General features: G+C 40.4%; 1 protein-coding gene across 2 annotated transcripts; it reads right to left on the bottom strand.

The window, feature by feature from the left end:
* Positions 1–24,003: 24,003 nt before the first annotated feature.
* On the bottom strand, positions 24,004–27,837 carry LOC104221734 (annexin D3-like). 2 transcript variants are annotated; one of them, XM_009772857.2, is made up of 7 exons: positions 27,688–27,837; positions 26,823–26,864; positions 26,513–26,658; positions 25,813–26,040; positions 25,355–25,567; positions 25,155–25,244; positions 24,004–24,346 (listed from the first exon to the last, which is right to left on the bottom strand). In XM_009772857.2, exons 1-7 carry the CDS (start codon positions 27,761–27,763, stop codon positions 24,143–24,145), a joined length of 999 nt encoding a protein of 332 aa, XP_009771159.1. In that variant the 5' UTR covers positions 27,764–27,837; the 3' UTR covers positions 24,004–24,142. The 2 variants fall into 2 exon arrangements, with proteins under 2 accessions (XP_009771159.1, XP_009771168.1); XM_009772866.2 differs by lacking the exon at positions 26,823–26,864.
* Between the last annotated feature and the right edge of the window lie 30,953 nt (positions 27,838–58,790).

Here is a 58,790-nt window from a genome sequence, read left to right as displayed (position 1 = left end):
TTCGACGGAATCTTCGATTTCTTGACCGGAATAGACCTTAATCGTGTGTTCTCAATGTGAAAACACACGAATAAAGTCTATTACAATCTTGAATCTTCAAACAGGCCCACCGATTTGATCATTGGTATTTAGGGTTAAATTTCGATCTGAAATTCGAGAAGTTCCAAGATGATTCGAAGGCAAGTGTTCAGGGATTTGGAATGAGAGGGATGCGGTGGTTCTGTGGTGTATTTTTGGAGTCGATTGGGTAAACTAGGGTTCTGGTCTAACTTTCGATTGAAGATTAGAGAGGCTAGGCTGGGATTCGAGAGTGGGGATTTGGAGATTTAGAAAAAGGAGAAGGAGAAGAGTCGATGGTGTAAAAATGGGGTTAATCGGAGCAACGCCGCCGCCAGAGGCGATTTTCGGCAGGCGACTCACAGCGGTTCGAGGTGGCGTCTGGTTGGGGTATCTGAGGGTTTGAGGGAGATGAGAGACGAGATGGGGGGGGAGGGGGGGGGAGGGGTGCGTTAGGACATTTTTATATCAGAAAATCCTAGCTTCTCCACTGTCGGATCTGGGAAACCTCGACGACCAGGATTTGTTTTTAAAGAAATGACGTCGTCTGGTCGCTAGATAGGGCGGAACGGATTGGGGCAGGTCTGGGCCAGACATGGGACGGGTTTCAGGTCAAAAATTTTGGGCCTAGGGAATTTAAAATGAAAATAGCCCAGAACCAGGCTTTCTTATTCAATTCTTTTCTCTCTTTTCAAATTAAATTTTTCTAATTTCTTTTAAATTAAAATTAAACACAAACCTAAATTAATTCCTAAATAAATTATCCCATCAAATTGAATTAACTAATCTCTAAATAATAATTACCACGACTAATTAAATACCAAATTAAAGAAAAACTACCAAAATTCAAATATCAAAACTAAAAAGCAAAATAAACTATTTTTGTGATTTTCCATTTTTTTAAAGCAACTTAATTACTAATTATTTCTTAAAGATGCAAAGTTAAATCCTAAATGCAAATGCGGCCTATTTTTGTATTTTTCATTAATTAAATAAAATAACATGCCCAGGCAATATGCAAACAATTAACAGAAAATGCCACAAAAAATCCACAAAATGTAAATAATGGAAGAAATTGTTTTATTTTAAATTTATGGGAATAATTCATATATGACAAAAATCACGTGCTCACAGCTGCCCCTCTTTGTTCGGAAACACGAAGAGTTTTCGTGCAAAGATAAAGCGAGCGGATACGAGTAATTTTTGCCTGCTTTAATACTCGCGGGAAGCATTTTTTGAAAGATTTGACCGCACCCTGCTTCCGAGGTTGCCTACATATCCTTGGCTATAAAGGAATCAGGTCAGTGTAGTTCGGGAAGTTTTGGTAGCTGGGACTACCAGGAGATTGTGATTTCACTATTGTTGTTGTTGTTGCTACTGCTTACTGTATCCCCTTATTACACTATGATAAAATAAAAAGAAGCTAGACTAGACTATGATCTATGCATTACAAAATCCTATCTATATCTTTAAACTGGCTTTTGTGGTTCTTGTTGCCTTGTTGACTTGTATTCTCCCGGTGGAATCCCTTTGTTGCCGCCTTGAATTGTAATCTGAGATGTTTTTCCTTTTCTCCAGGTGGATGCCTGACTGCCAACTTGGAATGAATTCTCTGCTCTCCAGGCGGGCTCCTGACTGCTGACTTGAAATGTATTCCTTGCTCTCCAGGCGGACTCCTGATTGCTGAACTTGAAATATATTCCCTGCTCTCCAGGCGGGCTCCTGATTGCTGAACTTGAAATGTATTCCCTGCTCTCCAGGCGGGCTCCTAACTTCTGACTTGAAATGTATTTCCTGCTCTCCAGGCGGACTCCTGACTGCTGAACTTGAGTGTGTTCCCTGCTCTCCAGGCGGGCTCCTGACTTCTGACTTGAAATGTATTTCCTGCTCTCCAGGCGGACTCCTGACTGCTGAACTTGAGTGTGTTCCCTGCTCTCCATGTGGGCTCCTGACTGCTGACTTGAAATGTATTCCCTGCTCTCCATGCGGGCTCCTGACTGCTGAACTTGAATGTATTCCCTGCTCTCCAGGCGGGCTCCTGACTTCAACAAAATAGACAAAAACAAAGAAAAATTTTCTGCCCCAGTTTGGGTATCTGGGCATATATGTAAGTATTAAACTGAATCATTCTACCGACTATTATTAAGAATTTGAAAGTTAAGTCCTATTATCCAGAGAGGTCCTGACAACTCTTAAGTAAACGACAATTATAAATCTAAGCTATATCCTTTAAAGATGTTACTTTCGCTAAATCTTGTTATGCAAGCCCATTTTAAACTACGTCTCATTATCCAGGAGGGTCCTGACAATAAAAAATCAAGTCTTACATTAAGAGTGACAAATTTTTCAGCTAAATTATATTACCCTACAACAGAACTTATGCTAAACCTTATTATCTAATGGAAATTTTAAAGCTAGGTCCCATTATTCAGGAAGGTCATGAAAACTCCTAATTGAATCCTATCTTAAACATGCAAACTTTGAAACCAACTTATATTCCTTTGTGGTACATTTATGCTGGATTATGCTACTCATGATTATTTTGAATTTTAAACTAGGTCCCATTTTTCAGGAGGGTCCTGAAAATCAAAAATCAAACCTGTTTGATGACTGCATTTCTCCACGGAGGGTTCCTCCGAAACAACCGAAATTTCCTGCCTCTGTTTTAATCAAAGCAAAATTTGTCAGTTTAAAATGTGGTGGTTAGTTGATGGAATTCTTGTTGAAGGTCTCTCCGCTGCATTGTTTTGCTTTGACTGGCTTCCCCGAACTGGCCCTGAACCACTTGATTTTCTGACTGACTTTCAAACCCCCATGACTTTTGGATGACCCGAGTGTTCTATACCCAAACCGTTGTTTCACATCTCTGACCCCTTTAACTGAACCTCTGCATCTCCTATGAAATTGCCAAATTATTTTGCCGATGGAACTCTTACTGTCACTCTATCCCACTTTACATCCTGCTATATTTGGTATGCCCTGGCCGCACTGTGCTTTGCACTTTTGAAGCTGGTAGTGAGCTTTGAAATTCCTTCTTATTTGCTTAAACAGAACTGACATTGGGAACATCTTAGAGAAATAAACCCAAAAGAAATGAAATGCAATGACTTAGAAAGTTGAGGATAAGAAAATCCAAAACTGGCAGACTATCTGAAGGGGAAAAAGAAAAGAGACTTATCTGAGTGGAACAGCTGGCACCAATAATTATGACATGCATTTCGAATTAATCTGCCCAATCTGTCCAACCAATCAACCTCCAGTTGCCATACTTTTCTGCCCCAGAATTTCTATAACCTGATTTCTTCACCCAAATCCTGACCTTGTTCATCCTGCGGTGCCTTGAAAAGTTTTCACCAGTAGACCTCTCTCATTTGTTCATCTCTCACCTCACTTTCGCCTTATGGTGCCTGTGAGGGTTTTCACCAATAAGACTCTCTCATTTTTTATTTCTCTCAGCTCTCGTCGCCTTATGGTGCTCGTGAGGGTTTTCACCAATAAGACTCTCTCATTTTTGATTTCTTTTCCCTCTTTGGACCAGAGTGTTACCCTTGATATGAATCGCCTCCACTTGCTTGACTTGGCATCTCTCGAAGACTGATCAGAAGGTCTTTCTTTGGACCGTAATGTGGGCTTTTGGATGGGGTTGGAAAGAAAGGGTATAAAAGGCTCAAGACAACTCAAATGGGTTAAACATTACAACTTTCGGAATCAGATTTCTGACAACCACCACAACTTCTGCCCTAGTTTCTTATTCGGGGACTTTTGGATTTTTATTTTGATGGGACCGAACCGTGAGGCTGCCTACGTATCCTTAAAAAGAATCAGGTCAAACGTAGTTCATATCATAGAAATTACTTTGTTGTTGTGGTTTTCTATTTTCTCTTTCTTTTCTTTCTCTTTTTGCTCTCTCTTTCTCTTTTTGTTGTTTTTCTTCTCTCTTTTTTCTTTTTCATTCTTTTCTTTCTCTTTTCATTCTTTTCTTTCTCTTTTCTTTTCTTTCTCTTCTCTTCTTCCTTTACTTATCTTTCACGCTTGTGTTTCCGATATTCACTACTGATTCCGAAAGAGGGGTATGAAAGAAAAATAAATAAGGCTTAAAGGGGGTAACAAAGGATAAAGTGTTTAGATAGCAGAACAAAATGCCTTCATCGCTTCAATATTCAAAACATGCCAAATACAAACAAGTACAATCAAACAAAGAAATCATACATAGTATCTCTTGACTGCATCAGAATTGATAGCTATTTCTACACATTTGCTTTCTACATCTATCAAATACAATGCACCATTGGACAACACTCTAGTTACGATGAATGTCCCCTGCCAGTTTGGGGCGAACTTGCCTTTTGCTTCAGCCTGATGAGGAAGGATATGTTTCAATACTAACTGACCCACTTCAAACTTCCATGGACGCACCTTCTTATTGTATGCTCTTTCCATTCTTCGTTGATACAATTGGACATGACACACTGCTGCCAATCTTTTCTCGTCGATCAAACTCAATTGTTCCAAGCGGGTTTTGACCCACTCATCATCATCGATCTCAGTTTCCGCAACAATTCAAAGGGATGGAATTTCCACTTCTGCGGGTATCACTGCTTCGGTGCCATACACCAACAAATAAGGAGTCGCCCCTACTGAAGTACGGACAGTAGTGCGATAACCCAAAAACGCAAACGGCAACATCTCATGCCATTGTCTGGACCCTTCCACCATTTTCTGAAGTATCTTCTTTATGTTCTTGTTGGCTGCCTCGACTGCTCCATTCGCCTTGGGGCGATATGGGGTGGAATTGCGATGTGTAATCTTAAACTGTTGACATACCTCTTTCATCAAATGACTGTTGAGATTAGCACCGTTGTCTGTGATGATTACCTTCGGTATCCCGAATCGGCAAATGATATTTGCGTGCACAAAATCAACCACCGCCTTCTTGGTTACAGACTTGAATGTTTTAGCCTCAACCCACTTGGTGAAATAATCTATAGCCACCAGAATGAACCTGTGCCCATTCGATGCTGATGGCTCAATTGGCCCAATGACATCCATGTCCCATGCAACAAAAGGCCACAGTGCAGACATCGTATGTAATTCAGATGGTGGAGAATGAATCAAATCTCCATGCACTTGGCACTGATGACATTTACGCACAAAACTGATACAATCTCGCTCCATAGTGAGCCAATAATATCCTACCCGGAGAATCTTCTTTGCCAGCACATACCCACTCATATGCAGTCCACAGACTCCAGAATGTACTTCAGTCATAATAGTTGTGGCCTGCCTAGCATCTATGCATCTCAGCAATCCAAGATCTGGAGTTCTTTTGTACAACACTCATCCACTGAAGAAAAATCCACTTGCCAACCATCAAATTGTTCTCTTTTGATCACCTGTGGCTTGTACTGGATACACTCCCATCCTGATGTACTCCTTGATATCGTGAAACCAAGGGTCCCCATCGAGCTCTTCTTCCACCACATTACAATAAGCATGCTGATCGTGGACTTGAATATGCAAAGGGTCCACATAAGCCTTATTTGGGTGATGTAACATTAACGCCAGAGTAGCCAAAGCATCAACTACCTCATTAATCCTCGGAATATGCCTCAACTCTACTGATTGGAATCACTGACAAAGATCATGTAAACATTGTCGATATGGTATGAGTTTTAAATCCCGTGTTTTACACTCTCCCTGAATCTGGTACACCAGAAGGTCCGAGTCACCCAAGACCAAGATTTCCTGGACACCCATATCCACAGTCATCCTCAAACCCAAAATGCACGCCTCGTACTCAGCCATGTTGTTAGTACAGTAGAACCGAAGCTGAGCCGTAACAGGGTAATGATGCCCTGTTTCAGAAACAAGTACCGCTCATATCCCAACGCCTTTCATGTTAGCGGCCCCATCAAAGAAAAGTTTCCATACTGGCCTTTCACTCTGTTCCAACTCTTCAATGTGCATTACCTCTTCATCAGGGAAATACGTCTTCAAAGGTTCGTATTCTTCATCCACAGGATTCTCAGCCAAATGGTCGACCAACACTTGTGCTTTTATCGCAGTCCGCGTTACGTAGACAATGTCAAATTCTGTGAGCAAGATCTGCCACTTTGCGAGCCTTCCCGTGGGCATAGGTTTCTGGAAGATATACTTCAACGGATCCAAGCAAAAGATGAGGTAAGTTGTATAAGATGACAACTAATGTTTCAATTTCTGGGCTACCCAAGTTAGGGCGCAACATGTCCTCTCAAGATGAGTGTACTTAACCTCGTAAGATGTGAACTTCTTGCTGAGATAATAGATGGCCCGCTCCTTCCTTCCAGTGATGTCATGCTGTCCTAACACACATCCAAATGAATTGCCTAAGACCGTCAAATACAGAATTAAAGGTCTCCCTGGTTCTGGCGGGACCAACACAGGTGGGTTTGACAAGTACCCCTTTATCCTATCAAATGCTTCCTGACATTTATTTGTCCACTTAATCGCATCATCTTTCTTTAACTGTTTGAAGATGGGCTCACAAGTTGTCGTGAGTTGAGCAATAAACCTGCTGATGTAATTCAATCTCCCCAATAGACTCATCACCTCAGTCTTGTTCTTTGGTGGTGGCAACTCCTGGATAGCTTTGATCTTCGATGGGTCTAATTCAATACCTCGGCGGCTGACTATGAATCCCAACAACTTTCCAGACGGGACACCGAATGCGCATTTTGCAGGGTTGAGCTTGAGATTGTACCTGCGAAGCCTTTGGAATAACTTTCTCATACCTCTGACATGATCAGACTGCTTTCTAGACTTTACAATCACATCATCCACATAAACCTCGATCTCCCTGTGTGTCATGTCGTGAAATATGGTCGTCATTGCCCTTATGTAGGTTGCCCCAACGTTTCTCAAACCAAATGGCATGACTCGATAGCAGTACGTTCCCCATGGCGTGACAAATGCCATCTTTTCTGCGTTTTCCTTATCCATTAAGATCTGGTGGTAGCCCGCATAACAATCCACAAAAGAGCCAATCTCATGTTTGGCACAATATCGATCAATATATGGATGTTCGGCAATGGGAAGTTATCCTTGGGACTTGCCTTATTAAGGTCTCGATAATCAATGCACACCCTGGTCTTGCCATCCTTCTTCGGCACAGGTACAACATTGGCTAACCAGGTGGGATACCGGGTGACCCGGATAACTTTGGCCTCGAACTGCTTGGTGACCTCTTCCTTAATCTTCACACTCATATCAGTTTTAAATTTCCTCAACTTCTGCTTGACCGGGGGGCATGCTGGGTTAGTGGGCAATTTGTGAACCACTAAGTCAGTGCTTAGACCCGGCATGTCGTCATAGAACCATGCAAAAATATCTTTAAACTCGAACAATGCTTTAATTATCTCTTCTCTGAGTTGTGTTTCAATATGGACGCTTACTTTAGTTTTCCGGGCATTATCTTGATCCCCTAAATTGATTGCTTATGTATCACTCAGGTTAGGCTTGGGTTTTCCTTCAAAATGGCTTAATTCTTTACTAATCTCTTCAAAGGCTTCATCCTCGTCATATTCTGATTCAATATCACATTCTATTTCTTGAATTACTATTTTAGAATTAGATTGGCTTTTAAGACTGGGCCGGAGATTCCGCATGCATATCATATCATTGAAGCCGACATAAAAATAACTGTACAACGAAGAAAAGAAAAACAAAAATAAAACTATTAGGAAATGAGAAAAAGGGAAATTGCATTTCATTGAAATTAGAGATAACAAGGCTTATACATCCAAATGAACGGAACATAGAATCTGAACTACAACCCTGGGATAATCTAGATAAACTGAAAGAAAATCAAAGCAAACTACCAAAACTCCTTCCTGGTGGGGAGAGGAGTATCTTCCCAATTGTTAATCTTTGCACTGGGCCCAACAAATTGCGCATCCGCCTTGCTAGAACCCTCTCCATCTTCCACCATGTTCACTTCATCGAATATCCTCTCGAACTTTTCCATTAAATCTCCATCCATATCAACCACCGAACTGGGAACCATCGTCACTGGGCGCTTTCTGATATCAGGCCTGACAAATGATCTGGAAAGACGCGGGACTGACTTTGGAAGGGCCCATACTCTCTGTTTCATTTTTTTGGCTCTTCTCGCATCTGCGACTGTGGGCTTGAACCCCGGACCAAATGTATCCAAGTTTTTTAGGAAGAGAAACCGGTTGTACGATACCTTACAGAGATGCACCCAAACCCTTGCCCGGTACAAAACCATTTTTTAACATTTCAACGGCTACCATGATTGATGCAGCAGCTACCCTTGGAGTTGGCACACACTTCCTTTCTGGAATTTTATGTACCGATACCATGTCAAAAATCTGATAAACCTATGGTCCCTTGTCGTCTTCAACCTCTATGAGTGGAACAATGGCATCATTGGGAACACACAAATTATCTTCACCGTGGACAATAATTTCCTGTCGATCCCATTCAAACTTGACCATTTGATACAGAGTAGATGGGACCACTTTGGCAACATGAATCCAGGGGTGCCCCAACAAAAGATTATAAGAGACTACCACATCCAACACTTGAAATTCCATAGTGAACTCAACGGGCCCTATGGTTAACTCTAGTATTATATCACCCACTGAATCTTTGCCCCCACCGCCGAACCCCTGAACACAAATGTTGTTCTTGTGAATTCTATCACCGTCCATTTTTAGCTTGTTCAACGTGGAGAGAGGACAAATGTTCGCACTAGACCCATTGTCAACCAGTACCCGAGTAACCACAGAATCTTCGCATTTCACCGTCAGATAGAGGGCTTTATTGTGCTCAGTACCCTCCACGAGCAGCTCGTCATCAGAAAAAGTGACTTTGTTTACCTCAAATATCTGGTTAGCTATCTTTTCCAAGTGGTTTACTGAGATTTTGTCAGGAACGTGGGCCTCGTTCAAGATATTCATCAAAGCCCGATGGTGCTCGTCTGAATGGATCAATAATGACAATAGCGAAATCTGAGCCGGTGTCTTCCTTAACTGCTCCACAATGGAATAGTCCTGCACTTTCATCATTCTCAAAAATTCCTCTACTTCTTCCTCGGTCACAACTTTCTTCACCAACACTGGGTTATCTTTGGAGGTCTTAGCTTTTCTCAACTTTTCGGGGGCAAAGCATCTCCCCGATCGAGTCAAACCATGGGTCTCACACACTTCTCCTTTAAACTCTTTCCCCTTGTAAGTCACTGTCACTCGTTCATAATTCTATGGGACTGCCTTGCTGTTGACTATCGGTAATTGAGTTACCAGTTTGATAATAACAGGATCTGTGCGGGCACCCTTCACAATTACCATAGGCTTGTTTGTCATTCCTGGCACAACCACTTTCGCTCTTTCATGTTTCCTTGCAACGTCACTTGAGGACCCCTTCTTGACCCCCGCAGATGATTCATCATTTGCCCCGTTCAACTTGATCACAGACTTCTCCCTTGTTGACTTTTCAAACGGCTTGACTTCACTAGCCCGAATCATCATGATAGTTTGCGAAGGCTTCTTAAGCTCCCATCCCTTATGCACTATCTCAATCATATTTGTCTCATGATGGGCTGGCAATGGGTTCTGGTTTATATTGGGTGCCTCCGGAGCTTGTACCCCAATCCGATTAGTGTCAATGAGCTCTTGAATAGCTGTTTTCAATTTCCAGCATTTCTCTATGTCATGCCCCGGGGCCCCTGAACAATACTCACAACTCACCAAGCGGTCAAGATTTCTAGGAGGGGGATTTGGCAGTTTAGCCTCGATCGGATTCAACATACCCAACTGTCTCAATCTGTGGAATAGACTAGTATATGATTCTCTCAATGGAGTGAAAGTCTTCTGCTTCTGCAACCTCTCATTCTTAAAGGCTTGACTTGGCCAAAAACCTGTTCCACGGGGGTTTCTATAGGCTCTTAGGGTGGATGGGTATTTTGTGGAGCTGGGTATGGATTTTGTGGAGATGGCGCACGCCATTGTGCGTGAGCAGGAGGTTGGGTATAGGTTTGTGCGTGATGGACGGAAAAATGGGGATCTGGCGGTGGGTAGTAGTGTTGTGGTGGGCTATATGGAGTATGGGGGTAAGTTTGGTGATAGGGTCGAGGCGGGTTGTAGTAACATGGAAGGTTCCTGGATCTGACCCAAGCTCCCGACTCAATTGTCGCAACATCCTCTTTCTTCTTCTTCCCGAGTACACCCCCAGTACCATTTTGGATGGCCTGGGTGGTTGCTTTAATTGCTAAGTAGCTCATGATTTTATTAGACTTGAGTCCCTCTTCTACCATGCCTCTCATTTTTACAACCTCATTAAAGGACTTGCCCACTGCTGACACCAAATGACCAAAACAAGTGGGCTCCAGGGCTTGCAATAAATAATCAACCATCTCGCTTTCTTTCATCGGAGGGTCAACCTTCGCTGCTTGCTCCCTCCAACAGAATCCATATTCCCTGAAACTCTCACCAGGCTTTTTCTCAATCTTTGTCAATGACAGACGGTCTGGGATAATTTCAAGATTGTACTGAAAATGATAGGCGAAGGCTTGGGCCAAATCGTCCCATGTGTACCACCTATTGTGATCTTGTCTGGTATACCATTCTAATGCCGATCCGCTCAGACTTTGGCTGAAATATGCCATCAATAATTCATCTCTTCCGCCTGGCCTTCTCATCTTGCTGCAAAATCCTCTTAAGTGTGCTACCGGGTCACCATGCCCATCGTACAGATCAAATTTGTGCATTTTGAACCTTGCTGGTAACTGAACATCTGGGAACAAACATAAATCTTTATAGGCCACACTTACTTGACCCCCAATCCCCTCATATCTCTGAATGATTGTTCTAAGCTTTTGACCTTTCTGATCATTTCCTCATGTTCAGGATTTTTGGGTAGCTTCTCGGTCTCTACCGGGAGATCAAGATGAGGGGTGTAAGAATATGGTTTCGAAACTTTGAAGGTGGGTTCAGGGGGATAATACTGGTTGTCGTGAGTCTGGAACAGAGGTTCACTAGAAGACTGGTGTAATACAGCAGGTGAAGGTGCCACAAAAACAGGAGTGATTGCTGGAGGAGGGTATGAGACTTGTTTGGGTGGTGGAGCTTGAGAAGTATGGGAAGTGGTGCCATGGCATTGTTGGTAGAGGGGAAAGGCTGGAGATGAGTTCACAGTGGGAGGCTCCTGAGGTTGGGCCGATGGTGGGATAAGCAGGGTTGGCGGGATAAACCGGCGGTGGATGCCCCTTTGCCCAGGCTTGGTACATTTCAACCATTTGCTGCTTTAACTTATACATCTCTTCCTTCATCGCATTAACATCCAATTCTTCCACCTCTTTGGACGGGTCAACAATACTTGCCTCCAATTCTTGGTTAGCCATGTTCAGCTTGTCTTTTGATCGGGTATTATATGAGTGAGTTGCCAAAATGCCAATTAACTAACCACCTGTTTGGACTCAATATATCAACAACAACCTTGTTAGTGGTTAGGGCTTTAACAAATTGGTAACCACACATTTGGGGAATGAATGTACTTAAGTAGCTAACCGTTTCTATCATGCATTTGATTGGCTGTTTGCGTCATCCCGACTTTTCCATTTGCAACTTTCTTTCTTTTCCTCTTTTTTCTAAATTCTGTCTTTTGCTTTTCTTTGTTTTCATCCTCTCATTTCCCTCTTGTTTTGCCATTGCTTCTTTCTCTTGGTTTTCTTATTTTCCTTTCTTTTCTTTATGGTCGAATCCTATGGAGATTGCCTACGTATCATGACCCCGCATGAATCATACCGAGCGTAGTTCTGGGAGATAAGTGTGAAAGTAAATAATAAAACATTTTGGGATTTTCAATTTTCATAAAAGCAAATGCTTTGATTATAACTCCAAGAGAAACTAATAGATGCTGATGAAAATACGAAATACAGACTCCAAAAATAAACTATCATACTCCAACAAGAGAACATACAGACTCGAAAACAATTGACAGACTCCAGCAGAAAGAAAACACGGACTCAATACAACTGACAGGCTCTAACGGAAAAGGAAATATAGACTCAAATGAAAAATCATGAATACATCAATGCTCCTGGTGCCCGCGGGACATCATTCGGTCTCGCCGCGGGCCTATATGCAAGATCCCTTTGAAGTTGATCCAAGTCATTCATTATTTGTTTAACAAATGTCATCACTGCCGCGAAGAAGGTGGTGCGAGTCATATCCTCACAGATTTGGCACTTCACGACAATGTAATCGGCGATGTTTCTAATTCTCTCTCTTATGACAACTTTTTCTTGTAGCAGACGCCCGATCTGCTGAGCCCTGGCTTCCAAAGTTTGCTCAGCCATATGGTTCTGCTCCTGAAGTTGTTGCAAATCTATTTCTAATTGTGCCAATGTTGTATAACAATGTTCCCTTTCAACCTTGAAGTCTTTCGCCTGTTTGATCATTTTGTTTTCCGTAGCGATGACCCTTTTCTTTAATCCCGCGACCTCATTGTCGTACTTTTCTTTCAACTACTTAAAAAGGCATGCTCGTTCATCTGCATTTTTAGTCAATTACTTTCGAGCCTTGGCTAGTTCACTTTCTGATTTGTTCAAATCAAAACTATAATCATTCACTTTCTGCCTCAGGTTATCTATGAGTTTTTCATCTTTGGCACTTCAGGCGGGGTTTTCTGCTGCTATTTTCATTTTCTGAATTTGGGCTCGAAGGGCCTCATTTTCTTTGGCTAGCTTTTTCTTTTCTCCTTCATCCGCCACGACTTGCAATCTATTCTCGAATTGAATTTCTCTGACTTGCTTTTCCAGTTTTCCTATTGTGGCCCTGTACTCATTCTCCTTGGCCAACCAAGCCCACTGTTCTTGCGATGCCTCAACGAATTCCTGAATGTGAGGCTTTTTGGCTGGTCTTTCTGGTTCGGCCCTTGTAGTGTTCTTCTTTCTATGCCAGGCAAGATAGGTGGGTGAGACTTTGCCTCTAGATAGGTCACGCACTCGAGTGTTCACTGTCAAATACTTGCATTTGTTCCAAATAGAACGAACTGTTTCTTCATGGAACTGACCGTCAGAACTAACCTCGACCACATAAACACTAAGATCTTCATCTGGGTGCATCACCTGACACCTTCCCAATTATCTCATCGCCCGGTAAGGAGCGTAGGGCTAGATACCTCGCAGACCCATTAGGAGGAAGTAAGGACTGGTGGTGGGCATGTACACGATTTCTTCAACAGGAAGCCAACCCAATGTCCATTCTATTTGTCCCGCAGTAATGGAACGAAGACAGGACACCCAATCTCCAAACCCCTATGGCAATTTGAACCCTGAAATACTTGTGTCAAACTCTTTAATGCAACTTTTCTTTGTGGATCCGTAACTCATATAATGAGGGCGATGACACAGGTGCTCGATCATCCACATCTGTAATAACAAATTGCACCCCACGAAGAAATCTGCCCCAGCTTTACAAGATGTGAGAGCTCGGTATATCTCAGACACTATCATAGGGGCAAGAATGCTCTTGGCATTGGTAATCAGGACCTTGACGACTCCAGCCACCCGCAAATCGATATTCCCGTCTTTTCGGGGAAACACCATAAGGCCCAAGAAAGCTACCATGAAAGCGAAACACCTATGCTCATCCTATTTTGTTCGGTTCCCTTTGCTACAAACCCCACTTTCCGGATCGTTGAACCCTCTTACATGCCCGTACCTATGGTATATAAAACGTAAAGTGGAAAAACCACCCTCTAACTCGGAATACGGGACTCCCTTGCTTATCTTTAGCAAATCCATGAATTTGTGAGAGTTAACGGCTCTTGGAGCGATCAGATACTTATGCCTCAGCCCTTCAGTACTTCTCATATAACCTATTATCTCTTCCAAGGTTGGGGTGAGTTCAAAATTCGAAAAGTGAAATACGTTATGGGCCGGGTCCCAAAATGTAACCAAAGCCTTTATGACATCTCCTCTGGGTCTGATTTTTAACAACCCTGTGAGACCTCCCAAATGTAGATTGACCTTATCTTGCTCCGATTTTTCCAGATCCTCCCACCACATATGCAACTCCAAGGGGATCTTGTTCATGACCGTTATCGGCAAACTTGAACTCGTACTCATTCTGCACATTTATTACGGTGATTAAGCAAAAATCAAGATTCATTTGACTCAAAGACAAAATTGACACTTTTTTTTCTCTTTTTTTTCCATTTAAAAATAAAATCCAATTTTGCAAGTACGGCCTTTCAGCACCTCGGAGACGAAGATTTTAAGGCTGTGTTGGCTAACCGGTGAAAACCTTGAAAAAAATGACCACAGGCAGCCGTTCTTGCAAAAGCAGCCTTCCGGCGCCCTTTTAGGGATATTCGGCTATTTCTGACAAGAATGACACCACCCTAATTATTTTCAAATAAAAGTAAAATTTTTGTTCTTTTGGGCTATTTTTGCAAAAAGAAAGTTGGACTCGATGGGGGTTGCCTGCGTATCCTACATCTGGTGGGAATCAAACTGGCGTAGTTCGGGCAAATAAAACGAACTATTTTTGAAAACAAAACTCCTTTCTCATTTTTCAATTCGTTTTCTTTTTTTTTCTTCAAAAATTCGGCAGAGTTTCAGCGCTTTTTAGACACTGTTTTTTCTTAAAACAGGTGATTCACTCCCTTAACCCTCTACACTGCTATTTTTTTTTCAAATTCTCTCCTTTCATTCAAAAGCCGGTCAGCATGAAAATCCGAAGCAAATAAATGCGCAAGTAGCAAGTAAGATGCATCAGGATGGTCTTTTTATTTCGGGTGCACCTGTCCTAGACAGACCCAACCCCTGTGTTGAGTCTCCAAAGTCAAAATGCACATGATGCAAACAAACGTTCCTACTAGGGATCTGGCATGAGGTATTGTTATACTAGGTTTAAAAACCTAGGTTTATTCGTTCTAGACCTGGCTTACCCGAGCGGACAACTCGAGCCGAGGGGGGGCTGCGTACCGGTAACCAAAAGATCATTCGGCTTTGCAACTTGTCCGAACCTCGTTCTATTTGGGATTTGACACTAACAGAAAGAAGTCACGACCAGCGTGCACTCCTCAGGAGGGAGAAGAGAAGGGTTTCGTAGCAGTTTATATACAGTTCAGATAATATCAAAGCGGTAAAAGCATCACTTAGCACATTAGGCCCAAACCATGTAACAAAATCAGATAATGGATAAAGCCAACTATAACAATTATTCTAAACTCGAATTCTTGAACCCTGAACCAGAGATTCTGGGTTTGATCCCCAGCAGAGTCACCAGAGCTGTCACACATCCTCTTTCACTACACCCCCCGAGAAGGGTGTACATAAGAGAGTTTTTTCCAACTTCAAGTGACAATCGAAACGGGATTATTTTATTTAAAATCAGAGTCACCACTTGGGATAATTTATGGTGTCCTAAGTCACCGGTTCAAATCCCAAATCGAGGAAATATTGACTCTGTATTACAGTCCGCAAACACAGAAATCCGAGTAAGGAATTTTGTTAACCCGGGAGAAGATGTTAGGCATTCCCGAGTTCCGTGGTTCTAGCACGGTCGCTCAACTGTTATAATTGGCCTATGGTACAATTTTAACTCTTTAATCGCTTTTATCCAATTATATCTTTTAGGGAAAGTTTCAACGTTATTCAAAACATGTCTTGAACCGCGTCACATAAATACACCCGCGATCCTCGACACATTTTATCTAACATTGTTGAGAGTTAAATTTGGGTCGCATAAATGCACACCCGAGTTTAGGAAGGTAAATTATTGAAACAACGCGCCTAAAACAACTACGCATTTTTAACTTTGCGAGGGCCATGGAACTTTGCTAAATGGCGCGCCTCGATTTCTAAGGGTAAAACAAAATTAACTAAGCAAGAGCCATGCAATTGAGATTTTGTTTGGCACGGCACGCCTCGATTTATTCCAACCAAAAGGTTTCTAAACTAACTGATAAGGGCCATAAATTATTTGTGTTATCTAATATGGCTCACCTCCACTATTCAAAGAATTTTAATTATCCGAACATTAATGGAGTTGGGATTCTGTTACTGCCTAAGCTAACTAAAAATGACATTGCCACTAGAAGGAAAGGCTGATAATTTAAAGACTACTTGGACTGGGCGTGAGGCCCAATAACCTACGAATGCAAGGCTGCCCCAGATTGATAATTTTATAGTAGAATCACATTGGGCCCAAATGAGAGCCCATACTGGGGATAAACCGGCTCCAACAGACTTAGAGACTCGATAGTCTCCACATGGTGCAAAGCGTAAGGCGTTCGAGTTTGAGCAAGTCACATTGTTGCCTGAGAGTCAAAGCAAATGTTGATCCTCTTTTTCACAAATACCATGGCATATTTAATGCCAATTGATTCCTATGCGAAGATACAATCAGACAGTAGTCCTTTTTTTATCTAGCATTCATTATTACTCTCAATCTACAACATGCATAGCACAATAGTGACAAAAGATGAGAAACATATGCTAATCTATACTCCTACAGGAACTCATACTTCAACCTAAAAATTGGACAAAGCTAAAATCAAAAATATAAAAGCCAAGCTTAAATCCTATTCAAAATCTTTTCAAGATTAAAGATGCTCATTCATTAGTAAAGGTAGAACTGTACTATATGTTAATCTATGCAAAAAATAGATCTTGAATGAATAATGGAGAATAAACCTAGGTTTGCTAAACCAACATCAGGAAGGGTCTAACATTGCAATTCAAATCACAACCATGAAACATACATCTGAACCAACATCTCATTATACATAATTCCATCTAACAAAATTAACTGTCATTCACCAAGGGTTTCAGACTCAAGATTTTATATGTAGGAAAGAACCAAACGACAAGATAGCATATAATGTTCAGAATCCCAATTGCTAATCACCTATTCAAAGTCAGAAAGACAATAAGTGAAACTCTCTAAAAGATGCATAGGACATCAATCATCCAACTTAACTCATCAAGTGCAAGATCAAATAAACCCTTATCCCTCATTTCAAACCAAACACAGCCTACAACATAGTATCTGTCAACAGCTAACAAAATGTCATGTACCATAAAACTAGGAATTATACAAGTAAACGAAGTAAACCAAGCTATGAACGCAACTAATTGTGACTACTACTCAGAAACTCCAGATTCTCATTTCGATTCCAACTCAAGCTTTACATTAGGTGAAATGCAGAAGGGTGTACCTGAATAATAGCAAAATAGACCAAAAATTAGTCTGAAACTAAGAGGAAGTGGCAGAAATAGGCCAACAACAATAGAAATCAGCCACAGCTTATAATTCAAACCATTTTCAAACCCAGATGGATCAGAAGTTGATTCAGAAATTGAAAACCTCCAAATTCAGAAGAGGTTCAATGAAAACAGTAATTTTCAGTGAATTTTTAGCTGCCTTTGTTTTTATGTATTTTAGCTCTTAAACTCTGCCTTGAAAGGCAAGAAAAGATGCCTTTATAGGCAAGGCAAGTAGGGCAGCCTTAAGGAAATAGTTTATGCACTCAGGCCCTTTGTGAATTTTGGTTTTTGCTACTTAGTCCTTGACTAATTTTTCTTTTTTTTCTTTTTCTGAACTACCCTTAATGTATTTATTAATTAACACAAACAGCCTCCACCCCAACTTCTAGGAAGCTTCTTATTCCAGTTACCATGAGATTCCCTAGGCCAAATTCCTAGACTACCCCCTCATGTCCCTGAAAATTACCCCTCCAACCAAATACGGGTCAAGTTGACCCAGTAGATTGAACCAGCCCCGGGCTCAAAAGCCATTCGAATCATTTCCCACTTGGGCCTTGTGATTCCACAATTCGAATTCAATCTTGGCCAAACGGCCATATCTTAATAGACTAATCAACATTTCTTAAAAGACCAAAAAAACTGTTGAAATGAGGCTCAAACAAAGGAAAAAGAATAAACGGACTAATTGACTAAATACATAAACTACCCTGTCCCTAAACTAATCAATCAAATAGAAAAGAAAAGAAATGAAAGAAAAGTGAACACATCATGAAGAAATGAGGGGAGGAGACAGAACAGCACATGCAGCTGAGCTGAATCAAAGAAAAAGAAGAATGATGCAATAAAAGAAGAGAGAAAGGCCGGAACAGTACCTAAAACTGGACAAATGCAAACTTGAAAACTTCGACGGAATCTTCGATTTCTTGACCAGAATAGACATTAATCATGTGTTCTCAATGTGAAAACACATGAATAAAGTCTATTACAATCTTGAATCTTCAAACAGGCCCGCCGATTTGATCATTGGGATTTAGGGTTAAATTTCGATCTGAAATTTGAGAAGTTCCAAGATGGTTCGAAGGCGAGTGTTTAGGGATTTGGAATGAGAGGGACATGGTGGTTCTATGGTGTATTTTTGGAGTCGATTGGGTAAACTAGGGTTCTGGTCTAACTTTCGATTGAAGATTCGAGAGGCTAGGCTGGGATTCAAGAGTGAGGATTTGGAGATTTGTAAAGAGGAGAAGGAGAAGAGTCGATGGTGTAAAAATGGGGTTAATCGGAGCAACACCGCCGGCGGAGGCGATTTCCGACAGGCGACTCACGACGGTTCGAGGTGGCGCCTGGTTGGGGTCTCTGAGGGTTTGAGGGAGATGAGACACGAGATGGGGGGGGTAGGGGTGCATTAGGACATTTTTATATTAGAAAATCCCAGCCTCTCCACCGTCGGATCTGGGAAACCTCGACGGCCAGGATTTGTTTTTAAAGAAACGACGTCGTCTGGTCGCTAGATGCGGCGGAACGGATTGGGGCGGGTCTGGGCCAGACATGGGACAAGTTTCAGGGCAAAATTTTTGGGCCTAGGGAATTTAAAACGAAAATAGCCCAGAACCAGGCTTTCTTATTCAATTCTTTTCTTTCTTTTCAAATTAAATTTTTCTAACTTTTTTAAATTAAAATTAAAATTAAACACAAACCTAAATTAATTCCTAAATAAATTATCCCATCAATTTGAATTAACTAATCTCTAAATAATAATTACCACGACTAATTAATTACCAAATTAAAGAAAAACTACCAAAAATCAAAAATCAAAACTAAAAAGCAAAATAAACTATTTTTGTGATTTTCCATTTTTGTAAAGCAACTTAATTACTAATTAATTCTTAAATATGCAAAGTTAAATCCAAAATGCAAATTCAGCCTATTTTTGTATTTTCCATTAATTAAATAAAATAACATGCCCATGCAATATGCAAACAATTAATAGAAAATGCCACAAAAAATCCACAAAATATAAATAATGGAAGAAATTATTTTATTTTGAATTTATGGGAGTAATTCATATAGGGCAAAAATTACGTGCTCACACATAGATCATACACTGATTATACATAGTTATATACATATTATACATACATTCTACAGTCGCTGACTACTTTTAGTTTAAGTAGTTGAGTGTGCTGCTAATTAGGTTAATGCTTTAATGGGGAACTTATCCAATGTGCACATCACTAACACGAAATTATGTGAAGTCTTTTTTATTTTTTTTCTTACTATCTTCACTGGCTTTTTTATTTTTTATTTTTATTTTTTTATTTTCTTTTAATTTCTTTAGGTGAGGAAACTATATTCAATAACCTTGAACATGGATGGTTTTGATTTTTGACCCCACTTACCTTATAGGAAAATTTTTAATGTCAAAAATAAAAAGTATTATCCATAGGAAGCGAGAGGCAATATTTGTTAAATTTGAAGTTCTACTCATAAGGCAAATAGGACCAAAAAATCAAGAGTGACACCCGAAGTGTCCTATTCTCGCAAATCACCCTCTTTTGATGGTAGGGATCTGAGCTCTCCGATCCATATGCATAGAATTTTGAAATTTTATGATTTCTTAACTTGAGAATAGAATGTAACAGCATCAACAAAATTATTTTTTTAGGAAACTTTTAGACAATATATTGTAATTTTATTTTACTTATTAAATTAATTTTGTCAACGGAAATTAGTCTTCAGTTAATATGTGTGAAACACATATTTGCAAACTAATGAACACACATTGGTTAACATATTGAACGCTCCGACCATACATATATGTCATGTAGCATTTTTCTCATATTTTAGGTAAGGTTTATACATTATTTGAACAAACAAGAAAAGATTTTAGCATATGCAATTCAAATTTAAAGTAACTTTAGTTTCACACAAAGCCCCAAATAAAACTTCACTTACAACGGTATATATACTATATAGTAGGTTGTAAAATACAGTATAGACCCATGGACTACTAAGCATGTTAAGATAGTCCAGATCAATTGACAGTTATGCTTTTTCAACTCAGTTACAACGACAAATTCTATTATTACTTTCACCCCAATTTTCACCGAATCTGCCAACTCTATAGGGTGTAAGAGATCATTGTTCTAATTAAGGTCACCCTGTTCACCTTGCCCTTGTGCGTTTTGCTGATTATCCTCTGATTTCCAAATGGAGTTTGCTCTATCTGCAAGCTCATTCTTCCTTCCATCCAGAGTATCTATAGCAGGTTGCATTCGCTTAAATTTTGATCCGTAATACCCTATAGGCCATAAGGAATGCTACAACAAAAGTAATAAGTATCAGTATTGTGAATGTTTTAATAGATATACTCCTGCCGCGGGTTGAAAATTAGCCCCCCTCCAGTATAAAGAGTATCTATGAAGTTTTTTTTTTTGTTGAAAAAAGTGAGTTCTAACCATTTTTTGGTTTTTGAAAAACTGAGAATTTTTTCAAAAACATACAAAATTTACGGACAAACACATTTTTGAAGGGAAAAAATTGAAAAAAATGAAAAAAAAATCTTATGAACAAACGGGGCCTCAATTTGAGGTGCTTCGGTTATGTTATATAGTTCAATCAAACTTTCATTCTTGTTGAGCCCTGTTGGGCCTGGCTAGTGTCAACATGCGAAATGAAAAATGGATTTTTACAAAAATATCCACCGATTTTACTGTTTATTTTTTGTAGTCAATATACATAGATTGTGCACTAATTATATATGGTTATATATATATATATATATATATATATATATATATATATTACATAAATTCTACATTCACCGTCTATTTATAGTTTAAGTAGTTGAGTGAGCTGCTATTTAGGTTAATTCTTTAATGGAGAAGTTGTCCAATGTGCACATCACTAATATGAAATTATGTGAAGTCCTTTTTATTTTCTTTCATAGTATTTTCGCTGGCCTTTTTATTTTATTTTTTATTTTTTATTTTCTTTTGATTTCTTTCGGTGAGCAAATTATATTCAATAACCTTGAACATGAATGGTTTTGATTTTTGACCCCCACTTGCCTCATGGGCAAAATTTTAAAGTCAAAACAAAAGAATTATCCATAGAACAAGCGAGAGGCAACATTTATTAAATTTGAAGTTTTGCTCATAAGGCAAATAGACCAAAAAATCAAGAGTGACACCTGAAATGTCCTCTTCTCGCAAATCACCCTCTTTGATGGTGGGGATCCGAGCTCTCCGATCCATATGCGTAGAATTTTGAAATTTGAGAATAGAATGTAACAGCATCAACAAAATTGTTTTCTTTTAGGAAACTTTTAGATGATATATTGTAATTTTATTTTACTTATTCAATTAATTTTGTCAGCCGAAATTAGTCTTCAGTTAATATGCGCGAAATTCATCTTACCAAATTAATGAACATACATTGGTTAAAATTTTGAATGCTCCGGCCATACATATATCTCATGTAGCATTTTTCTCATATTTTAGGTAAGGTTTATACACTATTTGAACAAATAAGAAAAGATGTTAGCATTTGCAATTTAAATATAAAAGAAACTTTAAATTCACATAAAGCCCCAAATAAATCTTCACTTACAACAGTATGTGTAGTAGACTGTGAAATACAACACATACCCATGGACTACCAAGCATGTTAAGATAGCCTAGATCAACTCGCAGTTATACTTTTTCAATTCAGTTACATCGACGGAATCTATTATTACTTTCGCCCGAATTTTCACTGAATTTGCCAACTCTTAAGGGTATAAGAGATCATTGTTCTGATTAAGGTCACCCTATTCACCTTGCCCTTGTGCGTTTTGCCGATCATCCTCTGATTTCCAAATGGAGTTTGCTTTATCTGCAAGCTCATTCTTCCTTCCATCCAGAGTATCCATAACAGGTTGCATTCGCTTAAATTTGATCCTTAATACCCTATAGGCCATAAGGAATGCTACATCAAAAGTAATAAGTATCAGTGTTGTGAATGTTTTAATAGCTTTACTCCCGCCGCGGGTTGAAAATTAGCCCATTCCAGTATAAAGATTATCTATTAAGGTTTTTTGAAAAAGTGAACTTTTTGATTTTTGAAAAACTCAGTTCCGAAATGTTTTCAAAAACTTACAAAAATTCATGAACAAACACATTTTTGAAGGAAAAAAATTGAAAAAATAAAATGAAAATTATGAACAAACGGGGCCTCAATTTGAGGTGCTTCAGTTGTGTTATATAGTTCAATCCAACTTTCATTCTTGTTGAGCCCTGTTGGGCCTGGCCAGTGTCTAACACGCAAAATGGAAAATGGATTTTTTACAAAAATAACCATCGATTTTACTGTTTATTTTTCATAGTCAATATACATAGATTATACACTGATTATAAATCGGTATATATATATATATATATATATATATATATATATATATATATATATATATATATATATATATATATATATATATTATACATAAATTCTACATTCGCCGGCTATTTTTTAGTTTAAGTAGTTGAGGGGCTGCTATTTAAGTTAATTTTTTAATGGGGAACTTATCCAATGTGCACATCACTAATACGCAAATATGTGAAGTCCTTTTTATTTTCTTTCATAGTATTTTCGCTGGCTTTTTTATTTTATTTTTTATTTTTTTATTTTCTTTTGGTTTCTTTTGGTGATCAAATTATATTCAATAACCTTGAACATGGATGGTTTTGATTTTTGACCCCCACTTGCCTCATGGACAAAATTTTAAAGTCAAAAATCAAAAGAATTATCCATAGAACAAGCGAGAGGCAACATTTGCTAAATTTAAGTTCTACTCATAAGGCAAATAGGACCAAAAAATCAAGAGTGACACCCGAAGTGTCCAATTCCCGCAAATCACCCTCTTTTGATGGTGGGGATCCGAGCTCTCCGATCCATATGCATAGAATTTTAAAATTTTATGATTTCTTAAACTTGAGAATAGAATGTAACAGCATCAACAAAATTGTTTTCTTTTAGGAAACTTTTAGACAATATATTGTAATTTTATTTTACTTATTATATTAAATTTGCTAATCGAAATTAGTCTTCAGTTAATATGTGCGAAACTCATCTTAGCAAACTAATGAACACACATTAGTTAAAATTTGAATGCTCCCGCCATATATATATATATCTCAGGTAGCATTTTACTCAGATTTTAGCTAAAGGTTTATACACTATTTGAAGTTTTCCTAAAATGTTCACATGTTTAATAAGTTTTCGAAAACCTGTACAGAATTATGAACAACTTTAGAACACGCCAATTTTTAAAATGTTAATGATCCAAATATTACACAACTTGTATTATTACTTGTATTATTACTCAGATTTTAGCTAAAGGTTTATACACTATTTGAAGTTCCTTTTTCCTAAAATGTTCACATGTTTAATAAGTTTTCGAAAACTTGTACAGAATTATGAACAACTTTAGAACACGCCAATTTTTAAAATGTTAATGATCCAAATATTACACAACTTGTATTATTACTTGTGTTTCCTGGATCCTATTTATAAAGTTTGTCATTTCTTGCTTTTTTTTTTCTTTTTTCTTTTTTCTTTTTCCCCTTTGGTTTTTAAGTTCCTCAGCGGTGTTCCATTTCTTAGGAAATAATAGCCGCTATTTAGGCACAAACAAGTGACGAACCACAAGCTTTTATATGCAAATTCACCCTCCAACTATTAGTTTTTTCACAACAAATCCACCCAATAATGTTCATGCAGCATTTTGAGATCATAGTAGTGAAACACAACAACACAATGATCAGGTCCAAAGAGCTATACTTTGGCACCAAGCAGTGTCATCAGGAACTTCCTGTAATCACCTGATGTGTCACCAATAACTGCATTATCAAGACTAGTCTTGTTCGCGATGAAATACTCTCCCCTTACTTTCATCATATCAACTTCAGCTCGAGTTACAATGGCTCTAGTTAGAGAATCCTCATCAGTTCCTATCCCGACAATCGAGGCTCTGACAACCTGACAATTCCAGCATACAAGATTATATAAAAAAGAAGGTAATTTACTGACATTGTTCTGTAAAACGGATTACAGGATGCTATATAACAAACGCTCTGCATGCTAAAATGTAGCGAACTTATAATAAGGTTGTTTTCAGCTTTGTCCAAGTGCATTATGTATAGACAATAAATTACACCATTTGCATCTGTTTAGTAACAATTTACCCGACATTAGGATGACATGATATTTTGAAAACGATGAAATTTAGGTCTACATGATGAACTGGTTCCGCAGGACTCTTTGCTATGCCTGAGCTAGTTTACGATCTCTAGAAACAGGAAACATATTATAGTGCTGTACAGAGAGGACTAACCAATGAGCTGCCGCATTTTTCAGACTAGTTAAGCACACAAGTAACTTGTTAATAGCCACAAGGACTTGAACAAGCATGAAAAGGTATTAAAGTTAAAGGAATTTCTTCAGACTAGAGAGGCCTTTACAGTTTCCATTGGTTTTGATTCCTCTGAGACCATATTTAGCAGTTTAACACTGCTATAAAGCCATAGAAGAATAAAAATAACAAGGGGATTTTGCATCTTATGAAGCTGTTCATTATTTAAGTCTAGTCTAAGCAGAACATCAATATGCAATCTGATAGCATTTAGAAGTAGAATTCAACAGGACCATTTGATTGCATTAACTTCATTAAAATAAGGTAGGCTTGTGCTGATATCTTGACAGAAGTGACAGAAAAAAGGTGTCGGAAACGGGAAAATACTTCAACCAAAAAATAAAAATGAAGAAGAAGCTATTTGTGTTTAATTACCTCAGCAAAATGTTTCTCAGGCGTATCAATGCACCAGATAACCACTTTCAAAATAGATTCCAACAGGCCTTTTCCACAGCTCTTAATATCCTGCAAACAAATAATAAAAGTTGATTGAATAAAATGCACATAGAAGAGACAAGATGAGCAAGCAGCACTGCAAAAAGAAGGTTATACAGGCAGCTTGCAAGAAATGTAACCTGGTCAATGGAGAATCCATAATTTTGTTTATAGCACTCAAAAGTTGCTCTAAGCTGATGAACATTCCTAGTGCTGAGTATCATCAGAAAATTGTCATGATCCAACTGTTTTGTCCGTATGGCTTCGCGAAGGATAGCAGCTTCTGCATTTGCAGTACTAGGATCCACCAATTCTTTATCATATCTATAGGACCTGACTAAACCAATAAGAATCTGGCAACATCCACACAACACATCATTTAATATAAGTCAGTATAATGCAACTCAACATCGAGAGCAATCATCAGAAAGAGTGCTAGTTAGCTGATAGTGAATCATTAGCAAGGTAAGATGTCTTCAGTACTGTCCATGTTATATTTTAAGTCACTGAGGATAGTGTCTTTAGCTAATTCAAATGAGATCGGTTAAAAGATGGTATCCCTCAGCTAATAGATGTGACCAGAATTGACCATATGTACCTTTTGTACAGGCATAGGAACATTTGCTGTGATATCTTCTTCAAGTGAACAGTTGAAAAGGCCACAATATTCTTGTCTTACCGCGGCCAGATGATCAGGAGATGATGCACAAGCTATCTCTACTATCACTTGTAATTGGGTGATGGTTTTCTTTCTTGACTTCAAGGCTTCATTTGCTAGTCGCGCATCTCTTTCAGAAGGCTCATATGTCCACAGGATCACTGCTTTCTGTCACACATGAAAAGCTAAAATTAGCACTTGAAAACTTGGGTATATAACCAATGCTCAAATAGAGATTGAAGTTATATTTTGCTGCAGAAATAGTAATCTGATAGGGGCATTCTAGAAACACACAGAGAGGTAAGACATGCCTCTCAGAAATTTGCGCCTTAAGGCTTTTGACTAGCATTTTGCGGTAGCAGAGCTGGAATCTTGAGTTGGTGTTTAAGAAGTGGGAAAGCTTATGAGATATGTGACATATGCCCATTCTCAACATGAGATATATAGAACAAGGACAATTTATCTAATGTTACATAAGTGGCCATTTGTCTAGCAATTTAAGGCCTAAGATCAATAGTTATTGGAGTAATATTCTTGAACCAAATGAATCTTCGTTTTAGTTATAATTATGCCCTAGCAATTTGCACCAGGTTAGTGAGCAAATGATGAGGTTCAGAAAATGCAAGAGAAGAGATTGTACCCTGAAATCACCAGATAATTCAGCAAAAATGTCATCGACAAGGGACCTGTTGTAAAGTTGCTCATAGGTTTCTCTGATCTTCTTCCTCTGACTTGCATTTCTGTGCCCCAATACCGATATTACCGACTTCTCATTCGTTCCCAGGCCTAAGCAAGACCACATAACAAATCTCTATCTTTATATCAATGAACAAAAAGATAAAACATACTAAAGACACACATTCAGTAGGGATGGCAATGGGGAAAGGGCTGGGCCGTGCAGGACAGGGCAGAGCAGGTTCATTTTTTGCCAATCAAATTGCTACTAGTACCTTTTATGTACATGGAACAACCAGTAGCTAATCCCTTTCTGCCTATCAGTACAGAATCAAATTGCAATTAGCAGGCAGTATTCGTATTGGTCAAATTATTACTAATCAAGGCAAAATAAATAGATAACAAATACACACATTGCCACATGATCATATTTCAGCAAGCATGCACCAAGGAATTTTATTTTTTTTTTAAAAGCGATAACTACAAGAGAAAGGGAATCAAAACAAGGGTGTTTCCTTGGAAATTCTAATTTCAGTAGAGGCGATATTAGGTGAATTCTCCTCATATACCTAAGCTAAGCTTTGATGGACAGAGTTAGGCCAATACTTGTGACAGTGGGAGGTAGCACATAGGTACCTAGTGGATTAGTCTCCAGCTAAACTGATCCGAACGCCACAATTATTTTTAAAAAATCTCAACAAAACAAAAATCCAGAAACTAAAATATGCACTCCTCCTCCCCCCCCCCAAGGTGAACATCAAAGAATTCTCCTTAACCCACTCCCAACCCAAAAACTGTTCCATCAACTTGTTTAATTTATAGTCCGGTGCACCAAGCTCTCGCTATGCGCGGGATCCGGAGAAGGGCCGTACAATAAAATTCTATTGTATGCAACTGCATTTCTGCAAGAGCTTGTACGCCTCGACCCCGTGACCTTCTGGTTACGTGACAACAACTTTACCAGTTACAGCCAAGGCTCCCCTTCCTTCCATCAACTTGTTTATGATATCTTAGTTATGAATAAAAAAACTTGGTTGAAAATTGAAGTTATTTGTAAACGCACTGTACATATATATGGCATAGGAAAAGGGAGAAAATCGAAAGTAAACAGAGAAAGGAAAAGGAAGGAAATGAAGAAACCTTTGAATGCTTTCATGAGTGATTCACAGTCTTCAGTAGGAGAAGGAATTACATCTGGTATTCTCAATGTACCCATTTCTTCTCTTTCTCAGTTGCAACTTCTGCTTTCTGTTTCTAACACTTTCACTTTCAGTTATTTTTCGCTCTCTCCTTTCATGAAAGAGAAGGGCAAAAAAGAAATAAAGAAAAGGTTTTGTAGCTAAGAGACTACCCCTAACTTTTTCTAAAATCTTACTACCCATAATGCCCTTATCGTTGTTTGGACTGTAATACCCCTACGTTGAATTTTCACTCCTTTTATTCCTTTTTTTAATTTTGTAATAATGCAATTAAACAATTATCATTAGTTCTTATTCCTAATATAAAATTATTTGCCCGTTCTTGCCGGCCAGCATTTATTTCTTTTCTTTCCTTTTTTTTTTTTTTCCTTTTCCCACCTTGTCATCTCAACAACTTTTGTTTTTTCCTTCATTTCAGTCTTCATTTATCAGATGTCTGGCTTTATTATCCAAAACATTACAGGATATTATTTTCAAATTAAATGCCTGTCATTTCCATCTTATTTTCGCTATCTTCTTGTATTATTTCCAATTTTCCTAGATGTTATCGGCTATTCGGCTGGGCATCATCGTCTTCCTTTCAACTAAAAGTTTTGAGTTCCTATGAGATAAACGTTTTAAATATTTTTTCTGCATTTTTAATTTTAAGCTTTGGCATAGTAGAACGGAAGAAAAAAAAAGATAAACAAAGTGACAAAAAGATACTTCAACAAATTTGGATGACAATTGAGATAAGGGAAGTAAAAGGATAACTAAATGAGGATTTTTTTTATTTTAAAAAAGAAGGTATTTTTCAAAAGTCGTGCAACTTACTTTTTCTAACCATATATATAAATTTTACGTTGATTACATACAACTAATATACACATATAACAGATAAATTATGTATAGATTATACCTCTACCGGTTATTTTCAATTTAAACGGTTGGATGGACGACTAATTGGATAAATTCTTTTACTTAATAAATAATACTACGACTATCTACATGATAAAATTGGTCACATCAATTTCTCAAATGAATGTTGAACTAAATTTTAATAATTATCATAAAAGAATTTCCCCTCGGTGAAATGTCTGGAAGGTGTCAACTTTAAGTCACCCACATTGTTATTTCAGAGAGCTTTGTAAATATCGCATTCACATATTAAACTATTGTGGGGTTTCGCACACAACTTTGGTTTGCTCATAAGAATATTTTCTTAAGAATATAATATGCTTACCATGCAACAAACACTACAAATCACAATCACTAACTAAAAAGTAAAAACCAATACCAAAAGCTAAGCACGTAGAGCAAAAGATATCGAAACTTTACATAAAATGTAGTAAAGAAAACATAGTTTATACCAAAAGAAAAAAAAAACATAGATTCGTGTTAAGATTATAATGACTTTTGTTTTTACTTACTTTTTATTTTCTTAATTTTGTTATTTCCAGATTATAAATTAATACGCTTCCGGTTCACAATAAGTGACCAATTTGCTTTTTCATTTTGGTTCAAAATAAATGTTCAGTTATGTAATCAAGAAAGAATTCAATTTATTTTTACAAAATAACCCCTATGTATATATCCCTAAAAAGTTTTCTTACTCCTCACATTAAATGTTTAATTAGGGGTAGTTTATTCATAGTAGGTATTTTTGTATAGAATTAAGTATTTTTTTAATGGACGTGCTAAAAGTAAATTGGTCATTTATTGTGAACCGAATAGAGCAAGAACGCAAAAAGTGTTGTGAGCGCCAAATATGATATGTGGGAAGGAATAATATGGAAATGTAATGGGGATAATGGACATCACATGGAACTTGCGTAGCATTTGTCTTTTTCCTGATTTGACATACTTGATTGATCGTTCCATCTACCAGCTAAAGATGTGCAATTAATGGGGTAGATATTTTAAAATATTTATGGAAGTTATTGTCAGCCATGTGATTCAAATGCGGAATAACGAAAAAGGAGGAAAAAAAACATGTAAGTCATGTACGTACTTACTTGCAAATTAAAGACTTTTGGTATAACGAATACTTTTCCTTATGATGGGTTTTGTGCGTTACGAATTAAAATTAATTGAATATAAGTGAATACCAAATACTTATATAAAATATACTTATATATTTGCGTCAAATATTCACTTGAAATAGTAAAATTTAATTTTAAGAGTTACAAATTAAGATATAAATTTTACTTTATTATGATTAAGAAAGCTTCTTTTTTTCCCCCAATAATTAATATCTATCTCGTGCCCGTTTAACAAATTAATTTGTTGCATTTAATAGCCATGTGATTCTAGGTGTACAGTTAATATTTAGCTCGGTTGGTGTGATCACCTCATCTGAACAGTGTGAATGATTTGAATTTTACATTTGAAAAGAAGAAGAACGAAGAAAACGAAATAAGGAGATAAAGAAGTTGTTTGACTCAAAAGATATTAAAGTTTTTTGAACAAATCAATCAAAGATGAAGGGGTAAATCCTAGTTAAAGATAATTAACTCTAGATCCGAGATGAATAATATGAATAGAAAAACATAGTTGAGTATAAATATTGGCCGTGATTATGGCCAGATTTAATAGCATAAAGAAAGATGCATTAAGTAACATTAAATGACAATAAAATGTAAATAAAGGAAAAGATTCACCAAATCTTGAGTGGAACGTATCCTCTTTCATTTGATAAAGACGAATGATAACAAATACAGGAACTTTAAGACTCTTTTTATATCGGATGAAGGTCTGGGATCACAGATCCTCTAATTTCTTTAAAGAGGTATGTTTACATATTTTCTAGAGAGAGGGAGAGAGAGCCACCCCCTTTTTTGGAAGTTCTCTCTTCCTATTTATAAGGGGTATCCATAGAAAATCCTAAAAAAGTACAATTAGAGGGAATATTTAGTAGAATATTCCCTTTGAGGATTCCAAAGTAAACTAGCTATTTCATCACTGTCCGACCTCGGCCTTATTGGTGACTGTCCGAAGTTTGACTGTCCGCCCTCGGCTATTGGTGACTATCCGACCTCGGCTATTGGTGACTGTCCGACCTCGGCTATTGATGATTGTCCGACCTCGACCTTATATTTCTACATGACGAATTTCTCTGATTTAATTTTGACCCATACAGTTAGTCCCTCCGCTTATTGAGGTCGTCTCGTGGTCGAGCTCGGTGAGCAGACTTCATTAATTGTAGTTCGAGAAATTTAGATGGGGAGGTCGACTAGTGTGGATCGCGGCTGAGGGTGCCGATCTTTAGGTCAAAGTGGTATCCCCACGGGCTGAACTTTAGCAGAGTTCGATCAAGGCCAATGAGTCGAGTGATGAGTCATTCGAGAAGATAGTAGAGTTAGGGAAGGCCGTCGAGGCTGGGATGGCGGCATCGGAGGAGGTCATTCGCGTCCACGGATCTGGATGGACAAGTAGGCCGAATGTGAATTCGGGCAAGGTTGCCGAATGTGAATTCGGGCAAGGTTGCCGAATGTGAATTCGGACGAGGTCAAAGGTTGAGTCGGACGAGGTCGAGTGTTGATTTGGTCGAGGCCGAAGGTTGATTCGGAGGTCGCCGAATGTTGATTCGGACGAGGTCGAGTGTTGATTCGTACGAGACCGAAGGTTGATTCAGACGAGGCCGAATGTTTATTCGGACGAGGCCGAAGGTTGATTCAGACGAGGCTGAATTTTGATTCGGACGAATGTTGATTCGGGCGAGGCCGAATTCTTCTTTTTGGCGATGGCCTTTGGCCGTAGGGGTTTATTTCGAGCTTGTCAAAATGTTAACCAGTTGTGGTTGATCGAGGTCGAATGTTGATTCGGACGAGGCCGAGTGTTGATTCAGACGAGGCCGTGTTGATTCGGATGAGGCCGAAGGTTGATTTGGACGAGGACGAGTGTTGATTCGGACGAGGCCGAGTGTTGATTCGGACGAGACCGAGTGTTGATTCGGATGAAGCCGAAGGTTGATTCGGACGAGGCAGAATGTTGATTCGGACGAGGCCGAATTCTTCTCTTTGGCGATGGCCCTTGGCTGTAGGGGTGTTATTTCGAGCTTGTCCCGTCGTGGTTCGATCGAGGCCGAATTCTTTTTTTTGGCGATGGCCCTTGGCCATAGGGGTGTTATTTCGAGCTTGTAGAAATGTTAACCCATCGTGGTTCGATTGAGGTCGAATGTCGATTCGGACGAGAACGAATTTTGATTTGGATGAGGCCGAATGTTGATTTTGGAGAGGCCGAATTCTTCTTTTTGGCGGTGGCCCTTGGTCGTAAGGGTGTTATTTCGAGCTTGTCGAAATGTTAACCCGTCGTGGTTAGAACAAGGTCGACCTCTTCTTTTTTGGCAATGGTTCTTGGTCGTAGGGGTCGACCTCTTCTTTTTTGGCAATGACCCTTGGCCGTAGGGGTCGACCTCTTCTTTTTTGGCGATGGCTCTTGCCCGTATGGGGTCGACCTCATCTTTTTGGCGATGGCTCTTGGCCGTAGGGGTCGACCTCTTCTTTATTTGGCGATGGCCCTTGGCCGTAGGGGTCAGCCTCTTTTTTTTTGGCGATGGCCCTTGGCCGTACGGGGTCGACCTCCTCTTTTTGGCGATGGCTCTTGGTCGTACGGGGTTGACCTCCTCTTTTTGGCGATAGATCTTGGCCGTAGGGGTCGACATCTTCTTTTCTGGCGATGGCTCTTGGCCGTACGGGGTCGACCTCCTTTTTTTGGCGATGGTTCTTCACCGTAGAGGTCGACCTATTCTTTTTTGGCGATGGCCCTTGGCCATAGGGATCGACCTCTTCTTTTTTGGCGATGGCCCTTGGCCGTACGGGGTCGACCTCCTCTTTTTGGCGATGGCTCTTAGCCGTAAGGGGTCGACCTCCTCTTTTTGGCGATGGCTCTTGGCCGTAGGGGTTGACCTCTTCTTTTTTGGCGATGGCCCTTGGCCGTAGGGGTCGACCTCTTCTTTTTTGGCGATGGCTCTTGGCCATACGGGGTCGACCTCCTCTTTTTGGCGATGGCTCTTGGCCGTAGGGGTCGACCTCTTCTATTTTTGGCGATGACCCTTGGTCGTACGATGTCGACCTCCTCTTTTTGGCGATGGCTCTTGGCCGTAGGGGTTGACCTCTTCTTTTCTGGCGATGGCTCTTGGCTGTACGGGGTCGACCTCCTCTTTTTGGCGATGGCTCCTTGCCGTAGGGGTCGACCTCTTCTTTTTTTGGCGATGGCCCTTGGCCGTAGGGGTCGACCTCTTCTTTTTTGGCGATGGCCCTTGGCCGTACGGGGCCGACCTCCTCTTTTTGGCGATGGCTCTTGGCCATATGGGGTCGGCCTCCTCTTTTTGGCGATGGCTCTTAGCCTTAAAGGGTGTTCCCTAGGGGAGTCCCAGTTTTTCTTAGCTTCTGAATTTCTTGGGTGAGTCCCAGTTTGCTTAATTTTGCTTGTATTGAGAATACGACGCGTTTCTCGGGGGACTACCCCTACTTTTATTCCACTTGGAGAAATAGTTAGTTAAAACAAAATAAAAGCATTTGTTACCTCCGTCTGATCACGTTCCCTTCTCCGATTATGCTTTTAGTGGCCGCTAACAATTTGGCAAGGCCGTCTGTTTCGATGTTTTGTGCTCGCGATATCTGGTCGAGTTGACACTCGTCAAACTCGGGCAGTAGCTTATGAATTCATGCCTGATATTTTCGTAGCCTTTGTTCTTTTATTTGGAAAGTCCCTGTGACTTGGTTGACAACGAGTTGTGAGTCATATCGGAGGATGATTCGCTATGTTCCATAATTGAGAGCTAGTTTCAGTCCTCTCAACCATGATAATTTAGCTGCCAAGTGTAATGTTAGGCCACTGTACGGAGGCTAAAAGTGTAGGTAGAGCTCACATTATCAGAGTGTTCGTAAGCATGACCTCTATTTGTACGACACTTGTACTCTTCTTTCCACACCTGAAAGATGTGGGGAAAGAAAGAGAAAATGGTATTTGCAAGGAGAGTTATGCGCAAAGGTTTGATTAAACGGAGAAAATAAGGAACCAAAATCTAATGCTTTGTTCCTACTACTGTCGTCCCTTGGTCCCACTTCTAGACCCATTATTTTTAGGATAATTTTACATTGGTCCCTGAGCTATCTTATAGTTGTAGTTGCATCCCTCAGACATTTAATTCAAGTGTCATTGTTTTCTCGTTCTTACACCCTGGAAATTCACAATGTCTAAAATATGATGGCAATAAATTAGAAGTATGATGTGACAGAACCAGGTTCCTCACTTCTTTTATACATGAAATACAAAATCTAGCATATTTTTAGCCTAATCAAATGTACTCCCAACCAAAAAAGATCACAGTCTTTAAATGTGTAGGAGTATCGACATTTCATGATACTTGTGTGCTAACTGCCCAAGAAATTGTGATGATATTGAATTCTGCGTTCCGAGGCCTTAAAAACCTCTTTTAACATCACCTCTATTTGCGTGTGCAATTCGGGCACGTAGCCGGAAAGCTTATATGTGAAAATATATGAAAAATGATAAATTTTGACTATAAAATAAATTAATTTGACTTCGGTTAACATATTAGGTAAACGGACCCGGACCCGTGATTTGACAGTCCCGAAGGGTCCGTAGGAAAATATGGGACTTGGGCGAATGCCCGAAATCGAATTCTGAGGTCCCAATCCCGTGAAATGAATTTTTCAAGAAAATTATTTTCTGGAAATTTTTATGAGTTTTGAAAATGATATGCATTTGGAATTTGATAGTTTTGGGCCCGTATTCTGGTTTCGCAGCCCGGTACATGTATTATATATGAAATAAGATGAGTATGTGAAATTTGGTAAGAAACGGAAGTCGTTTGAGGTGATTCGGACCCGTAGTTGTAAAAATTCCTACTTTGAAATTTTTGAAGATTATCTTAGATTTCTATGCTAAATTCGTTGTTTAAGAGATTATTTTGACTATTTAATCGCACGGATAAGTTTGTATGATTATTTTGAGATAGTGTACATGTTTGGTTTTGAGCCCCGAGGGTTCGGATTTGTTTCGGATGTGTTGCAGAAGGTTTTGAACTTGGAAAAGATTGCAGGTTTTCAGTTTTCTGGTGTGTTGGTGTGTTCTTCTTCGCGTTCGCGGAAGGACTCTCGCGAATGCTAAGGGTTAGTCAGGCTGAAGGAAATCTCCTTCTACGCGAACATGAGACACAGGACGTGAACGCGAAGCCTTGGGGGTGTTTCCCTTCATGAACGCGGACCTGCTTTCGCGAACGCGGACCTGTTATCGCGAACGCGAAGGCCTTTGGGCCTGGGGGAGGGGGAATGGAATTTTGTGCTACGCGAACGCGGCCACTGGCCTGCGAACGCGGAGGCTCGAGGAGTCAAAGCTCCGAGAACGCGAGCCCAATGTCGCAAACGTGAAGGTCACTTAGGCCCAACTCTTCGCAAACGCAATGAAGGCCTATCCAGTGATTTTAAAACAGAAGCCAAATCGGGATTTAATCAAAATTTCATAACTTCTTCTTCCAAACTCCAAATTGGACGATTTTTGAAAGAAGATTTCACCACCAATTCATAGTTATGTAATCTTAGACTCATTTTCTTCAATTTCCATTAATACCCATTAGATTTCTAGGCTTAAAATCATGTTCTTAAGGGTAGAAAATTAGGGATTTGGGTAGAGTTAGGGCTTTTTGTATAATTGTGATTTAGACCTCGTTTTGGGGTTGAATTTCGGAAATAATTATATATTCAGGCTCGTGGGTGAATGGGTGATCAGGTTTTGGTCCGAACCTCGTGTTTTGACCAAGCGGGCCCGGGGTCAATTTTTGACTTTTTGGGAAGAATGATGGGAAAACTATAATTAAGCATTCGAATTGGATTGTTTAGTGTTTATTGATGTTATTAAGTCGATTATGTCTAGATACTATTGTTTTGGAGTCAAATTCAAAAGGAAAGGTGGTGTTTGAGGCTTGAGTTGGCCGTAAAAGTTCGAGGTAAGTGTTCGGTCTAACCTTAGCTTGAGGGATTAGGAGTTGTGTCCTATTTGCTATTTGCTTCTTGTTGAGTACGACGTATAGACATGATGACGAGTATCTATACGTTGGTGTCGAGCATGACCGTGAGTCTTAAATTGCAATTTATTTTGGTTCTTAAATAGTACTACTGATGCTTTAATTGATGATTCTCGATATTAAGCAAGGATTAAGTTTGTTTTCATGGAAATTACTTATGATTGAGTATTGGTGTTAGCTGAGATGAGTAGAAGTTGGGTTAAGATTGGTAATAGTTGTTTCTCCCTTGCCGAGACGTATTTACTTTTGCTGTCGAATCCCTTGCCGGGATAGTGTAGCTTATTGTTGATCCCTTGTCGGGACTCTTGGTATGGTTGTTGCTAAAGTTATATAAATATTATGTTGGATCGGGTTGCACGCCGCAACAATACTATATATGGAACGGGTTGCATGCCGCAACAATGTTATGTTGGATCGGGTTGCATGCTGCAATAATGCTATATATGGAACGGGTTGCACGCTGCAATAATGTTATGTTGGATCGGGTTGCACGCTGCAACAATGTTATATTGGATCGGGTTGTACGCTGCAACAGTGATATAAATGGATCGGGTTGTACGCCGCAACAGTGTTAAAAGATAGGGATCGGGTTGCGCGCCGCAACATTGTTATTATGGTTTTGTTGTAAATCTTGAAGTGTTCTCTCATATTTCTCTTAAGTTTCTGTTGGATTCGAAATTTCCCCCATAGCATGTACCCCTCCCATGTTAATTGTTTATTCTTATTTATTTTCCGCTGTATATTATATAACTGCACAGGTTTATCTGGAGTCTGGTCTTAGCCTCATCACTACCTCATCGAGGTTAGGCCAGACACTTACCAGCACATGGGGTCAGTTCTGCTGATGCTACACTCTGCACTATGTGCAGATTCCGGAGCAGCTTTTGGACAGTAGCACTTGGGGAGCCTCCCTTTAGTCCAGCCAAAGATCCCAAGGTAGTCCTACAGGCGTCCACAGGCCCGGTGTTATCTTCTACTTTATTATGTACTCTGTTTTCATTAGATTTCGATACAGATTGTATTTTTTTAAGACATTTGATGTAGTAATCTTAGTCCGTCCGTGATATTGTGACACCGGATTCCGGGTAGAGACATGTGTTGTCATTATCGTACTGGTCTTGGTTATTATATTAGATTAAGTCTTCCGCTTGATTTCATTTATCGTTAATATCTAAATGTTAGATACCTGTTAATTCAGATTATTAAAAAGGGTTAAAAATGAAAGAGTTAGAAATTTTCTATGTTTAGTGGCTTGCCTAGCTTTTGCGAGTAGGCGCCATCACGACTCACGAGGGTGAAAAATCCGGGTCGTGACAGAAATTCAGGCAACAAACCCTTGGCTAACATAATATTTAATATATAATATTCTTTAGTATCTCATTTTCATAAACACCAAATACAAAAATTATTTGGTGTATCAAATTCGTTTGGCTTCCCCGAAGCCGCTCCATAGTTGGAATTAAATTTTAGAGCAAAAGGAAACTAAAATTTTAACTAGAAAATTTCCACAGACGACGCCAAATTATTTGACTCAAAATATATTAAAACCATTTTGAACAAATCAATCAAAGATGAAGGGATAATCCTAGTTAAAGATAATTAACTCTAGATCCGAGATAAATAATATGAATAGAAAAACATAGCCGAGTATAAATATTGGTCGTGATTATGGCCAGATTTAATAGCATAAAGAAAGATGCATTAAGTAACATTAAATGACAATAAAATATAAATAAAGAAAAAGATTCACCAATTCTTAAGTGGAGCGTATCCTCTTTCATTTGATAAAGACGAATGATAACAGATACAAGAACCTTAAGACCCTTTTTAGATCTGATGAAGATATGGGATCACAGATCCTCTAATTCTTTAAAAAGGTATGTTTAGATATTTTCTAGAGAGAGGGAGAGGGAGAGAGAGCCAGCCCCTTTTTTGGAAGTCCTCTCTTCCTATTTATAAGGCGTATCCATAAAAAATCCTAAAAAAGTACAATTAGAGGGAATATTCAGTAGAATATTCCCTTTGAGGATTCCAAAGCAAACTAGCTATTTCATCACTGTCCGACCTCGACCTTATTGATGACTGTCCAACCTTGGTCTGTCCGACCTCGGCTATTGATGACTGTCCGACCTTGGCCTTATTGATGACTATCCAACCTCGACCTGTTCGACCTCGACTATTGGTGACTATCTGACCTCGGCTATTGATGACTGTCCGACCTCGGCCTGTCCGACCTCGGACTTATTGATGGCTGTCCGACCTCGGCCTGTCCGACCTCGGCCTGTCCGACCTCGGCCTGTCCGACCTCGGCTTGTATATGTGTCTACACCGGTGGGTGACTCTATTATGGTAGATCGAGTCTATCGTTCTCGTATAGTTGTTATTTGAGGTCTTGAGACTCGTGTAGATTTGCTTCTTTTGGACATGGTCGATTTTGATGTCATATTAGGAATGAACTAGTTATAACTTTACCACGCTATCTTGGACTGTCATGCCAAGACTGTGACCTTAGCCTTACTGGGTTTACCTCGTTTAGAGTGGAGAGGGACTCCTGGTCATTCTACCCGTGGTGTTATTTCTTATGTGAAGGCTCGGCGTATGGCCGGGAAGGGGTGTTTGGCATATTTGGCATATGTTCGTGATTCTAGTGCTGAGGTTCTTTCTATTGATTGGGTGCCCGTTGTTCGTGAGTTTTCTGAGATTTTCCCTTCAGACCTGCAGGGTATGCCACCCGACAGGGATATTGACTTTTGCATTGATTTGGCTCTGGGCACTCAGCCCATTTCTATCCCACCGTATCGTATGGCCCCACCTGAGTTGAAAGAGTTGAAGGAGCAGTTGCAAAACTTGCTTGAGAAGGGTTTTATTAGGCCGAGTGTTTCGCCTTGGGGTACGCCAGTGTTTTTTGTTAAGAAGGACGGATCGATGAAAATGTGTATTGATTACCGGTAGTTGAACAATGTTACGATCAAGAATAAGTATCCATTGCCAAGGATTGATGATTTGTTTGATCAGCTTCAGGGTGCTAAGGTATTTTCGAAGATTGACTTGAGATCTGGCTACCATCATTTGAGGATTAGGGCATCTGATGTCCCTAAGATAGCTTTTCGCACTCGATACGAGCACTATGAGTTCTTGTTGATGTCGTTCGGGTTGACAAATGCCCCAGCAACCTTTATGGATTTGATGAACTGAGTGTTCAGGCCTTACTTGGATTCATTCGTGATAGTCTTCATTGAAGATATTTTGATATATTCCCGCAGCCGGGAGGAGTACGAGCAACATCTTAGAGTGGTTCTTCAGACCTTGAGGGATAGTCAGTTATATGCCAAGTTCTCGAAGTGTGAGTTCTGGTTGAGTTCAGTTGCATTCTTGGGTCATGTTGTATCAGCAGAGGGTATTCAAGTTGATCCGAAGAAGATTGAGGCAGTCAAGAACTGGCCTAGACCAACATCAGCTACAGATATTCGGAGTTTCTTGGGATTGGCAAGGCTACTATCATCGGTTCGTGGAGGGGTTCTCATCTATCGTAACCCCGATGACCAGGTTGACCTAGAAGGGTGCCCAGTTCAGATGGTCGGACGAGTGTTAGGCGAGCTTTCAGAAGCTCAAGACAGCTCTAACTACGGCACCGGTGTTGGTTTTGCCCACAGGTTCAGGGCCTTATACAGTTTATTGTGATGCATCTCGTATTGGACTTGGTGCAGTTTTGATGCAGGATGACAATGTCATTGCCTATGCTTTGTGGCAGTTGAAGATTCATGAGAAGAACTACCCGGTTCATGATTTGGAGTTGGCAGCCATTGTTCATGCATTGAAGATTTGGAGGCATTATCTGTACGGCGTAGCATATGAGGTGTTCACGGATCACAAGAGTCTTCAGTATTTGTTCAAGCAAAAGGAGTTGAATTTGAGGCAGATGAGGTGGTTGGAGTTGTTGAAAGACTATGATATCACCATCTTATATCATCCGGGAAAGGCCAATGTGGTGGCCGATTCTTTGAGTAGGAAGTCAGCCAGTATGAGCAGTTTTTCTTATATTTCAGTTAGTGAGAGACCGCTTGCTTTGGATATTCAGACTTTGGCCAATCAGTTTGTGAGGTTGGATGTATCTGAGCCCAGCCATGTGTTAGCTTGCACAGTCGCTCGTTCTTCATTATTGGAGCGTATCCGTGATCAGCAGTATGATGATCTCCATTTGTGTGTCCTTAGAGACACGATGCAGCATGGAGGTGCCAAACAGGTTACCTTAGGTGATGATGGAGCTTTGAGATTGCAGGGTCGAGTTTGTGTGCCTAATGTGGATGGACTCCGAGAGTTGATTTTATAGGAGGCCCATTGCTCCCGGTACTCTATTCATCCGGGCACCGCGAAGATGTATCAGGATTTGCGGTAGCATTATTAGTGGCGGGGAATGAAGAAGGATATCGTTACATATATGGCTCGATGTTTGAATTGTCAGCAGGTTAAGTACGAGCATCAGAGGCCCGATAGTTCATTTCAGAGGATTGAGCTTCCCAAGTGGAAGTGAGAGCGGATCACTATGGATTTCATTGTTGGACTCCTGCAGACTCGGAGGAAGTTCGACGCAGTATGGGTTATTGTTAATAGGCTGACCAAGTCAGCGCATTTCATTCTTGTGGCAGTCTCCTATTCTTCTGAGAGGTTAGGTGATATCTATATCCGGGAAATTGTTCGCCTTCATGGTGTGCCCGTGTCTATCATTTCGGACCGAGGTATGCAGTTTCCTCACGCTTCTAGAGAACAGTTCAGCGAGAGTTAGGCACGCGGGTTGAGTTGAGCACAGTGTTTCATCCTCAAACGGACGGGCAGTCCGAGCGGACCATTAAAATTTTGGAGGATATGTTCCAAGCTTGTGTCATTGACTTTGAAGGCTCGTGGGATCAGTTTTTGCCTTTAGCAGAGTTTGCCAACAACAACAACTACCAGTCAAGTATCCAGATGGCTCCTTATGAGGCTTTATATGGTAGGCGATGTCAGTCTCCGGTTAGATGGCTTGAGCCGGGAGAGGCTCGGTTGTTGGGTGCGGATCTGGTTCAGTATGCCTTGGACAAGGTTAGGATCATTCAGGATAGGCTTCATACAGCTCAGTCCAGGCAAAAGAGTTATGCTGACCGCAAGGTTCGGTATTTATCATTTATGGTCGGTGAGCGAGTTTTGCTTTGAGTGTCGCCTATGAAGGGCGTGAAGAGATTTGGGAAGAAGGGCAAGCTTATCCCTAGGTTCATTGGCCCGTTTGATATCCTTGATCGAGTGGGAGAGGTGGCTTATAGACTTGCATTGCCGCCGAGCTTATCAGCCGTGCATCCAGTGTTTCATGTGTCCATGCTTCGAAAATATCACGGCGATCCATCCCAAGTGTTAGATTTCAGCACTGTCCAGTTGGACAAGGACTTGTCTTATGTAGATCAGCCAGTAGTTATTCTAGACCGACATGTTCGTCAGTTGAGATAGAAGAGTTTTCCTTATGTTCGTGTTCAGTGGAGAGGTCAGCCTGCTGAGGCATCAACCTGGGAGTCCGAGTCCGATATGCGGAGACGTTATCCCCATCTTTTCCCCGGCTCAGGTACTTCCTTCTTCTATCCATTCGAGGACGAACGATTGTTTTAGAGGTGGAGAATGTGATGACCCAAAAGGTCATCACTTATTTTTAAATTGAATTGTACATTCCAAGGCCTTAAAAACCTCTTTTAACATCACCTCAATTTGCGTTTGCAGTCCGGGAGCGTAGTCGGAAAGCTTATATGTAAAAATCTGTGAAAATGATAAATTTTGACTATAAATTGAATTAATTTGACTTCGATCAACATTTTAGGTAAATGGACCCGGACCCGTGATTTGACTGTCCCGTAGGGTCCGTAGGAAAATATGGGACTTGGGCGTATGACCGGAATCGAATTCCGAGGTCTCAAGCCCGAGAAATGAATTTTTAAAGAAAATTATTTTCTGGAAATTTCTATGAGTTTTGGAAATGAAATGCATTTGGACTTTGATAGTATCGGGTCCTTATTCTAGTTCTGTAGCCCGGTACAAGTCTTATATGTAAAATAAGATGAGTCTATGAAATTTGGTAAGAAATGGAAGTCGTTTGAGGTGAATCGGACCCATAGTTGTGAAAATTCCTACTTTGAAATTTTTGAAGATTTTCTTAGATTTATATGCTAAATTCATTGTTTAAAAGGTTATTTTGGCTATTTGATCGCACAGATAAGTTCGTATGATGATTTTGAGGTAGTGTACATGTTTGGTTTGGAGCCCCGAGGGCTCGGGTTTGTTTCGGATGGGTTTCGGAAGGTTTTGAACTTGGAAAAGATTGCAGGTTTTCAGTTTTCTGGTGTGCTGTTGTGTTCTTCTTCGCGTTCGCGGAAGGACTCTCTCGAACGCGAAGGGTTAGTCAGGCTGAAGGAAATCTCCTTCTACACGAATGCGAGACACAGAATGCGAACACGAAGCCTTGGGGGTGTTTCCCTTCGTGAACACAGACCTGCTATCGCGAACGCGAAGGCCTTTGGGCCTAGGGAAGGGGAAGGGAATTTTGTGCTACGCGAACGCGGCCACTGGCCTGCGAACGCGAAGGCTCGAGGAGTCAAAGATACACGAACGCGATCCCAATGTCATGAATGCGAAGGTCACTTAGGCCTAACTCTTCGCGAATGCGACAGGCCTATCGCGAATGCGATGAAGGCCTGTCCAGTGATTTTAAAACAGAAGCCAAATCGAGATTTAATCAAAATTTCATAACTTCTTCTTCCAAACTCCAAATTGGGCGATTTTTGAAAAAAGATTTCACCACCAATTCATAATTATGTAATCTTAGACTCATTTTCTTTAATTTTCATTAACACCCATTAGATTTCTAGGCTTAAAATCATGTTCTTAAGGGTAGAAACTTAGAGATTTGGGTAGATTAGGGCTTTTTATATAATTGTGATTTAGACCTCGTTTTGGGGTCAAATTTTGGAACTAATTATATATTCGGACTCGTGGGTAATGGGTGATCGGGTTTTGGTCCGAACCTCATGTTTTGACCAAGCGGGCCCGGAGTCAATTTTTGACCTTTTGGGAAGAATGATGGGAAAACTATAATTAAGCATTGGAATTGGATTGTTTAGCATTTATTGATGTTATTAAGTCAATTATGTCTAGATACAATTGATTTGGAGTCAAATTCAAAAGGAAAGGCGATGTTTGAGGCTTGAGTTGGTCGTGGAAGTTTGAGGCAAGTGTTCGGTCTAACCTTAGCTTGAGGGATTAGGAGTTGTGTCCTATTTGCTATTTGCTTCTTGTTGAGTACGACGTATAGGCATGGTGACGAGTATATATACATTGGTGTCTAGCATGACCGTGAGTCTTAAATTGCAATTTATTTTGTGTTCTTAAATAGTACTACAGATGCTTTAATTGATGATTCTCGATGTTGAGCAAGGATTAAGTTTGTTTTCGTGGAAATTACTTATGATTGAGTATTGGTATTAGCTGAAATGAGTAGAAGTTGGATTAAGATTGGTTATAGCTGTTTCTCCCTTGCCGGGACGTATTTACTTTTACTGTCGAATCCCTTGCCCGGATAGTGTAGCTTATTTTTGATCCCTTGTCGGGACTCTTGGTATAGTTGTTGCTAAAGTTATATAAATGTTATGTTGGATCGGGTTGCATGCCGCAACAATACTATATATGGAACGGGTTGCACGCCGCAACAATATTATGTTGGATCGAGTTGCACGCCGCAACAATACTATATATGGAACGGGTTGCACGTCGCAACAATGTTATGTTGGATCGGGTTGCACACCACAATAATGTTATATTGGATCGGGTTGCACACCGTAACAGAGATATAAATGGATCGGGTTACATGCCGCAACAATGTTAAATGATAGGGATCGGGTTGCGCGTTGCAACAGTGTTATTATGGTTTTGTTGTAAATCTTGAATTGTTCTCTCATATTTCTCTTAAGTTTCCGCTGGATTCGAAATTCCCCCCGTAGCATGTACCCGCTCATGTTAATTGTTTATTCCAGTTTATTTTGCGCTGTATATTATATAACTGCACAAGTTTATCTGGAGTCTAGTCCTAGCCTCGTCACTACCTAGCCGAGGTTAGGCCAGGAACTTACTAGCACATAGGGTCGGTTTTGCTGATGCTACATTCGGCACAATGTACAGATTTCGGAGCAGCTTTTGGACAGTAGCACTTGGGGAGCCCGGCTTCAGTCCAGTCAGAGATCCCGAGGTAGTTCTACAGGCGTCCGCAGGCCCTACGTTCTCTTCTACTTTATTATGTACTCTGTTTTCATTTGATTTCGAGATAGATTGTATTTCTTTCAGACATTTGTTGTAGTAATCTTAGTCCGTCTGTGATATTGTGATACCGGATTCTGGGTAGAGATGTGTGTTGTCATTATCGTACTGGTCTTGGTTATTTATATTAGATTAAGTCTTCCGTTTGATTTCATTTATCGTTAATATCTAAATGTTGGATACCTGTTAATTCAGATTGTTAAAAAGGGTTAAAAATGAAAGAGTTAGAAATTTTCTATGTTTAGTGGCTTGCCTAGCTTCTACGAGTATGTGTCATCACGACTCCCGAGGGTGAAAAATCCGGGCCGTGACAGAAATTCAGGCAACAAACCCTTGGCTAACATAACATTTAATATATAATATTCTTTAGTATCTCATTTTCACAAACACCAAATACGAAAATTATTTGGTGTATCAAATTCGTTTGGCTTCCCTGAAGACGCTCCATAGTTGGAATTAAATTTTAGATCTAAAGGAAACTAAAATTTTAACTAGAAAATTCCCACAGACGGCGCCAAATTGTTTGACTCAAAAGATATTAAAACCTTTTTTAACAAATCAATCAAAGATGAAGGGGTAAATCCTAATTAAAGATAATTAACTCTAGATCTGAGATGAATAATATGAATAGAAAAACATAGCCGAGTATAAATATTGGCCGTGATTATGGTCAAATTTAATAGCATAAAGAAATATGCATTAAGTAACATTAAATGACAATAAAATGTAAATAAAGGAAAAGATTCACCAGATCTTGAGTGGAGCGTATCCTCTTTCATTTGATAAAGACGAATGATAACAGATACAAGAAGCTTAAGACCCTTTTTAGATCTGATGAAAGTCTGGGATCACAGATCCTCTAATTTCTTTAAAGAGGTATGTTTACATATTTTCTAGAGAGAGGGAGAGGGAGAGGGAGAGAGAGCCAGCCCCCTTTTTGGAAGTCCTCTCTTCCTATTTATAAGGGGTATCCATAGAAAATCCTAAAAAAGTATAATTAGAGGGAATATTCAGTAGAATATTCCCTTTGAGGATTCCAAAGAAAACTAGCTATTTCATTACTGTCCGACCTCGGCGTTATTGATGACTGTCCGACCTCGGCCTTATTGATGACTGTCCGACCTCGGCCTGTCGACCTCGGCTATTGGTGACTGTCCGACCTCGACTATTGATGATTGTCCGACCTCGGCCTTATTTATGACTGTCCGACATCGGCTTATTTATGACTGTCCGACCTCGGCCTATCCGACCTCGACCTTATATCTCTGCGTGTTGAATTTCTCTGATCTAATTTTGACCCATACAGAAGTTATTCTCCTGTTTTATTCACAAGTTCCATTCACACTTACTCTGGGCCTTAATTATAATCAACACATTTTGATTTTCTTGTTATTACAAATGTATTGACAAATTACATTACAAATGTATTAACGAATTACTCCCTCCATTTCGCTTATTTAATACCTAAGCTATTAAGTAATTGAACCCTAGAATTTTTACTCTTAAATCAACTTAAAACAGCGAGTAATATAATTAAACATAAGTAGTTCTTGTTAATTATTTTGATCATGAGTACTTGAATTTATCATGTCAAAAAGAGACCTATAATACCAAGTTTTACCTGAACCAAATGATCCAAAGAATACCTAATCTAAAGCTAGATGTAAATAAATTTTCATCTGAGTACACCTTTTTTTTTTTTGGATTGGAAGTGATTGCTCCTGGCACGACTTTGATTAACGATAAAATAGACAGTAATTTTAATTTAAACAATATTCATCCGAAGTTCTGAACACAACATGCTTAACAACACAGAGAGTATTGACTATGGTCACTTTTCTTACTTCTTAAGTCAAGATTAAGATTGATAAAAGGGGGGAAAAGTCAAGATTACAATATTTTGTGTGTTTGTCTTTTTATTTTGAACTATATTTTGAACTGTATACAAGCATGGATCGGGAAATAAAATATATACGGCTAAAATATGACATCCCATAGCCCGTCTTCAGGAGGCTCGAGGCAGAGTTCGAGACCTGACCCCGAGGGTACCCTATGCTCGACCTCGGGGCAGAGCAAATCGGCGGCTATGATGAACGAGCTGGAGATTTTCGAGGCAAGTGGTTAGAGTTGACCAACTCTATAAGAATAGTACAAGTTTGTACCGTGGCATTAAATGACTGTACCGGCCGTTTATCTTTGTAATAAATGCATATGTACTATGTTGGAATTCCCCCTCCTATATAAAGGGGACCCTTGTTATTTTTTGCTCATATGATATTCAATATAACAACAATAACATTCTTTGCTCTCTAACCTTAACATTCTCCATTGTCTCTACTTTGATTTATTGCTTACATTTATTATGTTTTATTAATTGTTCTTCATTCATTACTCATCATTGATCATAAAGAGCCATCATCAAGGCTCCCGAAACTGTTTGTTGTCATCGATCGGCCCTAGTCCAACGCTTTAGCTCGACCTCGAGACCCCTCGTAGGCTAGCTCGAGGCCCCGATTCCAGCAATTCGGTTTGCATAACATATTAACTTCAAAGCCCTTATCTCTTTTTCTTAGCTCATACTTAGCATCTACTGCCTAACAACTAGCATAAAAATAAATCACGTATTTTTAGAACCACAAAATCAAATCTAATTGTAATTACCATTTTCAAGGTAAACAATTTGGTGCCCACCGTGGGGCTAAAAATAATAGTGATTGTTTTTGTGCTGGTTTACTGAAAACACGAGTAATTCTTTACACTTTTCTTGTCCAAGAATCTTCGATTTCATGTCAAAATGTCTAACTTAGTGAATGCACATGAAAACAACGATCTTGAGGACCATGGAGAGAATGGTGTAACTGTTCCAGGCGTCGATGTACCACTGCAAAACCCTGAGGATGCACCAGAGACAATCCTCGTGGGTGTGGTCTCACGCAATGCCCAACATGTCGATATAAGCTCCTACACTAACATGAGTATACACCAAGAAAAACAAAAAGAAGCTGAGAAAACCCCAGCTCGAGGAGAACAAGAGGTTAGCCTTCACGTCATTTTTGAGATGTTGCAGGCACAATAGCTGGCGATTGCTCAACTGCAAAACCACCAAAAAACTCCAAGCACAACAGCACCGGAAATAGCCCCTAAAGACGAATAGGTGCCGGAAAGATCGAGCAATAACGGGTCAGCAGCCGACCCTGCTATTATGAAGATGCTCGAGGACCTCACAAAGAGGATTGAATCGGGTGAAAAGAAGATAGAAGCTAATGATAAAAAGGTGGAGACCTACAATTCAAGGGTCGATCAGATCCCGGGCATACCCCCGATCCTGAAGAGTATTGATTCAAAGAAATTCATACAGAAACCATTCCCGTCAAGTGCGGCTCCGAAGCCCATCCCAAAAAGATTCAAAATGCCCGATCTCCCGAAGTACAACGGAACCTCGGATCCCAACGAGCACATCACTGCTTACACTTGTGCCGTAAAGGGAAATGACCTGAAGGACGACGAGATCGAATCCGTACTGTTAAAGAAATTCGGAGAAATACTTTCAAAAGGGGCCATGATGTGGTATGACAACCTATCCTCAAACTCGATAGACTCATTTGCCATACTGGCAGATTCTTTTATAAAGGCACATGTCGGTGCCATCAAGGTTGCTACAAGGAAGTCCGATGTTTTCAAAATCAAATATAGAGAAAACGAGATGTTGCAGGAGTTTGTATCTCACTTCCAAATGGAGCGAATGAAATTACCACCAGTCTCCAATGATTGGGCAGTGCAGGCCTTCACCCAAGGTTTGAAAGAACAAAGCTCGGTAGCTTCGAAGCAACTAAAGCAGAATTTGGTTGAATATCCTACCGTGACTTGGTCGGATGTCCACAACCCATATCAATCAAAGATTAGGGTTGAGGATGACCAACTAGGAGCCCCTTCGGGCTCAGTATATCCTAGCAGGCTCCAGGAAAATGAGCCAAAGTCAAACAAAGAAAGGTACCAACCATACATTGAAGATCGAAGAAACGCCCCAAGGTGTAACATACCCCGCAACAACCAAAGGACAGATCGGGGTCAGAATCCTTAGGGACTCGTAAACAGAGCCGGATTCGACAGATACACAAGGCTGATTGAGGCACCCCGATTATATGAGTACAACTTCAACGTTAATGTTTCGGACATCGTATCAGCCATAGGCAAAATCAAAGACACCAGGTGGCTAAGGCCCGTACAATCAGATCTATCGCAGAGGAACCCTAACCTGATGTGCAAATTCCACGGCACACACAATCATAGGAACGAAGATTGTAGACAGCTCCGAGAAGAAGTAGCCCGACTACTTAGCAAAGGGTACCTCCGAGAGTTTCTCAGCGACCGAGCCAAAAATCAATTTTAGGAAAGAGAGGCGAACAGGAAAAATGAAACAGAAGAACCACAACATGTCATCCACATGATTGCTAGGGGAGTCGACATCCCACAGGAACCCACTATCGAAAGAAGAAAAATATCCATCACCAGGGATAAGCGAACTCGAGGTTACATACTCGAGGACGCTCTCACATTTAGCGACGAGGACATCGAGACCCTATCTCAGCCTCATAACGAAGCATTGGTAATTTCTTTTCTTGTGAATACATTTCAAATTAAACGTGTACTTGTGGATTCGGGTAGCTCGACCAATATTATCAGGTCGAGGGTGGTGGAGCAGCTCGAACTGCTCGACCAGATCATTCCCGCCTCTCGAGTCCTCAATGGATTCAACATGGCAAGCGAGAAAACTAAAGGGGAAATCACCCTCCCGGTCAAAGTGGCCGAAACAACCCAAAATGCCAAGTTTCATGTCATCGAAGGAGACATGAGATACAATACCTTGCTCGGAAAGCCATGGACACATTGCATGAGAGTAGTACCATCAACTCTTCATCAAGTGATGAAGTTTCCAACAAAGGACGGAATAAAAAATGTGTATGGGGAGCAACATGCTACAAGAGAGATGTTTGCGGTGCACGATGTAGCACCGACATCGACACCTACAATATCGAAGGAGCCAAAGGATAAGAAAATAGCAAAGTAGCAATCACAAGCTACAACCTCGGCTGCACCCGAGTGAATGAACAAATGACCGTACCGCATCCACGGAGCAAACAATTGAAGTATATCGAGGCTCGAAATGCCATCACAGCTAAGATATAATCATCTCCCCTTTTATTTATGTTTTATACTAACCTTTGCGCAAGCGTCCAGTTAAGAAGAATCGAAGCACCTTACATCTTGAAGACCTTAGGTTTTAAAGAATGCGTTGCACTCTTTTCCTTCAATCGGATTTTATCCCAAGAAGGGTTTTACCGGCAAGGTTTTTAACGAGGCGACTTGTGTATACTACCTATGGAGAAATCAACGAGTATTCAAGGCTCCTCTTCAATAAACCTCGAATACTGGGGGCATCTCCCCTGGAGGTCATCTCCCCGGAGAAGTCAAGATGAGCCAAATAGGGACTCAATAGAAAATTGATGTATCGGGCCAAATGGTCGAAAAAACTGTGTCCGCATAGAACAATCGAACCCTCAACGGCGAAGACTATGTATACTTATACCAAGTAATCGAGGAATATTTTTTTGATTTTTTACCATCAAAACACTCTGCGCTTCAAAGAAGTTTGCTATCTTTACAAGAAATGGCCCTAGAGCCAAAAAAGCGCTCGATGTCTCGGGGACTGTCGCCAACTGTCGCCCATCGAGCTGTCAAAAACTCAAAGCCATAAGTCCTCCGGGCCGGAAAACTTCGAGCTCATAATCCCTCAATGAGGCAACATCAAAGTTCACAAAGAACGGCTCTAGAGCCAAAAAAGAGCTTGATGTCTCGGGGACTGTCACCGATTGTCGCCCATCGAGCTGTCAAAAACTCAAAATCGTAAGTCCTCCGGGCCGGAAACTTCGAGCTTATAAGACTTCCAAAAGGCAACACCAAAACTGTAAGACCTCAAGCAAGGCATGAATCACACTTGTACCAAGAATATGTAAGACCTCAAGCAAGGCATGAATTATACTTGTGCCAAGTACCCTATCTGTAAGACCTCAAGTAAGGCATGTTCAAATTTATAAGACCTTACAAAAGGCATAATCCCGATCTTAAAGTTAAGGCTATATATTCGAACTTGTAAGACCCCTAAAAAGGCATACCCTCGATATAGATGCCGAAGCTATTTCCCTCGGGAACTAAAAGGCTACAACCAAAAATAATGACTATGGTCATAAGGCTTCGGCCAAACTAACGCGACTTAGGGACGCCCGACCATCGCCATAAAATCACAAGCCTTCAATTAATTCGAAATACTTTGAAAAGAACCGGTTAATCAGGCTACTCTCGGCATAAGCAAAAGAGCTTCGATCATATCAACTCCAAACAACGAAAAGGCTTCGAAACAATTCAGTCGTTGAGCAAAACCTCCCGAGGTGCTCATTTATCATCACATAACGACTCACAATTGAGGTCCTTAACGAACTATCGAAGAGTCGGACGAACACAAAAATTTCAAAAAGTTTTTAACGAGGGAAAAATAAAGCCTATATTAGAGGTCGTACCTACCCAATGCGTAAGAGCCACTGTCGCAAGCTTAAATTAAAAGGTCGTACAAACCTAATGCGTAAGAGCCACTATCGCATGCCCATATTAAAGGTCGTACCGACCCAACGTGTAAGAGCCTAAGAGCCAGCTTAAAATTCAAAAACCTAAGGGTCGACGAGCTTGAAGTCGAAACCTGACTCAAAAACCGAGTCCGAAACGATTAACTAAAAAACACCTAAGGGCAAATGCGTAAGAGCCTACGGGCCAGCCTAACAAGTCTCAGGGCCGATTGTAAACCTAAGGGTTTTTTTTCACCTCGAAGGCCAATTCATCTGGCTTATCATTGACAAACGTCAGAGCTCAAGGCAAATAAAGACGTACACAAGCAAATGGAAATTTATGGAAGGAGAATACTTTTCCTTATGATGGGTTTTGGGCGTTACGAATTAAAATTAATTGAATAAGTGAATACCAAATACTTATATAAAATATACATATATTTGCGTCAAATATTCACATGAAATAGTACAATTTAATTTTAAGAGTTACAAATTAAGATATAAATTTTAATTTATTATGATTAAGTAAGCTTCTTTTTTTCTCCAATAATTAATATCTATCTCCTGCTCGTTTAACAAATTAATTTGTTGCATTTAATAGCCATGTGATTCTAGGTGTACAGTTAATATTTAGCTCAATGTTGGTGAGATCACCTCATCTGACCAGTGTGAATGATTTGAATTTTACATTTGAAAAGAAGAAGAAGAAAACGAGATAAGGAGATAAGAAGTTATTCTCCTGTTTTATTCACAAGTTCCATTCACACTTACTCTGGGCCCTTAATTATTATCAACACATGCTGATTTTCTAGTTATTACAAATGTATTAACAAATTACATTACAAATGTAATAACAAATTACTCCCTCCATTTCGCTTATTTAATACCTAAGTTATTAAGTAATTGAACCCTATAATTTTCTCTTAAATCAACTTAAAACAGCGAGTAATATAATTAGACATAAGTAGTTCTAGTTAATTATTTTGATCATGAGTACTTGAAATTTATCATGTCAAAAAGAGACCTATAATACCAAGTTTTACCTGAACCAAATGATCTAAAGAATACCGTAATATCGGGTTAAAGCTAGATGTAAATAAATTTTCTAGGAAAAAGGAAAAGTACCGTCACGACCCGAATTTCCCACTCTCGAAAGTCGTGATGACGCCTACTCGTGGAAGCTAGGCAAGTCGAGTATTATAGATTCACTAACTCTTTTATTTAACCCTTTTTAACAGTTTAAGGCAATATACGATCAACAGAGAAATATTAACAATAAATAAAGACATACGGAAGACATAATCTGATAACTTAGCCAAAAACAAGTACGACAATACCAAGTACATCTCTAACCGGAACCGGTGTCATAATATCACGGACCATCTACGAATACTACAAACAATTGTCTGGAAAGAAAGATACAATCTGTCTCTGAAGTAAATGAAAACAGAATATAAAGATAGAGGAGAACGCCGGGGCCTGCGGATGCCTGCAGGACTACCTCGAAATCTCCGACTAGACTGAAGGTAGCCACCCACAGCTACGGTCCAAAAGCTGCCGCTCCAGGATCTGCACACAGTGTAGAGTATAGTATCAGCACAACTGACCCCATGTGCTGGTAAGTGCCTGGCCTAACCCCGGCGAAGTAGTGACGAGGCTAGGTATCCCCGGATGATATAAGATGGTGATATCATAGTCCTTTAATAGCTCCAACCACCTTCTCTGTCTCAAATTTAGCTCCTTCTGCTTGAATAAATACTACAGACTCTTGTGATCCGTGATCACCTCACATGCCATGCCATACAGATAATGCCTCCAAATCTTCAACGTGTGAACAATGGATGCTAACTCCAAATCATGAACCGGATAGTTCTTCTCATGAATCTTCAACTACCGCGAAGCATAGGCAATGACCTTGCCATCTTGCAGCAACACTGCACCAAGTCTAATACGAGATGCATCACAATTAACTGTATATGGCCCTGAACCGGTACCGTAGTCAAAGCTGTCTTAAGCTTCTGAAAGCTCGCCTCACACTCATCTGACCACCTGAACTGGGCACCCTTCTGGGTCAACCCGGTCATCGGTACTGCAATAGACAAAAATCCCTCCACAAATCGACGATAGTAGCCTGCCAAACCCAAGAAACTCCGGATCTCTGTAGTTGATGCGGGTCTAGGTCAGTTCTCGACTGCCTCTATCTTCTTCGGATCAATCTAAATACCCTCTGCTGATACAACATGACCCAGGAATGCAACTGAACTCAACCAGAACTCGCACTTCGAAAACTTGGCATACAAGTGACTGTCCCTTAAAGCTTGAAGAACCACCCTAAGATGCTGCTCGTACTCCTCCAGGCTGCGGGAATAGATCAAAATATCATCAATGAAGACTACCACGAACGAATACAAGTAAGGCTCGAACAATCGGTTCGTCAAATCCATAAAAGCTGCTGGGGCATTAGTCAACCCGAATGACATCACCAAGAACTCATAATACCCGTACCTAGTGCGGAAAGCTGTCTTAAGGACATCGGATGCCCTAATCCTCAACTGATGTTAGCCAGATCTCAAGTCGATCTTCGAAAATACCTTGGCACCCTGAAGCTGATCAAACAAATCATCAATCCTCGGCAATGAATACTTATTCTTGATTGTAACCTTGTTCAACTGCCGGTAATCTATATACATTCGCATCGATCCATTCTTCTTCTTAACAAACAACACCGGTGCACCCCAAGGCGAGACACTAGGTCTAATGAAGCTTTTCTCAAGAAAGTCTTGCAACTGCTTCTTCAACTCTTTCAACTCAGGCGGGGCTATACTATACGGGGGGATAGAAATGGGCTGAGTGCCCGAAGCCAAATTAATGTGGAAGTCAATATCCCTGTCGGGTGGCATACCCTGCAGTTCTAAAGGAAATACCTCAGGGAACTCACGAACAACAGGCACAGAGTCAATATAAGGAACCTCGGTACTAGAATCACGAACATATGCCAAATATGCCAAACACCCCTTTTCGACCATATGTTGAGCCTTCACATAAGAGATAACAGTACGGGTAGAATGACCAGGAGTCCCTCTCCACTCTAAACGGGGTAAACCCGGCAAGGCTAGGCTCACAGTCTTGGCATGACAGTCCAAGATAGCGTAGTAGGGTGATAACTAGTCCATCCCCAATATGACATCAAAATCAACCATGTCCAGAAGTAAAAAATCTACACGAGTCTCGAGACCCCCAATCACAACTATACACGAATGATGGACTCGATCTACTACAATAGAATCACCCATTGGCGTAGACACATATACAGGAGCACTCAAAGAATCACTAGGCATGACTAGATATGGTGCAAAATAAGATGATACATAGGAGTATGTAGACCCTGGATCAAATAGGACTGAAACATCTCTACTATAAACCAGAACAGTACCTGTGATAATTGCATCGGAAGCCTCAGCCTCAGGCCTGGCTGGAAGAGCATAACATCGGGACTGGGCCCCACAACCCTGAACTACATCTTTGGGATGGCCTGCTTCTGGCTGGCCTCCACCTCTAGTTGTCTGACCTCCACCTCTAATACCTCTATCTCCGCCTTTAGCACCTCTACCCCCACCCCTAGCTGCCGGAGCGGGTGGTGGAACACATGGCACCTGAATCATAGCACGGGAACCCTGCTGCTGCGACTGAGCACCCACCAATCTCGGACAAGCCCTCCGGATATGACTATACTCACCGCACTCAAAGCATCCACCTAAATGCTGCGACTTAGGAAACTGAGACTGACCCTGGTGACCTGAATGACCACCCCGAAAACTCTGAAGCGGCGGTGCGCTGATAGGAGTTGGTGGTGCACTGTAGGGCTGCTGATCAGAATACTGCATATGAGAACCACGGCCACCTGAAGCGCCGTGAGAAACCTAAAGTGCTGACTGAAAAGGCCTAGGAAGATAGCCTCTACCATACGAATCTTTGCCTCCATACGAAGCACCACTGATTCTGCCTGAATAATGAGGCCTCTTGTCAGACCCCTGGCCACCCCTTGCAACAGAACTATCTCAACTCTTTAGTCCACATTGGCCGCCTCCTAAAAAGAAATCTCACTCCCTGTCTCCTTAGCCATCTGAAGTCAAATCGGCTGAATAAGTCCCTCAATGAACCTCCTCACCCTCTCTCTCTCGGTGGGAAGTATGATAAGAGCATGACGGGCCAAGTCGATGAATCTGGTCTCATACTGAGTAACGGTCATAGAACCCTACTGGAGACGCTCAAATTGCCTCTGATAGATCTCTCTCTGAATGATAGGAAGAAACTTCTCCAGAAATAGCTGAGTAAACTGTTCCCAAGTCAAAGCTGGTGATCCGGCTGGTCTAGCTAAACAATAATCTCTCCACCAAGTCTTGGCGGATCCAGAAAAGCGGAAAGTAGCAAAGTCGACCCCATTGGTCTCCACTATCCCCATGTTCCTGAGAACCTCATGACAGTTGTCGAGATAATCCTGGGGATCCTCAGAAGATGCACCACTGAAAGTAGTAGTGAAGAGCTTGGTGAACCTGTCCAATCTCCACAAAGCATCGACAAACATAACTGCTCTATCACCGGTCTGAGCTACCACACCCGGCTGAACTGCTCCAACTGGATGAGCTGCTGGAGTCTGAAACTGGGGAGCCATCTGCTCCGGAGAGCGAGTAGCAGGAGTCTGGGCTTCTCCTCTAACCTGAGAGACGACTGGTGCTACAGGAAGCAAGCCTTCCCGGGTGACACTCTCCATAAGGCCCACTAGACGGACTAGAGCATCCTGGAGTACTATGGTAGCAATAAACCCCTCTGGGACCTAAGCTGGGCCCACCGAAACTGTCTGGGCCGGAACCTCATCATCAAAGTCAACCTGAGGCTCCGCCGCTGGTGCTGCTGCTCTTGGCTAAGCTCTGCCCCTACCTCGGCCTCTAGCATGGCCTCAGCCTCACCCTCTGCCCCTCGTAGGAGCTGTTGCTGGGGGCTCGGGCTGTTGATCGGTGGATTAGGAAGTGCGTGTTCTCGCCATCTGCAAAATAACAGAGTAGAAATTTAATTAGCATTGAGAAACCAAACCACACGACAGGAAAGAATAACTATGAAGTTTTTCCTAACTTTGTAGCCTCTGGGGATAAATGCAGACGACTCCGTACCGATCCATCAGACTCTTCTAAGCTTGTACGTGAATTGTGAGACCTATGTAACCTAGAGCTCTGATACCAACTTGTCACGACCCGGATTTTCCACCCTCGGAAGTCATGATGGCGCCTACTCGTGGAAGCTAGGCAAGCCGAGTATTATAGATTCACTAACTCTTTTATTTAGCCCTTTTTAATAGTTTAAGGCAATATATGATCAACAGTGAAATATTAACAATAAATAAAGACATGTGGAAGACGTAATCTGATAACTTAGCCAAAAACAAGTCAAATACCAAGTACATCTCTACCCGGAACCGGTGTCACAATATCACGGACCATCTACGAATACTACAAACAATTGTCTCGAAAGAAAGATACAATCTGTCTCTGAAGTAAATGAAAACAGAATATGAAGATAAAGGAGAACATCGGGGCCTGCGGACGCCTCCAAGACTACCTCGGAATCTCCAACTGAACTGAAGGCAGCCACCCACAGCTACGGTCCAAAAGTTGTCGGTCCGGGATTTGCATATAGTGTAGAGTATAGTATCAGCACAACCGACCTCATGTGCTGGTAAGTGCCTGGCCTAACCCCGATGAAGTAGTGACGAGGCTAGGACCAGACTACCAAATAAATTTGTGCAGTTATATTATATACGGCGGAAAATAAAACAGAAATAAACAATTAAAGATAGGAGGGAGGACATGCTGCGGGGAATATCATTTACCAACAAGTAATTTAAGAGAAAAAACATAAAGAAGCATTTTAAATTCATAGCAAAAGAATAAGGAAATTGTTATCAATCATTAAAAACTTTTATTATCTATTGTTGCGGCACAACTCGATCCAAATCATAAAAATATTGTTGTGGTATGCAACCCGATCCAATTATATTATTGTTGCGGCGTGCAACCCCATCCAAATATAATATTGTTGTGGCGTACAACCCGATCCAAATATAATATTGTTGCGGCGTGCAATCCGATCCACATATACAGTTCAACCCCAATCACAAAGAGAGTCCCGGTAAGGGAACAATAAAGAAAATAACACTATCCCGACAAGAAAATCGACGGTATAAGTAAATATATCCCGGCAAGGGAAAATCAACTATAACCAAACTTGTTCTAGCATCTAACTTTACAAAAGAAACCTCAACTAGCACCAATACCTAACCATAAGCAATTTCCACGAGAACAATCATAATCCTTGCTCAACACCGAGAATCAACAACTTAAGCATTCGTAGTACTTATTAAGAACACAACAATTTCAATTTAAGACTCACGGTCATGCTTGACACCAACGTATAGATACTCGTCACCATGCCTATACGTCGTACTCAACAAGTAACATGTAGGAAATATGACACAACTCCTAATCCCTCAAGCTAAGGTTAGACCAAATATTTACCTCGAACTTCCACGGCCAACTCAAGCCTCAAACACTGCTTTTACTTTAGAATTCGCCTCCAAACAACTCGTATCTAATCCAAATTGATTTAACAACATCAATAAATGCTAAAGAATTCATACCCAATGCTCATTATAGTTTTTTTTTTCATTTTTCCCAAAAAGTCGAAAATCGACCCTGGACCCGCTTGGTCAAAACACGAGGTTCGGACCAAAACCCGATCATCCATTCACCCACGAGCCCAAATATGCAATTAGTTTCGAAATCCGATCCCAAAACGAAGTCTAAATTCTAATTATTCAAAAAGTCCTAATTCTACCCAAATTCCTAATTTCTACCATAAAAACTCTAGATTTTAGGATGAAAATTGATGAAATGCAATGAAAAATCGAAAGAAAAAAGTTTAGAATCATTTACCAATGTTTTGTGGAAGAAATTGTCCTTTGAAAATCACCTCAATGCTCCCAAATTTCGAAAATATGAAGTAAATGGGTTCTGCCCGTTTTTGCTTCTTTTTTAAAATCACTGGGCAGGCTTTCATCGCGTTCGCGATAGGCCTTTTGCGTTCGCGATGGGTCAGGCCTAACTGACCATCGCGTTGGTGATCAGAAGCTCGCGTTCGCAAAGCTTTAGCTCCCAGAGTTATGGTGGCCGCGTTCGCGTAAGGTAAAGTGTGAAATTCCTCCCCCAGGCCACTAACTCTACGCGTTCGCGAGGGCCTGGACTCGTTTGCATAGGGTATTCCCTCCACAGCCTCGCGTTCACGTCCCAACCTCCGCGTTCGCGAAGAACAAATTTTCCCCTGAGGGAGATTGCCTTCCGCGTTCGCGAGTGAAGCCACGCGAACGCGAAGCACAAAATCCCTGTGCACTAGAACTGAAAACCTGCAACTTTTTCTAAGTTTAAAACCTCCGAAACCTATCCAAAACTCACCCGAGCCCTCGGGGCTCCAAACCAAACATGCATACTAACTCAAAAACATCATATGAACTTACTCGTGCGATCAAATCGCCAAAATAACATCAACAACTATGAATTTAGCATCAAAATCATGAAATCACTTAAGAACCTCAAAATTTTCAATTTTCTCAAATACGGTCCGATTCACGTCATTTCAAGTTTGTTTCTTACCAAATTTCACAGACTCAACTTAAATCACATATAAGATCTGTATCGGGCTCCAGAACCAAAATACGGGCCTGATACCATCAAATTTTAAATACATTTCATTTCCAAAAACTCATAAATATTCTAGAAAATAATTTTCTTTAAAAATTTATTTCTCGGGCTTGGGACCTCGGAATTTGATTTCGGGCATACGCCCAAATCCCATATTTTTTTACGGACCCTCAGGGACCGTCAAATCACGGGTCCGGGTCCTTTCACCCAAAGTGTTAACCAAAGTCAACTTAAATTCATTTTAAAGTCAAAATTTATCATTTTTCACAGATTTTCACATAATGGCTTTCCAGCGACGCGCCCAAACTACGCACGCAAATCGAACTTT

The sequence above is a fragment of the Nicotiana sylvestris genome, chromosome 1, assembly GCF_000393655.2.
Source record: "Nicotiana sylvestris chromosome 1, ASM39365v2, whole genome shotgun sequence".
Classification (NCBI taxonomy): Eukaryota; Viridiplantae; Streptophyta; class Magnoliopsida; order Solanales; family Solanaceae; genus Nicotiana; species Nicotiana sylvestris.
Note: the sequence above shows the minus strand (reverse complement) of the source record. Positions and strands in the feature narration are given on the sequence as shown.

What these genes read in the sequence shown, in the direction of transcription:
- LOC104221734 (XM_009772857.2), bottom strand. Translation starts at nt 27,763, where the DNA reads ATGGGTACATTGAGAATACCAGATGTAATTCCTTCTCCTACTGAAGAC. An exon ending in ATGGATTCTCCATTGACCAG is followed by an intron (nt 25,245 to 25,354) that starts GTTACATTTCTT and finishes ATTTGTTTGCAG; the next exon opens with GATATTAAGAGCTGTGGAAA. An exon ending in CTGAGAAACATTTTGCTGAG is followed by an intron (nt 24,347 to 25,154) that starts GTAATTAAACAC and finishes TGGAATTGTCAG; the next exon opens with GTTGTCAGAGCCTCGATTGT.